General features: G+C 44.2%; 1 long non-coding RNA gene across 2 annotated transcripts; it reads right to left on the bottom strand.

Annotated features, from left to right (window-relative positions):
* Positions 1-40767: 40767 nt before the first annotated feature.
* On the bottom strand, positions 40768-55817 carry LOC125689423 (uncharacterized). Of its 2 annotated transcripts, XR_007375256.1 has the most exons (5): positions 55650-55817; positions 47565-47835; positions 44891-45291; positions 43263-43446; positions 40768-42845 (listed from the first exon to the last, which is right to left on the bottom strand). It is a non-coding gene; the product is annotated as an uncharacterized LOC125689423 (long non-coding RNA). The 2 variants fall into 2 exon arrangements; XR_007375255.1 differs by lacking the exon at positions 40768-42845 and having other exon boundaries at positions 42852-43446.
* Positions 55818-72089: the final 16272 nt, after the last annotated feature.

Raw genomic sequence — 72089 nt, 5'->3', positions numbered from 1 at the left:
GGTAGGGAACATGGCTGGGATTGGGCCAGAGATAGGTAGCTTGTCCTATGTATCCTCAGCTGACTCGTTTGCCTCTCTGTGAGACGAGAGGAACTTCTGTTGTTCCTGCAGTCAGTAGGAAAGCGTCCCTCTTCAAAAAGTCACTGAGGAGGCATCCAGCCACTGATTCACCCAGAGCAAGAGGCAGTGAGACACTGCAGTGCTGTCACTGCCCTGCGTGCCAGCTTTCAGACAAGACAGTGGGGCAGGGATCCTCAAGCTTTTTGCATATTCTTACCTGACAAAGGACTTCCAATGTTTCAGCCTAGGAGACAGATCCCAGCAGTTGGTGGTTACTGGCACTCCATAGACATCAGTGGTATATCAAGCACCACCCATCCTTGCTGTCTACACCACATAGATCCACAGTAACCAGCATATGTCAAAGCTTAAGGAAAGAATGTTATTTCCATGACACTAGAACACTACAGACATACTCTAAGGCTATTGAATTAATCAAAAAGACCCACAATAGCTTTTTTCCAATATATTTTTAACACTTCCTAAGTTATTTGGATGGGGATCAGTCTGGGTAAAGCAATCCTGCATTCCTCCTGCTGAGATTCCAGAGGAGGTCTCCAAAACCTTGATGCTACCAAACAGGCTTTATGTCTAGACCAAGGGAGAATCAGATTCAAACTAGGGGAGAAAACAGCATTTTTCATTCCTTTGTGCTTACCTGTTTCTCCCTAAGCTGTGTTGGCATTAAGCAAGGAGCAGTCCAGCACTCTGAACAAGCACCATAAGGGGAAAGTATTTCCATGTGTGCAAAATCAAACCAGCAGCATAAGAGAAACAAGAAGCTAAAGGATTTTATTATTATTATTATTATTATTATTATTATTATTATTATTATTAACCCTCATTCTCATTTCAGAACTACTGGAATAGGTAATGCTGGCACATGAGCAGGCTATTCCTCTGCTCTCACTGCAGTCTCTCACCTCACAGCTGACCAAACTGAGTCCTAATCACTATTCTGCACCCACCTGCACTTCTTTGTCTGAGCAAGGAAGCTGTTCAACATGCTGGCAGGCAGTACACTTCTGGATGTGCACTGTCTCACACTGAACATAGTGCTGTGATCAAGATACTGAAAAGATCATGGAGAGTATAAGAGGGAAAATTTAGAGGTCAAATACACTGCCTCATAACCAGGACACATCTCTGTCCTCTGCAGTGGAAGTTCACATTCTCTGGTTGCAATTCCAGATGGTTAAAATGGAATAGACAAACAGCAATGTGACTAGTTTTCAAGACTCAACTCCATATTCCCTTTTTCCTCCTACTCCATCCAGCTGCTCCATATAGACCCTGGTAATACAACTGCTGCCCTCACTTCACAGATCTTGTGAAATCTTGTAGATTTCACATCCCTTCTTTCCCCCTTCACATGCTGCATTTTTCTCCACTGTTTGGCTGCTCCCTGGGGTGACCAAGTTCTGTCGGATGTGGGTTCCTACACACAGACCCTGCAGCTGACTAATCCTACAACGAAATTTTCACTTGGTGGTTATAGCCTCATGTTTTGAGAGCAAAATGTTTGCATTTCAATCCTAGCACTCTTCTCTGTATTCACATAGATTATTTGATGTTGGCACAAAGAGCAAAGCTTCACCTTTGCCACCTTCTTTCAGCCACCTTGCCATGGACATCCAGCTGCTGTGAGTCCCCAGTGCTATTGGGTGTGTGTTGCTCTATCTCCACCAGGTCAGCAGAGTGGCATGCCAGCATGCTCACTGTAGCATGTCGCTGTGGCAAGGACAATAAATTCAATGCCAGGAGGAAAATTTGAGTGACAGCAATATCCATTTTGGCTCTTCTACAGAAGCAAAAAGGGAGAATTCAGTATATATGCTGAAGCATTTTGCTCCTCTCTGTCCCAGCTCATTTCTTATCCTCACAAAGGCAGTTTGCAAGCCCAAATTGGCCTAACAGCCCATTAGGATCCAATCTGCTCAAAGCCACCCACAGTGCAAAGATGATTTGAAAGCTCAGATAAAAATTTGCTGTGAGAGTTCAGCTCTGCCCTCTAGTTCCATGGGGTGCAGTGTGGGGTGTGTGACCCAGCACTCCATACTGCTGGAGCTAGATATGTGATGGCACAAACCTCAGACCAACAGGGAAATGGTGCTGATCCTGCTCTGCCAACCACTTCCACTACTTTAATTTTGGCATGAAAACAATAACACTGTGACTTGCTTACGGAGGTGGTTGCTTGGAAAAGGATGGTTTGAAACTTGGGTGGCAAAGGGAGAAACTTGCTGAAGTAAAAGCAAAGGTGGTTTTTGTACAAAGGAAGTCAGGGAATGGAGAAATAATATAAGTGATTTCACAAAAAATGGAGCAGAAGATGTTTTCTAAATTGCTAGGATAAATCAGGAAAAAAAAAAACCAAACAGATAACAGGAAGCAGAGGACAGGACAAAATGTAAATGAGAGATCTGGGTAACATCACAGAGTGGTGCGATGCCCCTCCTGGATCCCTTAGAGCATTTTTGTTGGGTGACTTTCCACTAGCCTGCGTAGACCAGGTTCTATTTTTTCCAAAATGCATCCTCTTAGGTAAAGACAAGCTGATGCTGTAGGACCTTCCACATATTTAGAATCATAGAATCAATGGAGTTGGAAAAGACCCCTAAAGGTCAGCTGGTCCAACTCCCCTGCAATGAACAGGGACACCTTCAGCTACATCAGGGCGCACAGAGTCCCATCCTGCCTGACTCAGAGTGTCTCCAGGATAGGGCATCCACCATCTCCATGGGCAACCTGTGCCTGTGCCTCACCGTTCTCATTGCAAAAAACTTCTTCCTTATATCCAGTCTAAATCTCCCCCTCTTTTAGTTTGAAAACTTTTCCTTTTGTTCTATCACAGCAGACCCTGCTAAAGAGTCTGTTCCCTTCTTTCTTATTGCCCTCCCCCTTTAGATACTGAAAGGCAGCTCCCATTCCATTTGAGGAATGGAAAGCAACACAGAGAACAGAACATTTCAGATACCCAAATTCTAGTTTGCCAGGCAACAGAATATCCTATATTGACTAGCAGTGTCTCCTTATAGCTGCAGCAGTCACCATACCCAGATAGTATGTATAGAAAATGAAACCCTGGAAAATCCAAAGCAGTGCACTGACATTATGGGGATCGCTATGAATGTTCTACAGGAAAGAGCAAGCCAGCATATCCATTTAGAGGAGCACCAGATACCAGTAGGAAGAAAGCTGTCTGGGTAAATATGTCCTCATGGAGAACAGTGTTGAGGCTTTAAAGACTTTCTCTACTAGATGTTTCTGCTGGGCTGTGTTCTACCTTGTGTTCATTCTGTCTGCCTCCCTGCAAGACAGATGTATGAGTTCCTTCAACAATCTGAAATGCTGCTCCAAACTCCTAAACAATGGTTAGAGCAGAAGACTGGGCCTTCAAAAGCTCTCCTGTGGAGCACCACCATGTGAGTGATACCCGTGTCAGAGAGTTAGGATTATCTGTGATCATTTCCCTCTTAGGTCTTCAGAAAGGAGACTTCAGCCCATTCCATGTGGCCATGATGGATTAAGCCCAAACTGTTTCATGTTCAGAGAGTAATCCTGTGTCTGTGAACAGCTGCGCTTCAGCAAGGTGTAATTCCCACAGATACGCAATCCACTGCAACTGCTCATAGGGCACCATAAATGTGTGTAACCTACAATAGCAGGCCCTCACCTAGGGGGTTTTTAGTGTTGCAGGTATGGTGAGATAAAAGGCATCAACAAGAAGAAACATGCGCAGTGAGGTGCGGCTGTGAAGGGCTACTGCAGTGGCTTACTGAGTATAAAATGGGTAGGGTAAGCATTATTTATGAGCAGGATGCAATTTAAATACTTACAGTAAGGTCCTCTGAAGTGCTTGATCTGCCTTTTAAGATGTGGGTCTTGAAGATTATTCAGGGTGAAACATATCCAGTACAGCAAAGTGACATTTCCTATGGCGAGGCAGTGGCACAGGCTGCCCAGAGATGTGTGGAGTCACTGTCCCTGGAGGTGTTCAAGAACCAAGGGACATTGTCTAGAGCAGTCATAGGCATGGGTCAGTGGTTGGACTGGATGACTTAGTGGTCTTTCCAACCTTACTGATCCTATGATTCCATAGACTGTTCAGCATCCTTTCAGGGTATGACAAAGGATCAAAGACCTGGTCTTCTCAAGGTAATAGAGTACCAGCTGAACTGGGAGACTCACACAGAGGAGTCTGCAGCTGCCTAGATGCTGAAGCATGATTAAGTGTGAATAAATCAGCCTTCCCTGAGAAGTCAAGAAAATATCATATTCGGTGGCACTTAGGACTTTTTTGTTTTTGTTCTTTCTGAATGAGAGCCAAAATTCTGACAATAAAAGAAGAAATAAGGGACATTAAAACAACGCAACAGAAGTTAACTTGTAATGGAACTAACAATAATAAAGGTGTAGCTTTGTGTTCTTTCTCCAGCAATTTTGGAGACTCTTCATGTGGCAAACCCATACATCCATTTTACCTACGCAGGTAATGCTCTCACAGCACCATCTGCATCTGACTGCCATTATGGTGGATAAACATCAAGTCCTACTGTACCGCTGATCCCCCAAAGCCCTCGAGCAATCTGATATTGATGATGTTGCAAGGATAATCACTTAATAATAGGACTCCCTGCAAACCAGACACCTCTACCGCACGCTGTGGGAGGAGAAGATGCTTTGCATACATCATCCTGTCAGCTGAGTTTATTATTCTAGCATTCAAGATAAACTGCAGCAGCCAAATGCTGGCCTGTATAAATTCCAGCCTCAGGAGTCCAGCAGGCACCGGGCTCCTTGTTAAACACACACACACATGCATAAATCCAGCCGGGTAAATAATACGACATCTTCCTATTCCCAGCAGATCTTTCAAGAGCCGTTGTTTTCTTTGTTACCTGGGGTGGTCTTCAGACCAGCTGTATAAACCAGGGATAAGGAGTGAGTACATGGACTATGCAGAGACAACAGGCAAGAGAGCCTTCTGGCCACATGCAGACCTTGCTGCTTTGTGCTAATAAAGCTTTGTTGTGTGGCATTTAAACAGACACCAGCCAAATAAGCTCCGGGTTTCAGAGACTTTATCTCTTCTGTTTACCTCTCTCCAGGATTCACCGCTGTATCTGCTAGACAAAGAACATAGGCTTCTAAGAAGCACAGAAAGGCCTTCACAGCTGAAGCCTCCCCATTGGAATTTCTAAAGAAAATCATTCCTTCTTGTAAAACATTTTCACAAGTCTCTATTAGGATGATGAACTGGCGAAACCATGGGACTGGCCAAGAGGGTCACCTCTATTTGGTTGGCAGAAGGGATCCTAGAAACAAACAGATATCACTCCCTTCAGTTCCCTCTTCAAGCGCGTTTGGCCTCTCTGTGATTCTGGTTAGGCTTGGCAAATATTGTTGCTGACCTAGCAGTTTGACTAGTTACCAAACTCCCATGGAATGGAAAAGAAAGAAGTCTTCCCCCATAAGTTTCTTGTTTTTGGAGAAAATAACAAACAAAAGAAAAAAATATTGTCAAGATAACACTGTCTTCAACAACGTGCCTTCAGACCTGAGCCAGAACTGGCATCCTTTCACACTGAGTTACGTGGGTGCTGAGGCTGTTCTAAAAGCAGGTTCAAGGCCATAGTCCAGGAAGAGCCTGGCTGCCCAGTTCAATGCAGGGATATAAGACCAAGGCTTCAGTCATCTATTGACATAGGTCATTTGAAAAATGTCTCCCTACATGAAGAAAAAAGCAAAAGGACAAGAGAGAGGAAAAATGGGAGGTGGCTGGCTAAGATGGAAATAACTCTATGGCTTAGTTTATGCTTTGGGTTAGCTCTCTGAGTACCAAGTTTCTTCCTCTTTGCTTTCCTTAAAGAGAACTCTCTTGGCGAACAACAGAAACCACATGAGTGGTGTATGAAGATCCTCCAGTAGAGCTCAGTACAATTTTAAAGGAAGAAAATAGTCTCAGATTTTCATTCTCCTTTCACACACCAGATTAAGGGAAAACAAAGAACATTCCTTCACATACATCTCTCTGGCAGTCCCTGGGCCTCCTGGACCCTGCACAGAACACCCAGGCACATGAAACATCATCATTGCGCTGCCATGGGCTTTTCCACATCTCTGAGCTCTTTCATGCTACTGCAGAGGCATTCCCAAGGGCCAAGTGTAATGTCTCTGCTGGGCTTTTTTATGGGCACCAAATGCACAAATGAACCTATTCTACCTGTCCAGACTAAGAGGTCAATAGCTTTTACGTCGGTTAGAAACACAAAAACCAAACCAGCTGCAAGATTACAGAACTGCAGAAAGATGAGTTGGTGTTTCCTCCTCCCAAAGCCATATGCAACAGCAGCTGACTCCAGAAGACTTCTTCTAAAGACTAGTCATTGCAGCCCCCCCTGAAGTTTCCAGCCTTGGAGCCCTCAGGCAGGAAAGTTCCCAGTGGTTATTGAAATAGATTTCTATTTTCACTCTTTGACAGGGTGATCATAAATAGGAGCTGACTCACCAAAAGAAGTGAAACTGAAAGATCACAGAGCAGTTGCTAAGTGTCCTCTGTTACAATGAGAGCAGCATAGAGATGGAGTGCCAGACTTTGAAGTATTTGAAACTGGGCAAGAGACAAGAGAAGTTACAGGTTCAGAACAAGTTAAGGGATGAAGGGCTTTAAAAATGTCTTCCGTTCACCTGGGTAAGACATTTATCTACCACTCTTCTTCCCCACTCTTCTCTTTCTATCATAAGGACCATCTTTTTATTTTCTAAAAAGCTGAGCTTTGGCCCAGAGCTCCCACAGAAAGGGTTTTATGCACTGCCTTCTTCTTTACTTGAACTCTCCTCTGCATTCCTAGAAAGATGTCTGGAAGGAAATGAGACTTCTAACAGAGTCCTGCAAATGGAAGGAAATGAAGCAATGTCTCCACTAAGAGCTGACAGAAGGATGCTATGTTTGGGAGATACCTAGGAAGCCAGTCCACAGCTTTGCACATTTGTTGTTCTGCTCCTGGCCAGAGAACAGAGCCATGGAAAATGCTTCCTTAACCAAACCCTAGATCAGTTGGAAAATCAAACTAATGCTGGTTTGATTTTCCACAAGAACTTAGAAAATCTGATCCCAAGGCCCAAAGCATGTTTGAGTCTGTGCTATTTTTTAATACCACATTTGGCAGCACATTAGGTAAATGGCAGATTGCATGCTGCATCTCATTCTGCTTACGATTTCCAAGACATGCATGCCATGGGCATGCTGCCTGTCTCAGTTTTTCAGCTGCACATTGATCCCACTGTTTTTACTGCTGAAGAAATTTACATTGCATTTTTGCCTGCATGTATCAGCAGCTGCATGACCAGGTCTCCCAGAGAGATGCTTGTAGATAACCTCTTCTTTGTATACACAAATTTTAAGGAAGTCAAGGGCATGCTTCAGAGGACATTCCTCACCATCTTGTCCTCACTTATACACAGGTGATCCCGTACTGAAAAGGCAGAATATTTGGCCAGGAGGTACTCCACAAAATCCAGCAGCAGTCTACTAGCTCACTTTTTGCAATGCCAGGTGCAAGCAGCTGATGGTCTCTCTCTTTAGTTCCCAATTCCTCAGAAAGAAAACCATTCCTTATACCTCTGTGATCTCTGTGCAAGGACTGCAGTGAAGGAGTCACCCATGTTTGTGAGATGTTGCCAGCTCACCTCAGTCCAAGTGCCCTGGTGGGATCTTCTATGAACAGAGAATTGCAGTTCACGTACTGCAGAAGTGTGAGCTGGATCCCATTACTCTGATGAAATCTTATATTGAGAATCAGAAACCAAACAAGTAATTACATGACTGGCATTTTAAATATCTCCTGCTGGGTCTATATGACTGTGAAAAGCAGCGTGATTGAGGAAGGGTTACAGTAAGTTGTACTTTTTGGCCATGTTGTTAGTTAGTTCTTCTCCACAGCCTCTCCAGTTTTGACAGCCGCTGTTGGAGGCTCTCACTGACTTGACTTCATGCGTGGCTCTGCATTGCCAGGAGTGCATTCAGTCCATCCTAGGGGCACCTCCTTGGCACCATGCTGGGCATGGTCTAATAGATACAGGAACAGACCTAATGGACATAAAGTGAGGCAGTTCTATGGCTTTTCAATCCTATTATAGACAGAACAAAGCCTGATGCTAGAAGGAAGACAGCTGGATCACAAGCCTTATGAGGACCAGCTGTGGGAACTGGTTAAGTTAGCCTGGAGAGGAGAAGGCTCAGGGGAGACCTTATCACTTTTCACAGCTCTCTGTGATGAGGTGGGGATTGGGCTCTTCTCCCAGGTAACGGTGATAGGATGGGAAGTAATGGCCTTAAGTTGCACCAGGGCAGGTTGAGATTGGGTACTGGGAGACATTTATCTGAAAGAGTGGTTGGGCACTGGCACAGGTTGTCTAGGGAGGTGGGGGAGTCATCATCCCTGGAGGCATTTAAGAAAAGGGTGTTTGTGGCACTGAAGGACATGGTCAGTGGGCATGGTGTGAATGGGCTGGTGCTTGGACAAGATGATCTTAGAGGTCTTTTCCAATCTTAATGATTCTGTGATTCTATGAATTTTGCAGTGATGCACTCACTGGTCAAGAACTCCCCAGGTGCAGTAGAAGCACTGAAATTTCTTCATTGAAGAATAATGATTTTTTTTCTTTTTTTCTCTGTTCACACATTTGTATTTGGCTAAAGGCAAACCTTAACCCCAGTGAGATGTTTCATCTATCTTTGTGGAGATGGTTGTGGTAAGGAAGCAGGTACCTTTGCCTTTGGCACCATGAAAAATGCTTGCAGTGCTGGAAATGCTGCAGCCGACTGAGTCCGTCACTCCAAAGGGAGATGGCCTGCTTGTTTTCTGTCCCTGACTGGAACCCTAAGCCTTTCCCAGGGTGGCATCTGTTGGCTTTGTCTGCCCACATGCAGTTTCTTGAAATGAGTAACCACTGTTCCAGGGAGGCTGTGGTTTGTACCCTGGTCTCAGGAGCTCAAGGAGTGGGGCAATGAGAAAGATGGGAGAGGGAAAGACACTCTCATCTTCCTTTTTTGCACAAGGGGCTTCCTTAAAGGAGGAAATCACAAGGGCAGCAGGCTAAGGACCGTGCCTGGTTAAAGGAGAGCACCCCTGCTGAACTGTGAGAGCAGCGTGGTTCAGGAAACCACTGACCTCACAGCACCTGTCAGCATAACCATGGGAGCCAAGAAATATCAGTCAGCCTGTCCACAGGCAGGCAATAGAAGCTTGGGTGATGCTTCCTTGCCTTTCATCCTACGTGCAGGGAAAAGCATTCGGACAGCAAACATTGGGACAGATCTTGTATTGCTTCTCTAATATTGTTCCAGACATGATGAGAACCACGTCCGCTAAATGTGTGGGCTTAATTTGTTTCTTCTTGTGGTGATTCTTCTTTTTGACCACAGTTCTTTTTTAAAACTGCTTCAACAAAGCCTATCCTGATGAATAATCCAAACGTGATAACAGTTTCAAAATACTTTAGTCTGGGATCTGTGCTCTTTCTAATAAGTACTTTATATAACCTTTATTCATTCAAGCTGATATGTATAATCTAATACAATCAAACAAGCATTTGTAATCTGCATTCAAAATGACATTGCACTCTGCATGTCTTCACATTAAACTCTGTTTTTCTCTTCTATTTCATTTCCAGATCTAGTCAGTCAATAAATAATGAATGGCCAAGGACATCTAGTATTATTTTTTGAGCATTTAAAAATTATTATAAGCCTTATTAAGGCAAAAGAGATGTGTTTGTGACTGAAGCGTACTACTTTCCAGTCAAAAACTTCCCAGACGTGAGGAGGAGACTGCTAGTTGTTTACAAAGACCAAAGCTTCACCCAGTGTACCATGCCTGCTCGCAGGATGAAGCGTTACTGTAGTGACAGCACTTAGAAGTCCATGCTAAACTTGAATTCTCCCAGCCAGTTCCTCCTGATGCTTGCAGTTTGTTTCCTTTCAGATCTTCATGAAAACAGATTTTCTGGAATCCTGATGGAATGAGGTTCCTCCAACTATGGTGTCCAGCAAGCCCCACTCGCTCCCAGCTTTTGAAGCCATCAGCAAAGGAATGGGAAGAGATCTTGAATTTCTACCTGCTTTGTAAAAACTGGCATCTGGTTGAGGGAGAGAGAATAAAATTGCCCACCTTCCTCAGAGGGAAGCTAATGATAGAACCTTGGGCATATTATTAAACATAAAACTGTCCACAGTAGACAGCCATGGCTGAGAGCCTAAAATATTCTGCTGCTTACAGAATTACATGATCTCTGTGTTCAGACGTTCAGTACCTTCCTGTTCATTGCAGAGCCCCAAGGAGTCACCCTGTTGGAAGCCAGCACCCACTGCAAAGCACTGAAGGCAGAACGGCTGCTGAAAAGCCACATGTGAGCCTTGCACTGACTGCAGGACACCTGTCCTCAGCTCTTGACTTCACTACGGGCTCCTTGAAGCATCTCTGCATCTCAAGCACAGATTTTTAGTGTCGACCTGCCAGCCCTGTAGAATGGCGGTAAGCAAGATCTAAAGCAGGAAGGCCATGGGAAGAGACAAGCCAGCAAGGAGAGGCGGGAGGCTTTTGAGGGTGCTCTGGTGCTTGGGTTTCCCTTAACTCAGCCAGCAGGCAGCATGGTGAGCAATGCTCCCCCAGCTGCAAAGTAAACATGTGAGAGAACAACAGAGAAGTGTCTACTGCACACAGCCAAGTACAGTAGGCTTCAGAGGATAAAAATATCCAGTGGAAAAACACATGGGCATAAGTAAAACTTTAACTATCAGGGGCTGCCTAGCCAGCAACATGTGTATCCTTCACAGGCTCTCCTGCTTGCGGGGAGCTTTGAAGCTCCCTAGGAAATCTCCAGCTCATTTCGATTAGTGGCTTCTCCGCCCCAGCCCCTGATAATTACACCGCAGGCCCTGCATGAGATTACAAATTTGTTTGATCCAGAAAGGCAAAGGGAAACGTGGACAGCTGTGATGCAGAGATAGCCTGTGACGGCCCCACCATCCACCCCTCCAAATTTTGGAGCCTGGTTTCTGAGATCTCCAGCTGCACTCTGGGTGGCAGGATGAAGCTCCTGCACCTGCCTTGGGCAGGGTGCTGCAGGCCCTGCTCCCGCTGGCATGGCTGCAATGAGAGGAAGGGTGCTTGCCAGATTGCTCCCACTGCAGCTGCCCAGGTTGAGGCCCGAGGTGAACAAAGCACTTAAGCACGTGCTTAAATTTAAGCACATGAGCAAACAATCCCAGGGCAAATACTTACACGCTCGAATGCTTTGCCAGGTAGGTGCTGCACACACCTGGCAGGAGGTGGTGCCATTTTTTACATGGCCACTGCTCTGACTGCATCCAGGTGAGAAAGGGAACTTTCCACTGGCTGTGGGCCAATGGGCACTTCAGGTATGTGTCAGGTTTTTAAAAAAAAAAAAAAAAAAAAAAAGAATTTTTAATCTTATCTGTCTCATTATCACCCTGACATTTGCTTTGGCTTCAAGTTTAATTACCCCTTGAATTGAACAAAGGTTCAGATAGGGCTGAGATAATAAGAAGTCAGTAAAGCTGATGTATATAGGAAACAGGGCCTCACCAAAGGTGTTAGTCCATGAAGGCTGACCCCCAGTTATGAGAAAGACAAGCTGATAAGGGAGAAAGCTATTAATCAATCAACCAGGAAACCTGGAGATGTGTAAAGAGGTGTCTGATGTTTGCATCTTACATGCCACCTGGGCTGGTACAAACACAGTAGACCCCACTTAGATAAATACCTGCGCATCAGAGCAAAACCAGGCAAACAAAGGGAAATCCTTGGGGAAAAAAAAAAAGAAATAGAGAGAATAAACAAAGGATATAAGTATATTACCATGAAAGGCAGTGTTCAGGGTAGAAAAGCACACAATAGAAAGGATACATTACCTGTCACCAGAAGCAGAGTGTGGGATCTCCATCATGCTCCAGGTGCTTTGCACACAATATAGGCAAGCCACAGTTTCAGCCTGGGAAACACCCCAGTCCAACCAGACAGAGCTCAGGAAGGGAAAGCAGGAATGGGCACTTTCTTAACATCACAGGGGAGCAGCAAGCTCTGGGAATAGATTCAGAGATGCCACACGCATGAGAGATAGACAAGACTGACTGCCTCACATCTGCACCATTGGGCTCTATGGTTTAAGGACAGTCTTATTCTATATTTTAGAGGCTTCCTGACTCAGCATGTCACAAGGGATGGTTTTTCAGGAGCTCCTTCTTCTCTGGAGTGGGTTCCAGGTAGCTAAAAAGGAGGAGTGGGTGACTGGGAACTACAACAGCAGAAGGTGGCATAGCTCAAAGTATGACACTAGCACCACAGGTCAAGACTGAACTTTTGCAAAAAATCTCTTTGCTAAGGCTGATGAAGAGATAGGTACAGTCCTCAGAAAATCAGGGACTGACCTGTTACTCTGAGGTGCTATTCACATGCATCTTTCCCTCTATGATCCAGGCACAAGACATTATGTTCCATTCAAAACCCACACCTGAATGAGAAAACGAAATGTTGAGACCATACTGTGGAAAAATCCAATGGAGATTTTTGTTTTGACTTTATCAAACAAATGGAAAAGAAACACAATCTTTTCAAAACAAAACAGTAATTTCATTTTGATTTCATCAGCTTGACCCATGTCATAGCACGCTTTAGAGTCAAAACAGTAAGACTATTATTCTGTGACCCATCATAATATTTTGGCACAGCAATTTAATAGACAAAACCTTAAGGCTTTTGTACTGTATTATAAAAGTCAAAACAAACGTTTCAATAAGCTGGAAAGCCTTGTGCCTTCTCTGAAATGCTGTGAGAATTGACACCTTCCCACAGACAGTTTCCACAATATCAAAGCACCACTTTCCCACACAGGGGCACTCAATGGCCAACAAAAACCTGATCTGAGCAGCACATGTCTCCAGCAGCTCTACAGGGAACCAGAGCAGTGGAGCCATGATTCTTGCTGGTCTACATTCCCATAGACACACCGAGTGACCAGTCCTTCAATACTTGCTTTTCACACCATCAGTATAGATTCACCACAGAACAGCTTTCAATGGGCCAGTAAAGTTTGGGCAATAAAACATGTCCACCTGCACTGCTGTGATAATCCAGTCGAAGGCATTTGTATTTTCTTTGAAAAAACCTGACAGAGAATAGAGCTGCTGATAGAAGTTTTTCCCAAATGGCTGTAAGCTCTTCTTGGATGAAAAAGGATAGTCCTTAGTATCACTTACAGGGCAGCTAGCAGAACTGAGAGAGAGAAGAGCAGAACCTGCTGATTGAGGCCCTGATACTACCCATTCCTTTCCCATACATCCTTGGAGTTGGCTCCTTCTGGTGCTGCATGTGTGCTTTTGCACACCTAGATGACACACTCTTGTTCAAAGATCTGTGTAGAAACACTGTAAGAAGCATGTGGTTTAAAACAGTGTACAGTGCCATGACTTTCACAGTTGTGCAACCTTCGACAGCATGAGAAGCTGACATTTCTGTTGCCTGTGGACCTGTTGGAAGTGGGAGATGTTCTATTTTAAGCAGGCAAGAGTAATAGGTGAGTGAAAGAAAGGAGGTATCAGGAGAGATGTTCATCTGCAAGAATAACAGTACATATTTAACAGGGCTCTCAGCACAACACAGAAGCATCAGTGGCAATGACAAATTCTCCAGGATTATAGAAGACATTTAAAGGAAGGACTGGGGTAATTGTTGTCCAAATATATCCCATTTCATCTTGTAGTTGATAGGAGTTTTGAGATAATCTCTCTATCCGTAGAGGAAGTTAATGACTATCCAACCAAAGAAGTGCATGAACGTGATAAAAGAAGACAGGTTTGCTAGGAAAAATGAGTAGATGACTAAGCCATGACGGGCATTTAGGACAAAGACAAGGTTGTGTTCAATACTGCAGTGAAACGATGGTCAAAAGAAATCACAGTGGAGATCCCACTAGGGATAATTGACCCAGATGGTCCAGCTGTGTTAAGGCAGATGTGGCCAAAGGCAAAGGAAAGGAGGCTGTAGTTAAGATGCAAGATAACACAGACCTGAATCAGTTTTTACTGTGCGAAGAAAGGAGGGTCTTGCAAAGGGATGGGTGTAAGATGTTGAGGGGCTTATTTGGGGAGCTGTCCTCCTTCATGTAAGAGGGGTATCAGAGATCCCTGGGAAAGTGATACAGAAGCATGCTGATCTGCCTTGCAAGTCAGAGAGGTAATGCTTACCTTCTTACCATCCCTTGCTATTTCCTACGGTCATCAAAATTTATTCGGTACCTCAGATCTGGCTGGAAGCGCATTTACTCTGGTAATTATTTTCTGCCAAGTCGGAAATGCTTATGTAGAGCATGTCAGGTATAAACCAGAACAAAGTCACCCTTCCACTCAAATGTTCGTCCAGCTTCCAGCAAACAAGCACCAAAAAGGTTTCTGAGTTAGGTACTGCAGCAAATGCCCTGTGGCATCTACCCCCAAGTGCCTTCTGACATGCAGAGGTTGAATAAAGACCTTATAGGTCTTTTCCAAACTTAATGATTCTATGGTTCTATGATTCAGTGATTCTATGACTCTCTGAAACTCCTTCCCTCTGTGATTCTGCACAGCAAAATCCACCTCTGGCTAACAGCATCTCAGAATATCTCTGAGGGCTGCACAGCTCTGCCCTACAGAATGTTGTGGCTGTTTTCTATGGTGCCACCACAATGACAACACCTTTGTCGCCCTAGAATTGCTGAAGGCAGGAGAGCTGGGGTGGAGAATATCGGCAGCTTAGCTGTTTGTTCCCCTCTCCAGTTTTGAGAGACCATTGGTCTCCTCTCAATCTCAGTTTTTGAGATGGGTTTTCCATCTGGAGAACTGCTTACCAGCACTTCATTTTGTTGTTTTTTGTTTTTTCCTTGTTTTGTTTCTGATGCCACATGTGCTCTGCAAAATGAAATTTAAAAGGGGAGGAGAGGAGAGGAGAGGAGAGGAGAGGAGAGGAGAGGAGAGGAGAGGAGAGGAGAGGAGAGGAGAGGAGAGGAGAGGAGAGGAGAGGAGAGGAGAGGAGAGGAGAGGAGAGGAGAGGAGAGGAGAGGAGAGGAGAGGAGAGGAGAGGAGAGGAGAGGAGAGGAGACAGTGCATAACCCCCTGGCTTTTCTATCCCCTAGCTGTGTGCAGTGGTTCCAGATGTTGTCCCACAGCAGCCTCCTGGCTGATGGCTTCTGGCATGACTAATGCCTTCCACTCCAGCTGTTCCTACTTCAGGTGTAGCTCAATTGCTGGCTCTCAAGGCACAGGGCTAGTGTGTCTCTTAATTTCCTCTACAGAAGGAACAGCCTGTGACTGTACTGTCACACATTCAGAAAAGGAAAGAAAAAAATAATAGATATTTCAAAGAGCATGAGTAATATAATGGAGGAAATTTTAAGAGCATGAAGCAGTTTCATCATGACTTTTCTCCATTAGACAAAATTACTGTTAAAAAGCGCTGTATTACTAAAATCTTGTCCAGGCCTGCTGTAGGCTAGTCAAAGTAAATGGTTTCGATTTGCTCTTTTGGGATTGATCTACAACCACCATTTGTCTTAGCAGGTAGTTAGGAAACATTTCTTATGGCTTCAGAAGACTTTGAATTATGTACTCCATAATGGCACTGTTAAATACGGAAAAGAAAGGGGATCAATGACTTCAGGTTGTACTTCAGGCTGATCTTCTCCTGCGTAAGTCTCATGCGGCTGCTCCTGGTCCTGTGAGTTGCTGATTAACAGCTGCTGGTAAAGGCATCTTTGTCCACTGGTCACCTATCCTCTTTGAGCAACACTAACAGTTTCATGCAGCAAAGCCATAAAATTCATATTCCCACTGAAGGAAAATCAAGCCCAAAACTATGCATTTTATCCTTTTTTTCTCCACTTCTCCTTCTCGTCATGTTGTTTGGCCTTACTGCTCTCTGGCCCTCAGGTTGAGTAATGCTGCTTCAGACTCAGGCCATGTAGGGCCCTGGAGAGATATTCTTATTTATTGTCCTGTTGGAGGAAGTGGGTTTTATTCATGAATGCACATAAAAGCATCCTGGTGGTTGGAACAAGCTGCCCATCCAACTACATTAAAAACTTTGGAAATATTTTTGATTCTAGAAACCCTTAGTTGAGGTTTTAAGGAACAGTTTATCTTTGAGCACCTTTTTCCCTGGAATTAAGACATGCTTTGAATTAGCTTTGCAACATACATCTTTTACTGTTCTGCTCATGAGCAGTCTGGAAAGAGATTTATGCTCCTTCAAGTTTTCATCGCAGTCTTTTGGATCTTCTGCTCTTTTAAAATGCTTCCTCCTGGGAAAGCAGATGCAGGCATCAGTGCAGTGAGGACTAGCAACAGAGCACTGGGAAACACCCAAGAGTAAGCAGCGAACCATCTCCCAGTTTTCTGGGTCAGTGAAACAGAAACGTGACTGCATACAGACCATTATATGTCTAAAGATATGTGAATGTATTTATAATTGCTAGAGAGGATAGCAAAGCATATATACATCAGGATATTTTAGGCAACAGAAGGGTTAATTTCCTATACCAGATACCCGCATGCAGGAGTTGCTCCTCGACTCAGACACCTCCTGGCTCCCTGTCATTCACATGCCAAGAAACACAAGTTGTAAACAAGCCCGGTTGCTACGGCTGATGCTTCCTGCTCCCTCTGGAGCGACCCATGCTCTCTGACATGGGTCCAACTGCCCCCCCCCCCCCCCACCGTCTGCTCTGGCACTGGGAGCAGCCTGTCAAGGTCACCTCCTGCTCCTGGGCCAGACATTATGAGTGCCTGCAGCCATCCCCTCATTCTGTGCATACTGACCATCCCCTGGCGGGTCAGGCATCCGCCAAGCCAAGATCTTAGCTCTACCGAGCTGGTCTCTGTCTGTCTGGATTTCTCCCACATCTCTCATTTCTGGCTTCCATCCTCCTTTCTTCCTCTGGCTGAGATGCCCCTAGTCTGCCTAGGAACAGCAGAAGTTGACAGTGCTGCCAGTCAAATATAAACCCTGGAGCTGCAGTCTGGAGGCATTCTCCACTGTTTTGTGGCAGTTTGCCATGTGCAGCTGTGTGTTTGGTGAAGCAGAACTGGAGAGAAGACAGACTATGACCAGCCTTAGCAATACCAGGCATAGACACTAAAAGGTGCTCTTTGCTTTGCCACATTTTGATGCCAAAAGCTGGATTCAGCTGTGGGAAATGGTGTTTGTTGCACTTTACTGTAAAAAACTGAGGTAGGAGAATATTGTCTCTGATAACAGACAACTACGTATTGCTGCTTTGGTTTTTCAAGCTTCCTCATGGCTCAGAGGAAGTAGTAGCTTTTATTGGACCACCGTATAGGCAGAGAATACAGGCAAGCTTTCAGACACCCATAAAGCAGGATATATATGGACAAAAGTTCACTTTGTTATTCTTCACCCGTAACATCCAATCCAGTGAAAGCTGTCAATCTCCCTACATTCCCTCCCTCATTTATATTCAAAACCCACCACAACACCATGACTGCACTCAAGAGGTGCCCAAGGCCCGCCGTGCCAGAATGAGTCACTTCTCTTTTGCAGGACTGCAGGATCTGATGTGGGTTTCAGAGGGGCTCTGTGCACACAGCCATGCCACCGGCCTGCTGAGAGGTTTATCAAGGTACAGAAGCATTTGGAGGAAGAGCCCACCTCTACCTCATGCACCCAGGGAATCAGGCCACACAGCAGCTGTATTCTGGTGCTGCTCTCCCCTGTACCCAGCTGCCACAGATAATCTAAACCGTGCAGTTCCCTCTGCTTTTGGCAGTGGACTTTATTTGGCTTGCTCCTGTGGTTTGTGGGGAACCAACAAACAGCCCCAGGCTGGGCAGTACCAGGCAGAGCCACTCAGACTGGTATCCTTTGACTCCTGGGCAGGTTGCTGTAAGGGCAGCAGCCAAGGAATGGACAATGAGGGGACAAAGCTCTGCCAGAGGTCTCTCCACCTAGCTATGCTGAATCAAACACCGTCTTTTGGATAAACTGATTATTGGTTTTTGGTGCGAGCCCTGAACACCATTCTCATCAGAAGAGACCATGACCTCTACTCTCCTGGCCCTCCTAGCATCCTATTCTAGCCCTTCATCCACATGTGAAATGGCACCTATCTGTTTCCCAGGTCTCATTCCCAAATCATGATCCTCTCTGCCTTTCTTCCAGTTCCTCATCTTCACATAGAGGCCCAGAAGTGGCTCCAGCATGTCCACACTAGCAAGCCAAGGCGGTGTGGCGCTGACTCTGTCCATAAGAACTCCAGTAGCCCATGGGGCCAAGCTTGAGAGCATGATGCTGGGAAAGCCCACAGGCTGCCCTACACCTGGCTCCAAGCTTGCAGGTTTCTCCGCACAGCAGAAGTACTCAGCCCTCCCCCCCTTGCTGCCCCAGGACATCACAGCTCCATGCTCCTGCTGCCCTGACTCAGCCACCCTGAGAGTGCTCAGCATTGCTGCCTGTCGAGGCAGGAGCTGCCTGCCTGCCCACCCCTGACCCCTCTGGCTCACCGCACACAAAGCCCACGCAAAAACACCAGCTTTTCTGCATATAGCTCAGCGTGCTGCCTCTGCTGGGGGCCCCATGGGTGGCTGAGACTCACCGGCACCGCTGCTATTCAGGTCTCTTGCAGTCTGAGTGGAGAATGGTAGGCAGGGGAAGAGACATTGCTTCCCCCCTCCTCCCAATGAGCTGCATCCCAACCCGTGCATTGGGCTGCATGTCTAGCTTCTTTCATGTCCATCCCAAATATACAGCATCCTTCCCACTAAATTATAACACAGTCAGGGAGTACGTGACCAACGTAAAATAAATTTAAATTTACATTTGGCACTGATGCCTAAGTTGCGCTTTTGCTGCAGAATTGGCTTGGTAACTCTCAGCGCTGAGCTAGTCTTTAGCTAGGCATTTCCCAGCCTTCACTGCTTGGGTTATAAAGGAAAAAGAAAAAAAGAAAGAAAGATTTAAATTTTTTTTAGGAAGCAACCCAACTTCTCAAATGCTCCAGACTTCCTGTGCCCGTCTTCCTTCTCAGGTCAGAAGGAGTTGTTCTGTCTGGTTTTCATAGACTCAAACCATCAAGTGAAGGGTGAAACATACCCCCCCCACACACACCAGCAACAGGCCCTAGCACTGCTTCAAAGAAAGGATGGGGCCAGACAGAGCAGAGGGAGCCTGCAGTGATTCACAGTGGTACGTGTCCTCCTCAGAGCGTCCTCTGCCCTCTGTCTGCAGGCGAGACCTCAAGCCCTGCAGCCGCCTCTCTGAAAGGCCTCAGAAAACATGCTTGGAACTGTTGATTTTTTTTGAGAAGGAAAGTTTGCATCCTCCGAGGACTTTCGCTGTTATAAATCACACCTTTCTTTTCTTGCACAAACACAAAAAATAGCTCTCTCACCAGCAAACTTGTTTTTTTTGTTGTTTTTTTTTTTCTTTTCAAACGCACTGCTCCAAAATAAGCAAAACAATGCGTGGTGGTTTTCTTTTTTTTTTTTTAATGTAAGAAAAATATATAACCCAAGGCTGAGGTTCTTTGCTAAGAGCAATTTTAAAAAAGGACAGTTCTAAAGGTCCAAAAATAGATTTTCATAATTGGAAGTGCCTGCAAGGGCCTAAGTATAGCAGGCCTTATTACATCTTGGCTACCAGGTACTTAGGTGCTGTTCTCAGAACCTGCCATTAGCCAGGTCTTCTGAGCAGGGCACACAATTATTTTTGTTATGAAAACACTGGCTCCAGTTCACACGCAGCAAAGGTGCCGAGCCTTTGTTCCCCAGCTCCAGGCACATCCTTGAAAATGCCACGGGCTGATTGATGTGCCCAAGAAAAGGGAGATCTGCTGAAGGAAGGCAGGTGTGAGGTGCCTCTGGGCAGACTTTGTTCTAGTGGGGCTGAGCCACCAGGCAGAAGAGCCTGGTGAAAAGGTTGTCCAGCTTCTGCCAAGGGCAGGAGCCAGCTAGCCAAAACGTGCTCAGCCTCAGCACTGGCTTTCACCCTTTTTGCACGGAGCAGACTGCGGTTTGCAGCCTCCTTCCAGCAAGACACTAAGGGACTTGGAATGAAAATAGTCCATGTGTAAAAGATGGAAAGAGGAAGAAGAGACTAATTCTTTGATTTAGCTGTTGTAACATGGACTGTGTGTTTCAGTAGCTGGTAGGATGACAGAATAGAAGGGAGTGTCACCATGCAGAAATACTTTGAGCTCAGAACATAAAGGCCAACACTGTGGAAATGGGGGCCTAAACTTAGGAACCTAAATCTGTCTAGGAGCACCCTTTGATTTCAGTGGTTAGAGAGCAGCCGAAGCCTGGAGAGTCTCAGTGCTTGTGAGGCTTGTGATTTAGGAGACTGGGATCTTCTAATCCTGCTGTGGGGGTTCACCCAAAATCCCAGCGCAGTCACCTAGCTCTGCGCATCCAGATGTGAGCGGGCTCTGCAGTGCAGCATGGAGCAGAGCACACACTGGCTTTGAAGCGAGGCTGCTTCTAAATCTGCCTCCTTGAGGTGGAGGCTGCCCAGAGTATAAATCAATGGCCACACTGCATATGTGTGTTGTAAATAAGTGCTGGAGAACATCCAAAGCAGCCAGCTTCCTGGCTGAGGCGCCAAGAGTTGAACCTAGGCTCTCCAAAGCCTCAAGCATGAGATAAGATAGCTTGGGTTGAAAAGCTAACCATCCGTAGCTGGGGGATGCAACCACCCGTAGCCTCCAGGATTCAGCCATGGAGGGTGAGCGGCATTTTCCCCACTGGTTTTTAAGAGGCTTCATTGGGAAGCTCAGGCTTCCCAAGTCTGGGGCCAGGAGGAAGAAGCGAAGGCTGCAGCTTCTGCCAATTGGGCCGGGCCCGAGGAGGAGCGAGTGCTGGCGCCGGCCGTGGGCCCTGGCTGCAGGCGGCTGGAGCCTGTGGCCACTGGATGCCTCTTAACATATCCCAGTGCCCTCAAGACAAGGTAAATTGGTGGTTGAGGCAAAACTCAGCTTTGCGTGCAGTTCTGCTGCTCTGCCTGAATTCTTGGTCAACCGATTTTTGTTTGTTTGTGTTATACACTCATTTCCCTTCCCACTTTAAAGGCCATTTTGTGCTGGCAGAGGGTGCCATGCTGGCAGCACTGGATGCCCCAAGAGTCAGATTCAAGCCTTCATGCAGGTAGCCAGATGCAGTGGCAAGCCTCTCTTCTTGCTCCCCTTGCGTGTGTGTAGGGGGCAACAACCAGTGCCAAACAACATCCAGCCCCACATATGGCCGATGTCCTTAACTACTGATGAGCTTCACGCCCCAAAGGATGCTGTAGCACTGCTGGCTGTGAGAAGCAGGGAGATATCTGCTTTTACATCTTTAATGCAGTCTCACTGCAAAAAAAAGTCTTTGTCTAGCTTCCAACAGCTTTCCAACTTTTCAATTTAACCTTTGCTGTTTTATCTTCAGACATTTCAATTGATCATGCTGACAACCAGCAACTCACTCTCCTGAGACTTACTGCTGCAAGTAACTCTGCTCTGACATTTCTTTTCTCTTGCATGACACTTTTTTTTTGTTTGCTTTTCACGTGCCCTTGATTGTGCCCTTTTCCCTGTGCTCTGATTCAGCAAGAAGCCTACTAGACCTTGTTTGTAATTATTAATTAAGCTTCTCTTCCAGGCTACATCCATCCATGACTTTGCACTCTTTGCAGCAGGCACTGAGCAAGACCTTCATGCAGAAGCTGAGTGGCAGCTGCATTAAAGGAGTTATCACCTTGAAAAACCCAAGCTCAGGTTACTGTAGGGTCAGTGCTACCCTGTGGCACCTGATCAGTTCAGAGTTCAGATAGTGTATCTCTATCTGGCTTAAAAATACCTTGTAGGCATGCCCATAGCCCCAAGTCTGATCTAAGAATAATCATGAGTAATCATCCACCTAACTCCTTTACGCTTACTTTTTCCTGACAGATTTTTTATTTTTCTTTTTTATCTGGAAGCTTTGAGAACATCTCAATGATCATTTCAGTCAGTTTAGCTAGCAGTTCACTGCCTCATTCAGAGGTGTGCTGGCAGCCTAACAAGATCGAGCTTCCCTTTGTGAAGATGGAGCTCTTTGGAATCCATCCTGTTGCAGTCAGTTAGGAAATTAATAACTCTGGTTTTAATTAATTGTCAGTTGATCCCATGCCCTTTATATACAACATGCCTGCCTGGTTCCCACTGTTCCTATCCTGCCCATTTCCCACCTTTGTCTGAAAGGAAGCAGTGCAAGCATTCTCACGTTTTAAGCTCACCCATTTCGAAGTCATCAGAAGTTTTCGTTCCCATTAAGAGGTGACAAAATGTTTTCAAAACCATTTAACATCCAGGAGGAGAACGTGAGCTCTTCTGGAAACCTAGGTCAGCTCAAGAGAGGAGAATGCTATTCACTGTGACAGCAGGTAGGGAATGTACATGCAGTCTTGGAACATCCCCAGCTGCTCACCTGCACCAAGATGGATACTTGCCACTGAAGTGTTGCCACCTCCTTGGGGTTACACAAGGTTGTACACTGTACTCAGCATGGTGCTCTGCTGGGTGCTCTTGATACGAGCTCAGCCACTTGTTTGCCCCAGAGCAGTTCAGATATTCCTGCCTAGCCCGTGGTAAAATATTTACTATGCAGTCTTATCACCTCCCTAGAAGGCTTTGTTGGAGCTGGATGATGCATTAATTCCTTCAGGATCTAACTTGGGGTTTTTCTACAGAGGCCTGGACCACGTCCAACAGCATTAAGAAAGAAACTTTCCTTTCTTACTACATTCTTTTAGGCAGGCTTGCACCTGAAACCTGAACTGCATCTGGCACCGAGATGGCTGCACAGAGCTGCCTTCCTTTCTCATGAGGTTGGCTGTGACCATTGGTTTGCATGTGGGGAAAAACATCCACTTAACAAGCCAGTTGTCACCTCTCCAGACACAGGATAAAAATGAATGGGCTAAAGAAGAGCCAGGTTAGAATCTGGGGAACATTTTCTGACGCAAAGTGTATGAGGCAGTAGTCCTGGCTGCCCAGGAATGCATGTGTGAGAAGAGGTGAGGCACACACCTGGGCAGGGCAGCACAAGCCACAGGGTCCAGTGGCACTCTTGGGGCTCAGCTTCGTTATTTCTCTGATGCAATTTCAGCTTGACACTTAAAGGTTTCTGCAAGGTGCTATCGTTCCTGGATCTCATCCAGTCATACGAACAAGCAAGCCTTCACTCAGGATTATCAACAAGAAATTCCTTCCTAGGATAAATGAATGGCTGATGATGATGAACAGATATAGCCAGCCATTGTTTTGTGGTGTTTGGTAACTATCAGAAAGTTTTCTATTCCATTTAAACAGAATTTCTTATGAAAAAGCCCTTGTGAGCCAAAATGTTACACAAAGGCCACATTCAGCTCTTTCAAAATGTACATGAAATTTGAATTAACATCCAGCATGCTATATACTGTACCTGTGCAGCGGAACGGCTCCTGGGCAGGCTGAGACAGAACAATGTCACTGTCTGTTCCCTAGAGACCCCCACCGAAATCCTCACCTACATTATGGCATCATTCCACATTGCATTTCACCAGAGGGCACATCAGCTGTGGCACAGGATGCAGACTGAATCTGGGAATCCAAGCTGTGCTTTGGTCTCACTCTCTGCAATTGGCCCTGTGAAGCGATGGGAATTGAATGTCTGTCCAGCTCACAGTATGACTGCACATATAGATGTTCTCATCAGACCCCAGAACCACACGTGCTTCAGAGGTACAGACAAGCATAGTAACCCAACTCCATCACCACGAGCTGACCAGCTGCCTCAAAGCACTCATGCACTTATGTTGAAATGCTCACAATTCCTGGTGTAAGCACAACCTACCAGGAGCATTTACTATGATTTCTTCTTTCTTTCTTCAGCAGCTCATTCTCATATACTCAATCTATCTTTGTGACAGAGCCTATGTCACTGGGTTATATCTAAATGCTGCACTGCCCCAGGGACACAACTTCTGCTCTGAGGACTTACAGTACTGCATGAGCCTAATAGTAACTGACACAAGTAGCTCACAAAAGAGAAAGCTCTCTTTTGTGCCCTAAGTGGCACAGCATTACCATCCCTTGTTCCTGGGATCTCATTCTCCTTCCATTCCTCACCAGTAGGAAATGCAGACTCTCTCTGAAGACCTTTCTGCTTAGCCAGGGGACCGGCTGCCATGTCCTTGCTCACCTCTGCTTTTTGTTTGCTCTCTATTACAAAACGCAATACAACAATCATCTGGCTGTCATAGTGCCAGCCATTGTATTTGGTGATGGAAGGAGAGGATTACCATCACCCCTGCATTTGTGTGCAGCTACCCCAAACAAGGATTAGCACATGGCTATACTAGGCACCATGCAAACAAATAACCCAAGCACGCAGCCTGGCCTGTAGACAATCTATCTCACAGGTGAGTAAACAAAGGGAGGATGAGCCAGACAGGAAGGCAAAGACCAGTTAGAGGAGAGGTGCATAGCCCTCAGCCCAGAAAGAACAACCTCAGCAGCCAGAGGTGGAAGCCACAACCTGGACCCATCTCCTTGGAACAGGATTTATCCATGGGCACCCCATGAATTTGCTGTCCAGTCTTTATCTGGTAGCAGTCCTATGTCCTCTGCTGTCCTGGGTTTTTCCAAGAGCTCCCCCAGAGTTCCATCGGACATTGACCAGACCTTGCAGCAGGAGAAATCACCATCATGAAGTGTCTCTTTTTCGCATGGGCAACCGGGAGACCAGTTTGGAGGAGAGGCCATTTTTCCACCCTGCAAAACCTAGGACAAAGGCATTCGGCCCCTGTAAAATAATCCCGGGAACACTTCATTCCTGCTGTAATCTGCTAGTGAGGGCAATATGTCAGGGAAACCTGCTATCTGTCTGAGCATCCAGGGACTTGCTACCCACTCGTGTCAAATTGGGTCCCTTATACTGAAAATGAAGCAGAAAAACCCACAATACTACTTAACAAAGCAAACATTTTCTATAATAATTTGTTTTCCATTCATTTAATTAATGCTTTTTTATACATTGAGCAATTGAGCACAACAGTGGCAACATATCAGTGAAATCTGCTTTTCAGATTAACCTACTTGCAAGCAGGGGCATGGGGCAGACAAGGAAAATTTTTTCCTTCTTCCTGTGCTACATTTTTTTCTATGGCTGGACAAGGGAGTTATGGTGCAATTAGAAATCACTTTCTTCTGGAATACCAAACTCTTACCAGTCACAGAAGATTGAATCTTTTGCCTTGCTAACTGAACGTTGAGGACTGACTGACTGTAACAACAGACTTCCCAGGCGAGTTCTCCATGCAGGTCGAGTCTCTGAAGGCCTTTTCTAGGGATCCAGGAGCAGAATAGGAAAAAAATATTTTCCCTAGTAGAAATGACACCAGCTGTGGTGAGGTATGCTTCAGAAAATACCATGGAAGTGAGAAGGCAACTGTGGAAAACAGGAAGCTGCGGAGAGCTCAGATTTCTGGGTTGATAGGGAAGCCTTGAAGAGGAAAGGGAGACAGCGAGGAAGGTCAGCAGACTCTAGGTCTGATACTTAGGTTTGGTAGAAAAGAAAAGAGTTTGGGAACATTTCTGTTTGTAGAGAAAAACTATTTTTGCGTACAGAACAGATAAAAATCCAAACAAATGAAGCTTATCCAAACCTTGCAGAAATGTTTGATATTCACCATCCTTTTGTGGGTCTAAATTTAATCTCTGGCTTTTTTCATCCAGATAAAGTTGGCGTTCATGCTGTACCAGAAAATAAGCCTGCCTCCCCAACTTGTTTCATTTTTTTTCTCCGTTTGGAATGTTTGTGTGGAATACTCTTACTTACTTACATACTTCAGGACAAATTATCTTACACAAACAGAAGACGAAGACCTGATTCCCAGTGAAAGACTGTGCACATTAGGACCCTAGCACAAACTTTCCATGCTTAAAACACCTCTGTGCAATGATATCCTTTGTGGTGCTTTTCATGTGAAAACACTTTCCTCATCTCTGTGCTGGCTGAATGAGGAGTAGACACAGCTGAAGCTATTTGATAGAATACTGTCCACAGAATGTCAGATCCAAACCATGACACAAAGCAGTATTTGGGTCACTGAGAGGGAGCATGACAAAAAACTCTTGAGTGTAAGAAAAAAGTGTTGTTTAAGTAAAAGAAAGAAACAGGAGTACCACATGCTGGAAATGGCATCCTACCATCAGCCGCCTTTTTATGGTGCCTTTCAGGACCTCCTGATGTGTCACAAAGAAGAAAAACCACTTTGACTTATTCCAGGCCAGATAACTAAAAGACAAATACCTTCACACCAAAAGACATGTACAGAATTTAACATGTATTTCATCCTGCACTCTGGGCTTATGTCCTTAGATGCTATAAAATCCACATGGCTACACCATTCACAAGTGGGCTTTGTTCAAGGAAACACCTCTTTTTTCCCCTTCATTTTTTTCTCATAGTCCACTTTCTTTGATAGTTTTGCAATTCCCTCTTTGGGAACCCTCCTAGAAATATTGGTACAAGTAGTCGTAATTCCTCAGAGCTGCAGTACACCATTTTCTTCCAGCTGGGGTCAAAACAAAATGCATTGGCCTTGGCTGTTGAGCAATGCTTACCTACTTTCAACATTAAGATTACCAGTTCCCGGTTTCTCTTCCAACCTGCAGCCCCTTTTCTTGTCCAGATGAACTTCTGCCAGATGGATGCGCTCTTGAAAGACCTCTTGTTTGGAAGACCTCAGCTGTTAGATGTCATGGGTTTATACCCCATCCTGATACACGGTTGTCCAATCCTTCGCACATCAAGTCTTGCTGTTTGCAGTAGTACCAGAAGTGTCAGATCCTCTTAGTAATTCTCAAAAACTTGTGGTTTGTTCACATATCGTGTTGTGGGGTTTTACAGGATAATTCCACCAAGAATTATAAAACCATCATTTTTTCTCAGAATGAAGGATGAGTTTCATTTCCCTGTCCCATTCTCTGTGTTCTATCTCTTATGCCATTTTACTGGTCTCATCTATATCCCTTTTCCTTTCCTGTGCACTTTCCCTTGACAAGCAACATTAAGTCATGCTTAAAAATATATTTACATATTTGAAAAATGTAAAAGTGATCTAACTTCTCAGGAAAAGCCACACACACGACTTTTTTTGGCTCCATTCTTACTCAACTTTTTCTTGGTTGTAGTTAGTGGTTTGGCAGATCTTTGCGTATTTTTGGATCAAACACTCACGCCAGGGAACACAAAGGGTCCTGGTATGAAATTCAGAGGAAGACCTCAAAGAGGGGTGTTTATTTTTGTTAAAAATAGTTCATCCCATCTCTATCTGTATTGAAATTGGCAAAAGAATGGGTATGATTTTCATTTTTTTGCAATGCTTCATTTTAAACATTTGATAAATATAGTCAATAACAAAAAAGCCAGTTTATTTTTACTGCAATGCAAATTTTTCCTCTTGCTGTTCAAGTCCTAGATGACAAATATAGGCCATGGGGATGGAATACTAAGAGGAAAAACAGAAGACTTTTCCTTCTCATTTCCACTAAACTAAGCACGTAACTAGAAGCCTGCCAATTCTTTCATCTGCTGTCTTATTTCTCCACATCTATACCACCCCCTATCCCATCTTCATGTATGCTTCCATGCTTATGTCTGGGATGGCACCTCTCTCAATTACTCTGCATTTCTCTCAGGAAGATTAATCTTAAAAAGAGACTCTTGCATGCCCAGTGACTACTATCTAACCAAACAGCATAGTCCAAGGCTAGGTAGGAAGGGTACCTCCTGAGTGTTTTATTAACTCCTAGATCACTTTGTTCTCTGCTTACTGTAATGTCCTTCTCTTGAGAACTTTGTCCCATGGAAAGAACACCATGAAGCATGTGGTGGAGAAAGCAGTCTTTGTGGTGAAAGGCATATGTTTCCCACTTGCTTTCCGTACTCCCCTATCTCTAAATCTCCCCAGCTCAGCTGCCAGAAATTGCTTATGCCCTACCAAAGAAGCACATGGCCATGCTGATTTACACCTTTTAAGGACACAAGTTAGTACCCAGAATGAAATATAGTTTTAATGCAACACATAGGTACTGTGGCATCTATTTCTGATTATTCCTCAGTAAGAAATCAGCAGTACGCTCAGGGACATCTAAGGAAACTCAAGCTCTACAGTCAGCTGTGACTATGGTCTTCAGAGGATTGCAAGGACTGTGCTATAGAAGGCCATGTAGCACTGTGTGTGGTGCTGTACAAACACAGCAGAACAAAAGTTAATCCTTGCCCTAAAGGGTTTCGATGAGAGAAGAAAAGATTATTTGAAAAAAAAAAAAAAAAAAAAAAAAAAAAAAAAAGCCTCACCCCAGACATTCAAGTGTACAGTAATGAGTCATCTGGTCAAATTCTGTAGTGGTACCTGAGAAGGAGGATGTTTCTCAGGCCACTGGCAAAAACTCTCCTGCCACAGATCATTTAGAGCGCTCATACTGCGCTAAGGCAGATATTACATTCAAAAAAATACATACAGCCCTCTTATAATACAGTCTACTTTTTCCTAGCAGACTGCTTTGTGCAGTGTATCAAGCCATCATCAGCACATTAGCTCCATAGTTGTGGGCATGGAATACATCAGGAAATCACTGCATGTATTTTTAGGCCACTTGAATTCTGCCAACTGAAATCTGGGATTTCAGTTCAGTGTACTTCCAGCTATACCATCTTAAGCTATGCTAAAGGGAATGGATAAGTTCCTCCTTTTGATGTTTTCCACAGTAAAGACAGGGAATTTCTGAAAAATCACATCCTGCTAGAGCAAACTTTGAGGCTGGGGAAGGGATAATGGCAACAACGTTAATTTATTTTTCTTCGCCTGGCTTCCATTTTTGATCTTCACAAAAGGACACAGAAACTGCAAAAAACTTTCCATAACATAATGCAGTCATTGAGAAAGCAGACAAATGAAAACCACAGGTTCTGCAGAGAGACTGCCTTTCTGCACTACGCAGAGGGTTATTTCTTTTTCTGAGGAAGTATATACAAGAGTAGGCCATGCACACCACACAAAAGGAAGATCACATTTCCTTCCACCCTCCAGGTTTCTTTTGTTAATAATAATTATAAACCAACGCTTAGCCTTAGAGTCACATGCCTAGTGGTGAGAGATGGGCTCTTTCTCTAATCTCAATCCTCCTCTCCCATTATTGTTTCATTGACTACTATTGACTTTATAGCATGGCTGGAAGCCAGAAATGAATGGGAGAATTGGAATGGCAAAACTGGTGGGGCAGGTTTCCCTGGATAATGTTGCAACAGGCTGAAAATAAATAAATAAATAAATAAATAAATAAATAAATAAATAAATAAATAAGTAAAATAATGTCCTTTATCAACAGCCAGGATCCAAGTCCTTCTAGGGTCACTGCGCACATATGTCACAGCTGGAGGACAATGCCTTGAAGAACTGTTCAAGTCCTGGAAATACAATTCCATTTCCACAGGCATACTGCACACCTAAACATTAACGATTTTATTCGGCCTCTAGACTCATGTTAATGCCTAATAGAACCAAACTCATCCCTAAAAATATATTTTTTTTCAAATGAGGCTTTCAGATCACATCTTTAGATAGCATTATCTCATTAGGAGAGTGAAAGAATTTTTCCAGGTGGGACTTTGTAACATGATGGAGTTGCTGTTGTGCTACATTCTGGAAAGCAGAGCCAGCATGGGACAGAGAACATTAATCTCTGCTGTGATCTTGCTGCCAGCATCCAAGGGACTAGATTCTCAAGCTGTGTGTGAATTGGCCCTTCATATTACAATCATTTAAATGCATGAGTTGAGATTCTGTCCCAGGATTTTCCTCAGCTGTTTCAGTGCCCAATCTTAACCTGACCTACTACGTCCCCATCAGAGGGAGAGAATGCATTATACCAGGAGAGAGTGCAGAAATGTAATGTGTGAGCACTATAGGCATAATTAGCAGGTCTGTAATCTTTGTTGCAGCATATGCTTTGGGTCATAAGATGATAAAACAACGTCCCTGTTCTCACACAGCTTGCCTGTGCTTTCTGGCTCTGCTCCACTATGGATAGCAGGGGTGCCCCATAGAAGATAAGTACAGTTCTCTAATGCTAGGACTTCAAAGAAAGCTCTGAACCATCCCTCTCTGCCTCCTTCAGCTACCTCAAGCCATGTAGTTGTTTACTCCAGGGGTATGCTACCCATTGAATGGAGCTGGACTTAGATCTAGGATATCACCCTGCTACTTACTCTGGAAACATCTGGGTCTGCTTGAGGGAAGGAATGGAGATGGCGAGAAGAAACTAACCCCTCTGGCTGAAGGTGAAGGGATCCAGGAGGTACTCAGAGCCTTTACTCAAGATTGGAGTCCTATGTCTGGTGCTGGTTAGGCAGACCATGTCATGTCAAATTGAGCTATACTACATCCCCCAGGAAGGGCAGCAGCAGAGTGCAGAGTGTGATGATATAGCTTTCAACAGACCGTCCAGGAAGCAACTCATATTTTAAACAAACAATTCAGCCAGACCAGACAGAACTGCTTCCAGCTCCATCTGGCTCTATTACTCACTGGATATCACACCTTCTTTAAGGCAATTCAAATTACTTACCCACAAATGAACTTAACTGAATCATCCATTGAGACTGGAAGTTCTCATAACAGTGAGCAGTGATCCCACTAAACTGTGCAATCTTCAGGGTACTCCAGAGTGACACAGGATGCTAGTCTTAATATGTAGTTATCCATGCACTATTCAGAACTATGGTACAGACTCTCAGTTCAGAAAGTCACATATCCCTTACACAGTAATTTCTTATATGACTTGATCTTGACAGAGGAGAGGAACTGATCAGTGATCATATTAATAGTAACTTACATCTGAGTAATCAGGATTTGACTGGACTCACTACATTTATGCAATGTATATCCAAACCCAGTGCTGCGTGTGGGCTTCACTCAGTACTGCATGTGGAGACTTAGGTCAGGCTCCATAAAGCCAAGGCTGATTAGAAGAAAGGACTTCAGATAGGAAAAAAAATAATATTGAGGAACTTGTTTGCAGGCATGCTGATGTTTACAGGCATGTAAAGTGATCTAGGAGGAATACCTGAACTCAGCAAGAAAATCAAACTGTGAAATGAATGAGGACTTCAGCATGAAGAAAATGAGGAGGGACGTCATATCCCTGGAGAAAATAACATGCACAGTAGGTACTAGATTTCACATTTTTCTAGCAAGTCTCATGGGTGACTATAAATAGGGTAATTTGTGATTCAGCATCATGGGGAGCAGTGCAGATTGCAGACAATTTGGGACACTCTTGGAAAGGAGCCAAAGAACAGCAGTGTTCACATAAGCTACTGACAACCCCTTTAGCCCTACCAGTGACAGAATGCAAGGATGAACTAACTACTGGTTAGCTGAGGGAAGTGACATTGAAGGTCTGGGTTTTGTGGGGCACTGGGTCACATCCCGCATATAAACAGGATGACAGGCTTATTGCTGGTGCAGGAGAACTAATCTTCCTAGCCTCAGTCTAGCAGTAATCAAGGCATTACACAATGCAAGAACTGCGGGTTAAGTAACTACAAACAAGTTTGACATGTTGTAAAAAGATTTAACCATGTGACAAAGAATGTGAAAAGAAGACGTTTTCCATTTGCTTTTATGTAGACATTAGGCGTCCGAGTAGCAGGCAAGAGGAATTGGAAATTCTCATTAGTGAGAAGAAATGTGATATAATCAGCATTACTGAAAGCTGCTGGTTTCAATTTGCATGATCGGAATGTTAAAGTGACTGGTTGTAACCTGCTTAGGAAAGACAGAGTTGGTGAAAATGAACTCAGTGAATCATGCCCTAACATCATACCATAGAGTAGGAATTACTCTACAGACTCAATGAGAATGCACGGAAGGAAGCAGTGTCACATGGACTTTAGTACACGGGGGCTCCAGACACTCACTGAGAAAACATCCTGATTTGGGGAACACTATTGACTATTATCTAACACAAGGAGCCATCATGTGGTAACTCTTCTGACTTTATTCTGACAAAGATGAATTAATTACTCGGCTGAGAGTTGACGGTTGTCAAGGGAACAGTGTGGATGACCTGATTATATTCAATATGGGCAAACAGAGGGCTGTCCCTAACTTCAAAAGAGCTAATTTCTCACACCCAAAGTAAATTAGGAATCAACTTGATTGTGAGAAAAAACTGAGACAGGAAAAGATGTGAATGGAAGTAGGATGTACAGGAAAATTGTATTTGATGGCCAATAGCTGCAAGCCTACAAAGAAAAACAAAAAAAAAAAAAATGAACTAGTATGGCATTAGACAAAGGCTTTGTTGTAAAGTTAAGAGTAGTAATTAGGAATAATAATAGTAATAAAAGTAAATGGATAAGAAAAGAATAGAATTGTAAAACTTCAGAATAATAGTAAGAACATCTATGGAGAAAACACGCAGCCAGTAAAATTAAGGTAAGCATTAGGACATTTTCAAAAGGATAATCAGAACAAAGGAAACTGCAGTAATCACTTAGGCCTATTACTGGGTGAAGATAACATGAAGAGGCAGAAATGGTTCAATAAATATTCCTGCTTTGGTGTCAAACATCTTTGAAAGTTGAGCATCGATTAAAGACATAGCATTTCTAAAACAGCAGACCCAAATAATGCGCATTCAGGGACCACGGAATTGTTAGCTGAGACCTCTTGCAATTAATTTTGAAAGTGCTTTGTGAAATGGGAGTTTCCAGACTATGGAAGAAGCGCTATCACTATCCCAGTTCAAACAGGGCAAGCTGGATGAGCAAGGTAACTATAGATCACTTAACCAGTGCAAACAAAATGGAAAAAATGACGAATAGGAGGACAAAAAAGCAGCTAATGCTGATAACATGACATTGTGGAAAGTATGTCTCAGTGAACAAATACAGTTGCACACCTTCAATGACATTACAGGAACGGCCAGTAAAGTCATTAGTTGGCTACTGCATGATAGTCCTTGATAAAGCATCTTCCTTAGTACCACATACAGTGTGATTACCATAATCAAACGTCAGGAGAGCACAGGTGAAACGGCACGAAGAACAAAGTGAGTGACAAATTTAAACAAGCTGTCAACAGACAGCTCATGCTGAAGGCAGATGTGTTGTTGCTGAGATTGGTACTAGATTATCCTACTCAACATTTTCATCAATGAGCCGGAAGCTTGAAATTACCACTGATAATTTGTTGATGATACAAAGATTGGCAGATGGGTAAACAGTGTTGGAGGCATTGCAGTAATACTGCCTGACTGCATCACTTGATTAATTGGGCCCTTCAAACAACACATGTTTAACGAATCAAATGCTAATATATTCATCTAGGAACAAGGAATGCAAGCCGTTCATAGAACCCAGGGGTGGCATTCTGAAAAGAGATGATTCCAAAAAGGATTAAGGGAGGGAAGAGTATAACTGAACTTACCATGATCGGGGCTCTCTTACAGTTAATACTACAACCTGAGTTATTAAAAAAAAGGCTCATAGGAGACGGTGATACTTCCACACTATTGCTGAAAATAATGCCAGTTGATTCTGCTTGCATTTTTTAGAAGATGATTGAGTTTGATGGAGAGGCAACTCAGAAAGAATCATATTGAAGATTTTATAGGAGAAAAGTTTCTTACAGAGTGAGACTTAGAAAAGAAAAAAAAAAACCACAAGGATCTGCTTCAAGCCTCTTCAAACAGGGCAGACTTAAAAACTTGGTCTGCCTGCTTCAGGCATTGCCTGCCCAAGTTTTAAAACTCCCCATCAATCTCCAGTGCATTATGACTTTTCCAAGTGAGAAAGAACTTAATGTCCAATCAGAAAATGCCTTTGAAGCAACTTACACCCATTGCTTCTCATTCTTTTGTACTGCCCCTCTGTAAGAAGTCTGTCTCCACCACCTCCATAGCCACCCAGCAAGCAGCTCCTCCTTAGCATTTGCTTCTCCAGGCTGAGTAATCCTGGCTCCTTCAACCTCTCCTCACACACTGTATGCCCCAGCTGCCAGTGATTTCAGTGGTCCCCTGCTGGAATCTCTCCAGTTTGCCAGAACCTTTCTTGTACTTATAAAGCCCCATTTCTTTTGCCTATCTAAAGCCAGAATGAGAGAAGATTTAAAGTCTTGAGGCCTCTGTAAGCCAGAAGGAAAGGAAGATCAAGGATCTGTAACTGAAAGCTTGAAGCCAGATAAACTGGATTACAGGATGGGCTCTTTGCTACTAAGCAGACAATACAGGTGCTGGATTCTCCATTTCTTGATGTAATCAAATCAAGACCAGATGTTTATATGAACATTTTTCTTCATCCAAGCAGCACAGTCTTGCCTAGGATCAAGGCAAGGATAACAAATGGGAGATCATGAATTGGTGATATGTGAACTGCAGGACTCAACTGCCTCTAAATTATGGAATATTTTCAGCATTGTACTCTTAAGGTCCAAGCCACTGTACATTTTCCAAAATGCCCAGCCCAGTCTAACTCATGGGAGAAATAACAGAAAGAACTAATATATACTAATACCTAAATATACTATATATTGGATAGAAAAAAAGGAGAAGTTGATAATAGTGAATGTCCCTGATTGAGTTGTCTCTTGCTGGATACCCACTGGACTTCTGGAGTGTGTGTCTGAGAGGCTTTCTTGACCAAACTGTAGTGCAACAAGTGTCTGGGCTGAAATACATCCCTTGTAGCTGAACAACCTTTGGCCCTAAGGACTTGTTGCCCAACGCATTCCAGTTCCTTAAAATACAGTCTTCTGGAACCAAAACTGTGTTCTTTAGGAATCAGAAGTTTTTGTCTGACCTGAAGCCACCATTTGTCTTTTCAGGGATATATAACAGATGTAAGTACACAGATATATTCTTTGAACCAGAGATTTTGAACATGTTTGGTCTTGACTCAAATGGCAGATATGGTATATTCAGGCCTCAGAAAATAATCTCGTGAAAGGAGCACATTCCACTATTGCTCACCCAGAGGGAATAAAGTGAATCTGTGTCAGTTTAGACTGTAATCTCAGATTTTAGGAGATTTACAAACTCAGCCAGTGGAAGGAAGAGTTGATGTGATTTTCCTAAACTTCGGTGACGCATTTGGCTTGGAATCACACATTTTTATTAAGGAAATATGTAATACAAAGCACCCTTGAAACTGATTAAAAATCAACTGATAGGCTTTCAAGTGTCATTATAAATTGGGAGTTACTGTTTAGCTCACATATTTCCTGCAGAATTTCTCCAGATATCTCCTCTTGGCACTCTGCTATTTAACATCCTTATTGATGACCTGGAAGAAGACATAACTTCATTAATAACAAAGTCTCTTCCATCTTTAGAGAGGTGTGACAAATGTGTTTGGCATGATATATTGCCCTCCAAATATTCCTGTATTTCTGTAGAGTTTATAGGATGGTCAGAAAATCAGATCAGACCAGTGGTGTAATTTTAGGCGGGTAGTTAGTCTAGATGAATCCTAGACTTAAAGCCTAAGTTGACATTTCTGCTGATCTCCACCAAAATAAATAAATAAATAAATAAATAAATAAAATAAAATAAAATATAATAGATTGACATCTTTAGAGTGAAAGAGGTTTGACTGTCAATTAGACTGAAAAGCCTATGAAGAAAAAGCAAGATCTTGTATCTGGCAAAGAAAGAGGCAAACTAGAAGTGAGGCAGCAGGCACTCCATGGATGATCTTTCATATCAGACTGCCTGTTTCCTAAAAGCTCCTCTGTAGTTTAATCAATTGGAAATTCTAGCTTGGTCTGTAGCTTATGTTATTTGTGACAGAAAACTAAATTACTCCTTTCCAACCTAATCAAGCTATGGGTCTCTCTATGCCATACCTGCAAGCTCTGTAGTTCATAGCTTTGCAGCGCTCTTTCTGTTGCAGCTGTATTGAAGGAGTAAGAGTGCAACCGCCTGGTTGTTGCTTGTGAGCCACCAAGCTATGTGAACACGTGGTGACTCTGAAGAAGACATCTTATTGTCCAGTGATAGTGACTAGAAGCAGAGATGGCTGTGTAACCACAACTGCCTGACATGGCCCATAGTATGATTTTCTGTTTGACATTTTTGACAGACAGCTCTATCTGAAAGATGGTGTCTGAGAAAGAGGAACTGGAAGCTTCACCAAACTGTATTGCAACAAGTGTCTGGGCTGAAATACAAGCCGTAGGCACTGCAAGAGGAGGCTGGGCATTTTATATGGAAGTTAAGAGCTTTGCTGATTTACTGCTTGGCAGTTTTCCTCCTAGTCAGTGAACAGGTGGCTCCAAGAACTCTTCCAGGGAAGGCCCACTGCAGGGATTTGGGACACATTGCCAGGAGAGTTAAAGCATTGCTGGAGTTTTACCTAACAAAAGCCTCACTTTTGCTAGAGAAAACAGCATCTGCTATATTTTACACCTGTTTTTCCTTGTATTTATATTTGTAGCTTTTGCCCCTTTTCTCACGATAGTTACAAATCTTTTTCCAAAGGATTATTTTCAGGACAGAGGGAAGTGTTCCTTACCATACTGTCTTATGCTCCTGCTGGAAAAGGCAATGTTGTCTATCTGTCCAGGACTGTGGAAAAGTAGATCTGTTGACCAGAAAGAAGCTCTTACGCTCCTGCGCTGTCGTGAGGCCTTCCCTACCCAGATCTGGCATTCCAGGGTGCAATCAGACTTCCCTATGTTGAGATGGCTGCTGAGCCAGGTCTTATCTCAGAGAGACACTGATATGCTACAGAATCAAATACATCACAGAAGTTGAATCAGCTAGAACAATAGCTTGCACTGCTAACTCAAACTTGTGCTCGAATGCAGCAACTCATACACATGTTATGGGGAACCATGGGATGAAACCAGCGCCCAGAGATTTGCACACAATGGGACCAATTATGCACACCTTGTGTTTCCCATTATGTGTTACAATCCTGCCCTCATCTGTAAAGACAAGCACGTGAATTCTTACTCTGTCATGGCCACTCCAGTAGGCAATTTCGTTGGACAAATTCAGAATAGTAATAGCTGGAAAATAGCCACTATATCCTGAATACTCACAAAGCTGTGGGCTCACTCTGCAAAGAGGTGATTTTGTTTTTCCCTCAATCTGGTTTTGATGTTCTCTTTTTCCTCCCTTTCATGCAAAGCTCTCCACCCCAGAAGGCAGGCAAGCAGCCAATCTACCTCTCTGCCCCACTCCAAAATAAATGTTAGATGCTAAAGCGTGCACAAAAGGGAACTGTGAAAGAGTTTGCATAAAGGGTTGTGGGTTTTTTTTTTTCCTAGTCTTGAGAGGGTTTGTGTGTTTTGCACAGCACACTCTACTTTGTTCCACTGAGGTCCTTACACTGTGGCTCAGCCTGACCATTCAGCAGGTCAGAGGACATCTGCCATAAAGACCTGATGATACAATGAAAACGCTACATGACTTTTCTCTATTTCATTCCTCCTCTGATGAAAGCAACATAACACAGGCTGTTCAAACAAGTGCTGTACTGAAAGATTAGTTCAAAATTTGGATATTTTTGTCGCAGATTTGAAACAGTGCTTGTTAGATCCATATCGAGGGCTATGCAGATCTGGCATAGCTTCACCTAGGGCCAGGTTTTTTTAATAGAGCTAAAAAAGATTTACAGCAGCTAGGGATATATGCCTATATTGCATATAGTTATGTGTGTATGGATTGGATGCTCTGTTTGTCCTATGTAACCCATGGAGTTGATGGTTATGCACTGACCACTCATCTTTAGTTTGAAGCAGCATATGTCACCTTTCAGTGTTGCGAATTTACACTGTTATAAAAATCATAGAATCTCAGAATTGAATGTTGGAAAAGATTTCTAAGATTATCTCATCCAAGCACCAACCCACCCCCACCATGCCCACTGACCATGTCCCTCAGAGCCACATCCACACTGCTCTTGAACACCTCCAAGGGACAGTGACTGCACCACCTCCCCGGGCAGCCTGTGCCACTGCCTCACCACTCTGAGATCCATTGGATCTGAGTGGTGAGCATACGCTGCCCGTGTTACTGCTCTGACAAAGGCAGCTTACACTGACCGCAGTCAGAGCAGCAGCTACTCAGATAGGCAGGTGTCATCCCAGGGCACAACAAGGAGAGAATGTAGAGCCCTTGTAGAACTCTGGCATGATCTGTAGAAGGGTCACTGGGGCTGCAGTGTGGGATGGAGGACAAATAGTCCTTCTTGCAACCCTTGATGCTACAGTTTCATCTGTGGATGGTCAGAGCCTCGATGGCTTGGCTCCAGGCTCCCTCACGAATAAAGCATGCAGAGATACTGAAACTCCAGCTGTTGTGCCCAAATTCCTTTCTGCCGCGGGGAAAGACAGATTGCTCACAAAAGGGCAAGTGTGAGTGGCTGGCCACGGAGATTTGTTCTCTCAATCCATCAAATATTTCCATGTGCTTCATTCCAAAATATTGATGTGTAGAGCCTTGGGAGTTTTATATTTAGCAAGGAACATAAATCACAGATGCAGGGGGGCAGCTTCTGTAATGTTTCCTGGCTTATCGACTGCACCACTAATAGCTCAGAGGGGCTTGTAAATCGGACTGTGAATTCCACAGTACAAGCAGTGGCGAGGAGAAAGCCATTTACCTCTGGTGGAGGCTGGGAAACACTTTCTGGTGACAGGTCCTGGGGCATATCAGGATCCTCCTGGCAAGGCTCCCAGGGGGCTGTGAGGTGTCAGTGAAACACGTGGGACCCACTCATTCACAAGCCTGAGGGTGACACCAGCACATGGATTTCCTCAGACATGCTCTGAGGATCTTTGTGCTGGCTCCTCTTTTTCTTTATTCTTTGTTCATTTGCTTAGCAAAGAAGCTTCACACAGGTCCTGTTCCTTTCACTGGTTGGTGGCTTGTAAATCCAGAATATCAGATAAATTGCTTGAGATCTTGGGAACGCTCATGTGAGCAGCATCAGCCTTTCCCTGGCTGGGAGAATCATCAGCCTTCCCAGCATACTCACTGGTGTGCTGTTGCAAGGAAGACTTGAGGTCTTCTCCTTTGTAATTCATTGTTTTATGCCTCTGAATAACCCAGTGTTTAGTTTAATAATAATTCTTTGTATTCTTGTAGTTCCATCCATCTGAGCACCAAGAACTGATTTGCCAACATCAAAGCCTCCATCCTCTCGTATTGAATTTTGGCATCAAAAATCCCCATTCTGACAGATTTCCCCTCTAGCAGCTTGTCCTGGCCTTTAAAAATTCTTCTAAGTAGAATCTGAGAATGGCTTTCCTGCTTCCCTCTTGAGTTTACAGCAAAACTTGCCAACAGTGAGAAAGTGTGCATCCAAAACAATGGCAGTAATATGCATGAGGTCCTGCCAAACACAAGGGGTAAAATGCCTGAAGGAGATAACCAAATACTTGCCTATTGTATTCACAAGGCTCGCTCACTAACAGCCAGATTATAATTTTAGCAATAGGAGGTACCCAGCTTTGAACAGATGGGATCTGCGAGCTGGCACGTCCCTCACAGAGCTTCATTGTGACCCCATGTGGACAAGCGCTCGCATCACTGAAGTCAACACATCTGCACCACGGCTGAGGAGTTGCCTGCTAGGCTAGCATCATGGGAGCCCGAGCTGGGGGATGCAGATCCATGATGTTATTGCATTCAGTTATCTCAAATTTAGGTAGAGCCTTGGTTCTCTTTAGGCCCTTGGACCAAAAAAAAACCCCCAAAACCCGCCTTTCCATCTCTTCCCAGCACTATGGAGCTTCCTGATTTTTTCTTCTTGCCTACCAGGACCTTTGCAGAGATTTTCTAGGCATTAATGCAGGGAGTGAGACTGAGCGCAGTGATCTCCCTCAAACCTGAGAAAACTTGCACGTGGTATGTTGCAGGAAGAGTTTTGTCAAGCACATTTTCCTTTGTTCCTTTAATTGTCCCCTCTCCTTGCCTTACTTTAGAGATGGCTGCCCATGCAGCCCCAGCATCCACAGAACAAATGTCTGTGGGGCACGGCCTCTTTGTCTGAACCGTACCCACTCTCACATCATTGGCGAGCTGACAGAACCTCATGCTCTAGATGCCCTTCTATTGTGCAATGGGATTTGATTCCATTTACTTTCCGTGAACTCTGTTAACTTTGTGCAGCGCTCTGTTTGCGCTCCTGTGTCTATTTTAAAATGACACACCTTGTGGACTTCTGTCATTCAAAATTTTACAAATACTTCACCCTGATCTTTTTACGACATGTTGACTGTCGAAGCTAACAACAACATTTTGTCATGGTCTTTTCTGCTGCCTCTGGCAGAGCTTATTTAACTCTTTCTGCAGTAATTAATATTTCCTTTGCAGACTTTCCTTACCACAGATCTAGAAAGACATCTACTGCGCATCTATAAAAATTGCTGTCTTTATTTGTATTTTTGCCACCCGTGTCTTTTCTTTGGCTACCAGCTCTCCTGGATGTTACTCTCTCTCCAATTGGGCAAGGTTTCTTATCTGCATTACTGCTATGAAAGGAACCTTAGGAGTTTGGACCCCACAGTGCTGATGGAGGCATAAAACTAGCCAGGAATCGTGATCCTAGAGAACTAACAAATCTTTTTTGGCTCATTTTATGTTTTAATACCTTGACGTTGCAAAAAAAATAAATTATGGAAAGCTGTCCAAAAGTTTCCACTAGAAGCATTTCCCTGGGAACCTCATGTCTCTGCATGCTACACAGCACAGTTCCATGATCCTGAGCATCTTGGGGCCATCAGGAGAACAACCTGTCATTCACAGCCTAACAAAAGGCTACTCCTACCCCATATTTAATTATTATCTGTGTTTGCAAGCATTTTTCCAGGACAGCCTCATCATGGAAAAGGTTATCCATTGTCTATTGAAATTTCTTTGCTGTCCTTTCCCCCCACAAGCATTCAAAAAGCACCTCTCAGGCAGCCAAAAATGCAAGTCTGGAAAGAAATTTTGGATTTCCAGGATACATTTGAAGGAGAGGAAGTCACTCACTCTGATGCTGAAATTAAGGTGTTTCAAATTGTTAAAATTGGTTTTGGAGCTTCAAGGGTTAAAAATATGCATTCTAAAATGTGAGTTGAGGTAATCTTATGATTTAGCAAAACTGCTGCCTGATAACACGCCCACTGCCTTTTGATGATAGGAAAGGAACTGCTGGAGGAACGGAAGAGGGTGCTGTCAGTCTCAGGTAAGATGCATTTAACAAAGCTGATAGCAGCCCAGACGGTCTCTCTTGCAGGAAGGTTAGGAGAAAGGAAGCACAACATGTCAGTTGAGCCCCAGTTGATGGGCTTGAGCTGCTCAGCCTGCTGCAGCTCCCTGCTCTGAATTCCACATGGTGCAGAGCCCAGCAACAGGGATGAACTTCTTGCTTGGCATCGGATGCCCAGAGGCACTGCATGGCATATTAAGCATCATGTAGGCATGTGATCCTAAGTCACTGGCAGCATCCCAGCGGAGTCATATTTCCATTGCATTCCTTGGATATCTCCCAGCCACTGGCCTGAGAAAGTCACTAACCTTCATGTGCTTCATTGTTCTGGCAGGATGTCTCCATCCAGCTGGTGTCGCGTGACTTCTGCTGACCACTGAGCGTGCTCTTGCACAACTCATCCCAGAAACATCTGATCTAACAGACACGTCCTGGCAATACCATGCACCTTGCTCCTCAACACCCACCAGCAGGTTGCATATCTCTTCCAGCAGAGCAGCTGGGTGAGTCTTCCCAGCCACGGCACATCATCATCACTCCCACCAACAACCTCTCCTGCCTGAAAGCAGAGGAACTGCGGGCAGTCTAACAGATTTAGGGCTTTAGAATTTGCAGTGTTTGAAGAGAGGATCCCTTAAGGATGTAGGATATTATTTGGATATTAGGAAAAACTGCTTCTCAGAAAGAGTGATTACATATTGGAATAGGCTACCTAGGGAGGTTGTGCAGTCACTAACCCTGGAGATGTTCAAGAATGGTGTAGTTGTGGCTCTGGGGGACATAGTCAGCGGGCATGGTGTGGATGGGTTCACAGTTGGACTAGATGGCTTTAGAAGTCTTTTCCAACCTTTATGATTCAATGATTTGAAGTTTGCTTCTGAAGAACAGGTCTGTGCTTGAGGAGGATGAGCAGTCCCACACATTCAGCTGTGGCTGAGGAGCCTAAGGGCAGTTTGTCACCTGCACTTTGTGCGGTCTTGGAGAAGCACTGCAGCAGGTGGGTACTGTCTGCTGTGATCTGGTCAGAGACCACAGGTGGACACCTCCTGCCCTTGCTCACAATGGACAAGTAGTGAATAACTGAACCCAGAGGATGGACTGAATAAAAATGGGAGAAGTGGCTGCATCTACCTGAAGGATGGAGAGGAAAAGTTGAAGATGGTAGCAGTGAGAAGACTGAAAGAGGATCAACAACAATTAGGATGACATCATTAGCTGTCATGGAGATAATGTTATCCTCAAGCCTGACAGAACAGCATGGCTGTTGTTGTGAGCTGTCAGCTCTCACAGCTCAGGGATGATACTGCTGTCAGCTAGAAATTCATACAGCCAATACATTTTTCTGATGGGGAACGAAAGGCAGGTGCTCTGCAGACATACAAGGTACCCTTGATAGACAGACTTTCGGTTGAGGAGGAGGAAGACAGGATGAGAACCAGTTGACCTAGGATGGAGCGATGGACCACTTTTAGCTCTTCATTTCCTATAATCCAGCAATTTTATTTGTACCAACTTGAGCTAGGAGTCAGGAAATGCTTCCCTTCCTCAAGCATTATTGCATTTATTTTGGTTTTGAGATATTAACAAAAAGACAGTAGTCTCCTCTGTGTTTGATACTGTTAAACTCTGCATAAGGTTGGAGAACTTGAAGAAAGTTCAGTGACATTCATACAACAAGGGGTAGCATAGACTTCTGCCAGGCCTCTTATTTAACGTGCAGTAAGTAGATGTTACAATTACAGAAATGGAAAACATCCAAGACACTTGTAGAAAGCAGGCCCAGTTTAATTTTATCAAACTGATATAAAATGAAACTTAAATATACTGATGATATATATTAAAAGATAATTCTCTAGCTTACATGAAATTACTGATATATCATGTTGAAGAGGCTCTGTGCCGTCTTTGAAAATACGCAGAAAGAAAAAAGACTGTCATCTCACACTTCCTGATATATGTGGACAGGAAAAGTCAGGATGAACTTCAGAGTCTGCTTCTTTCATGCAGTAAAACGAAGGGGTTGAGACAGCAGGCAACAAGCCAACCTGTAGGCACAAGGAGGGGTAGGACCAATTATTTAATACAGAACAGGGCATCCTGACTGGGGACCTTCATAAATCAAGCAGTGTGAAAGACAAGGAGGAGACACGAGGGAGATGTTCAGCTGGTGGGAAAGGGGGTATGTTCCAGCACTGGATGTCTGCTCCACATCCTCCTAGTGCTTGGCACACAGGCACCTACCTACATTAAGCAAACATGCATCCAGTGAAGCCTGCCCATCGGAAGCTGGGGCCTGCAGACTTCACATTGCATCTGCAATCTGCATGCACAACCTTGAGCATATGGCACTATACAGCACTCAGATTCATGATCCCATACTCTTTTTCAGCTGTTTTGATTCTGGGCATAATTATTCTGCTTAGCTGCCTGCCCTACCCAGTGCATGGCCTGCAGGCCTGTTTTCCACTGTTTTTTTTTTTGTTTTTTTTTTTGTTTTTTTTTTTTCCTCCCTTTTTTTTTTTTCCCCCTCCCTTTTTTCTTTCCTGTTTTGTCCTGTAATCATTATTACTGAGTTTCCTTGTGGCCTTACCCTCAAATCAAACTGATGCCTATTTCTCCATAGCGTGCAATGGGAGAGGAGGTGGTTCAGACATATAATAAAATAGAGAGGTCAAAGTTGCCTGATGTTTCTCACTAATTGTGGGTGCCAAAATGAAGGCACTTGAGCTTCTGTTTCCCAAAGCCGCTGGCAAGCTTTCAGTATTTTATACACTCAGCATACAGCTCCCACTAACTTCCTTTCCAGGTGTGCGTGCTTAGCACTGCCACAAACACTGTCTGCACGAAAAATATGGCATGTAGTGAGTGACAAACAAAGTCTGGGCTGAATGAACTCTGCCCAGAGAGGGAGGAGCACATCTGTTTCTCCAGCACAGCATCCCTCTGCCTCTATTACAGGATGTTCCCTGCTGCAACATCATACTAATGGCATCGGGGCCACTTAACGCAGGTAACCCACAATTGCTTCCTCCTCCTCAGTCAAATCAGGCAATGGTTGTATCAAAATACAGTATGTGTTCATGTAACTAAAGTGCAGCAAAATGCCTCTGAAGTTCACAGCAGAGGCATTCCTCAAGTTTCGCATCTCCTAGGCAAGTGATCAACTCTGCAGCTTTAACATGAGGCACCACAACAGAACCAAAATCTTTTAGATAAGAACTGAACTTAATATTTTGTTGCATAGATTTATATTGATAAGCCATTTTGGCTGCCATGGAAAAGTTATTAGTTTCAGTCAAGTAATAAAGGTGTGCACTGCAGATCTGTCAGATTAGGAAAGCTGTTCTTTTCTTTGTAGACTAGCCACAGGTTGAAGAGAAAGAAGGTGTATAATCAATGAATATAAAGATGTTATGAAACTATGAAATAAACAAGAGAGTTTGGTTAAGCAGGTTATAATAACAAAAAGAGAATAGATAGAATGCTTACCTGTATCCTGAGCTTGCTGCAAAACTCCAGAGGAGGGATCTCCAGAAAAGACCCTTTCCCACTGGTATTCAGCTCTTAAATGTGTCTAGGAGAGGTGCAGCCAGGCTTCACCCCTTCCATCAGCACAGGTGAAGGCAATTCACCTGTGCTCTGTGGCTGACTCATTGCTCGCCTCAGATGATCAATCAGAGGTTCAGGCCGTGATTCAGCAGTTCCCATACAGAAGGGGAATGAGTAGGACTTTCATTCTGGGTAGGATTTTCTCAGTTATTTGCATTTAACAGATGGATAGGAAGACTGAGGTCTTGTATATCCACTTCCAGGGTTGTGATAGAGTTTGGGACAGACAGTTGCACACCATTTTGCCACTACATCTTCTCTCATTTCTTTAATTCTGTAGACTAAAGAAAATAAATCAATTAATTAAAGTATTTGTAATAATCCAGTCTTCACCTCCATGTAGTTCCATAAATGATACAAAATAGGACTGGGTTAGCACCTCTTCCAGACAGATTAATTTTTTTATGTTTTCATAATGAGTTTGGCCACTTAATTTTGGTCATTGTATTAAAAATATCTGAAGAAAGGCCAATTGCTTATGAATTTAAACAGTGTTCTCTGCTCTTGGTGAGTTTGATGTGTGGTCATAGAAAATAAAAATTGCACTTGGTTTTGCTAAGTAGCTATTTGAAAGCGATAGAGGTCTTTCCTTCACTCTCTAGGCTGCATCCGTTTCAGAGTGCCTCAGAGACGTTACCTCATTAATTTTAATGAGAAGCCCAGACGTGAATCTGACACAACCATAAATTGTTCTTTTTGTGTGTGCGTGTACGTGTGTGTTTAAAAGAGCTCCCTGTGTTACCCTGTGAAGGACCTGCCTGTGTTGTGTGCTGACGTCCACTATTTATGCACGTGTCATTCTGGCCTCACAACACAGTTCCCTTTTTATCCTTCAGCCACCCTTTGTGAATTACCTTCATGCTTCTCCCTGTAGTGCCTTCTGTGCAGATAGCTTATTCCATCTCTCAAACAGGAGCAAGAGATTCTCCTACTCCAGACAGCCTCTAGATCAAAGCTGTAACATCACTCCAAAATACTCAGGCACACCTGTATGTTCTCTTCAGCCCTACCTTATGTCCTTGTTCAAGCTGCACATCCTCCAAGGAACCTCCTCAGACCCTCTTGAGAGGCACAAGCTGAAGGCTGAACTCAGGATGCGCAGCTGAGCATGGGTGGCAGCCCTGCCAGTCTCAGGAAAGGAATAAGGGAGTTGAATGATGACTTCTCGCCCTCCTGTTTTCCATGTCTGACTGCCCAACCTGTTCTGTGGCTGACCCTTGAGAGGCAAGCCACCAATGGAAACTGTTGCCAAAGGAAAACCCCCTGCTCAGAATATCTGTAGTGGAAGAGATCTGGGTTTGTACATCCACCTATAGGAAGTCCTGGAAAAATAATGTCCTCAATACAGCCCATTCACCAGCTCCCATGAGATCAAATCCCAAGTGTCTGCTTTGGGCAGTGGGCATTGGCTGTTTAAGCGACATTGCCACAAGGTACAGCAACAATTTGTCCTTGTCGTATATAAAAAGCAAAATGAGCAATGGAAGGACACTCACCACTATGTCTAAGCTCCTAAAATGCCTTCCTCCCATGTGCCTGCATTTCATAGGTGACCCATTTCCCCTTCCAGAAAGATCTTTGTTTCCTCCTATTGCATGACAGCCTCACTACTGCTTCCAGCTATGAGCCATTTTCAACCCTGCTCATCTGCTCACCAAATTCTAATTCTACTCAGATCATCTCAGACTGGTGAAGAGGTGTTTGGTTTTTGCCCAGCTGGTGCCTATTTGCTCAGCAAATGCCCAAAATTTAGGTAAACTCTAACAGCCTTCTCTGTCCTCGTCGGACTTAATTCTTACAAGTAGTTTGACTGTCATTAGGGTATTCCCATCAGCGAGAGTATTTATGTTGTTTTCAAACCCTCTCATAGTAGTTAGGGCCACCCACCAGCTCTTTAAAAAGAGATGCTGCATCTGTTTGGTGAACAAGTTATGCATCTGCATTGTAAACTTTGATTCAACCCAGATATGCATGTGCCTTGGGCTTCCTCTGCTCTCTATGTCCTGATTAGCATCTGCTCTTCTGCAAACATCCCATGTAGCTTGGCAATATGGACTCTTCCCGTCCTGTGTGACTGCGTATGACTGCACTGCCATTTTGTCTTGATTAACATAGAATCATATAATCAGAGAACAGTTTATATTGGAAAGGGCCTTAGAGAAGGTTTAGTTGCAATCTCATTGCCATGAGCAGGAACACCTTCCACTAAGCCGGGGTACTAAAAGCCCCGTTCAAATTGCTCTTGAACACTTCCAGGGATGAGGCATTCACATCTTCTCTGAGCAAAATGTTCCAGGGCCTCACCACCCTCATCATGAATAACTTCTTCCTTGTATCTACTCTAAATCTACCCTCTTTCAGTTCAAAGTCATTACCTTACTCCTATCACTGCCTACCCTTGTAAAATGTTTCTCTCCAGCTTTCTTGTAGGACCCCTTTAAGTGCTGGAAGACCACTAATAAGGTCTGTCTGGAATCTTCTCTAGGCTGAAGGACCCCAACTCTCTCAGCCTGTCTTCAAAGGAGAGGTGCTCCCACCCTCTCATCATACTCACGATCTTCCTCTGGTTTCACTCCAGTAGGTCCATTTCCTTCTTCTGCAGGGGCTCAAAGCTGAATCCAGTAGGTGGGATCTCACAAGAGCAGAGTTGAAGAGGAGAATCACCACTTTTGGCCTGTCCTTCACACTTCTTTTGATTCAGCCCAGGATACAGTCATTTTTCTCTACTGAAATGCATATTACTGTCTCATAATTGAGCTTTTCATCAGCCAGCAACACCAAGTCCTTCTCCTAATGTCTGTTTGCAATCCATTCCTCTTCACAGTCTGTAATATAAGGGTATAAAAGTTTCTGTTGATAATGACACTGTTTCAGAATTTGATGGTGTCTGTCTCACCTCAGTATCACAGGGCTACCTCTTCTTGAGCTTTATCGTGTACACATAAGTGGAAGCTCCCAACTATATGTTCATAAATGCACTTTGGTTTTGTATGTCTTTGCAAACTGCCAAAAGCTGCATACTTTTCATGATATGGGATACTTTTATTGAGAGCTTGTAACTAAATAGCCTTCATCAAGCACATTGATTTCTGTTGCAACTGCTTCCATGTTTATTGCAAATTAATCTGTCCTCTGCTTTCTGTTTACCCTGGCTCAGTTTTTGTGCCCTGGTATACCTGTGTGAGTAGATTCAGTACCCCTGGCTCACTCCTTAACACTTAACACTTCCAGGGGCTGGTTGACTCTAGACTCCTAAGCCTCTGGCATTACTTGCCAACTCAAGTCCACTTCCACCTTCCCTTGTGGTCAGTCACCACAAATCACCCACTCTCCAGTTGATGCCAAACATCCAATAATAAGCAAGATTTGGTTTCATCCACCTAGCCCACCAAAATTTTGGATAGCATCTTCTGACAACTCTCTTGTAGAGTTGTTTTCAGGATGTTACTGGAGGACTGGAGACTTAATCTCTATCAGGCTGGAATGGGCTGCAAATGTCTCACATCTGAGATAAAAACTTCTTACTTTCATTTCCTTGAAATAATTCCCATTTTTAGACAACTTCAAACTTAATGCAACCCAATTCTGATTCTTCACAAGTCTCCTTTGAAACCCAGGGACTGAGTCTAGGTTTAGCAGATTTGTTTCCTGCTGACACTGCACAAGAAAGATACTGCCAGGGTGTGGAAGATCAGTCTTTTTACCTGGCACTCAGTGCATAGCAGCATGCAGAGAGTAAACACTTTGTCCCATTCAGGCAGGTCACAGCCAAGGAGACAGTGGCAAAGCTTGTCCTTTAACATTTGTTCTTTCTCCAGTCTCGTTTTTCATGTTCTCCTTCCTCAATCCTTCTCTGCCCTCTCCCTTTCTTATTCTCACTTCTTCTAAAATAGTCTCTCTTTTTCCACCTTCAGCCTTGACTTTCTTTTTGTCTGACTGTGCAAAATCACCTCCCACCCAAGGAACTGCAATTCTCTATGGTTGGTGAGCTGCAAACAGGACTCTGTCAACAGAGCACTTGTGCTAGCAGTGCAAACTGTGTGAGCTCAGCCTGCTGCGTCAGAGGGAGGGAGCAACACTGCACAGAACACGGACCTCCTCCATGGCCAGGGTCAGCTGTTTGAGTTTCCATCCCTTGGGTGCAAGTGAATCTGCATTTAAGTGGGACATGTTCTCCAGTTCCTGCTTCTAAAAGTAGAACCCATTTAACTCAGCAGATTGCCCAGCTGGAACAGGCTATTTACAGCTATACCTGAAGCTCTGATAAGATAATGGTTATGTTGTAAATACCTATCCCATTATGCTGCCTTTGGTTAGTGCTTGCAGTCACACATGAACCAAATGGCTCCTTGTATTCAATAACATCTCAGGGCTCCTTCATGAAGCAAGCTGGAAGTCCCATAGGATTTTTAAAATTTGTTTATTTTACTAGAAATTTCCTGAGACCTGGTAAAATCATCTGATTGCAGGGTAAAAAGCAGGCGTTGCAGCTGGGTCTCAAGGCAGGGAGTCAGGGTGGGCCATTTTTCCACTTTGGTCATTTAATAGGTGTACATTTCATTAACTGAGATCGGATCTGACATTTATTGGAATTATTAGAGAATGGTGAAAGGGGTTAGATGGAAGAACTTATAATAAGGTAACCATCAGAAAACACATGTGCACATCTCAGAGCAAAAGAGGATTTGTTGTTCCTTTCTCCCTCTGTCCTCTTCCTTTCCCAAAAATATAGTCTGATTCCAAAGCAGAGAGAAGTGCTTCTACTTGGCCTCACCAAGGGTCTTCCCCGTTCTGTGTTGGTGACAGAAATGGTCAGCACTTGGGACCTCTGTCATGGCAAGAGGACAGAGAGAGTCTTCCAAGTGATCTGTGTTGGGGATGGGGCAGGGGAAAGACAGTAATCTCCAGCTAGTATTTGAGGATGTTTGAGTGAGTTTGAGGAACCCTTTCTCTTTCTCCTTTTCTGCACCACAGTCCCCACACCAAGAAATATTTGCAGACCAGCGTCATCTTGACACGGCAGGAAGCTGCTGAGGTGCTGCTTTCCACCAGTCTCCAGCATGGCTGCTCTCCCCTTGCCCAAAACACTTCATAGAAACTATCTGTTGAGTAGGTGTCCTTATGGGATTGCACACATAGTTACAGACCACACACAAGCTGCAGTCAGTGCTGGATGGTCCATTTGCTTCATGCTGTTCCTCTTGGAGAGAACGAGATCCCATTAAATGTGAAAGACATGCTCTGCTGTCTGCCCCAGTTTCCTGTTCACGTGAGGCAGCTCGTGCTAACCTTTGGGGCACCACGCAGAGCTCATCAGCATCTTGCCTGAGGTCATTAATAAGGCATTCTTCTTTCTCTATTTAATTGCTGGACCCATCCTTTCTTCAGCTCTGTGCGTCACTGTGGTTACATTCACACAGGCACTCCCAACCTGAGGAGCTGGAAAAAAGCATCCCCTGAATCATGCCTGAAGCATAGCAGATGTGGTTGTCTCCCCATACGAAATCATAATCAAGTTCATATGTGTCACTTAAACCCACTATTGTGTCTGTGCATCAAATAATTGCTGCTTGACCCATTAGGTGAAACAGCTACAAAACAGAAAGATCTTCTGGCGCCAGAGCTAGGACCGCAGAAAGTCAGGAAAATTTTTTAAGTGCAACAAAGTCAGCAGCTGGGATATCGTTCCAGGGTTCAGGAGACGTTTGTCCTGCCCCAGGTTCAGCTTCTGGGCCTTCATTTTTGCTCCCAGTCCTTGTCCATCCTTTCCGAGATACAGCCTGACTCCCTCATTAAGAGCTCGTACAGTGTCTAGCGTAACGGGGCCTTGACCTGATGCAGCCCCGAGCCCTGCCTCCATAAATCAAGTACAAGAATGGGATTACAGCACTGTCACCCGACAGTAATAACATGTGCTCCAGGTCAGAGACACTGAAGGGCAAGCCTTGCTCATTAAGAAAGAGAAAAATATGGGATTTTTCACTTGACATTATCAGGGAAACATGTTCATTCATGTTTACAGAGTTATTGTAAGAGCTTCCTACGACAAAGATATCCTCTTATGGTGAAAGTGAAACCCTATCTAGCTGCTCAGCCTGCACTAGGCTGACCTCCAAAACTGAACAAAGCCCCCAAGACTGAAAGAAAGCAGATTTGGGGCCCCGAGAAAAGTCTCCAGCAGTGCTAAGCTCTTTGGCTGGATGAAGCCTCTGTGCTGTGCCAAACCACCCAGCAGTTGCATGTCTCTGGGATGAACCAGCACTCCTGGTAGAGCAGGAAACCAGCCCCCCTCTCATCTCTCTCATACCAGAAGAAGAGACTGGGGCCAGGGCCTGGTTTCATAGGCATTTCAGCCCCACTCCTAAGTGGATTTGGCCTTTTCCCACTTGGCTCAAAATGTAGTTCATAGGCAGTGGCAAAGGCTGCAGCTTCTGTTGGCCTCCAAGGGATTCTGGTATTGAGTACCCAGCACAAAACCCAAAATGTCTCAGTTTGAAAAAAAGAAAAAGATTTTCCACTGTAGGTTTCCTGCCTGACGTTTGCTTTTCTACAGAAGAGATTTTTGTTGAAGCAAAGCAGTATGTCTTCTCCCCTCCCTAACATTAGCAAGAACTGATGTTCTTCCTGGACTCAAAGGAAAACTTTAAATTATACTATTAATGGAGTCACAAAAATAGTATAATTGTTGTGTAGTTTGCAAGCCAGGGAGTTCTTAGGGTTACTCACATCTATACCTGTTTGGGTACCTGGTGTTCTGGTGAAGCATCAGAATGGTGACAGCTCTGGATCAGGTATGAGTTCCCCAAAACGAGGAAAGGTACAGCTAAAGCAGACTGACATCCTTTGAAAACTGAAGACTGAGCTCTTCACCTCTGAAATCTATGGAATATTTCCCAGTTTTATGTTGTGAACAGAGTGACTCAGTCTTGGTTTGGAGCTGGGTATATCTGGCCCTACTGCTGAGGGAAGACTGCTCCTTCCCTTCACTGACCTGCTTGAAAGGAGGATCAAGATTTCCCAGGGCTGTGAGCAGGGCAAAGGCTAAGGTGAAAGCAAAGTTTGCAGCTCCTGCTGAAAGAATTAGTGATGGTCTAGGGCAGCCAGAGTCCAGACTGGCCAGATCCACTCAACAGTCAGAGGCATGCTGTTTCATCTCTCTGCACTGTGGTTCCCTGGTTGTAAAAGAGAAAACTTTTCCCTACCTCGGAGCAAATCCCTTGGTTCTTGTCAAGTACTTAACTACCGCAGCAGTGAGGGCCATATAAATTATAATTACACTGAGTGCCTGGTGCTGCTGCCCGGAACTAGCACTTCATTCTTTAGTGCACAAAATTTCTTTTTGGTGGGGAAATTAGCTGCTGCTGCTGCAACCCTAATTAGGTTCCCTGTCTTGAATGACTCATTTCAGCATATAGAAATCAGTTTTCTTTGTCTCTAAAGGAAGCTTGAAATCATGTTTTGGAATTCAAACCAGGTTATATTTGCCCATAACACACAACCCCCAAAGTCTGGTTAGGACAGGGTGGGGAGCCACGGGTGTTAAACTTAGAAATGGATTTAATTAACCTTTGCTGTTTATTGCTTGCTTCCAGAGTTCAGCCAGGTTAGGAAAAGAACAAGGAACGGGTCACCCAGTGTTTACACAGGGCTTTTGAAGAATGGCCCAGACACTTTTTCCCCCCTCCTTTCTTTAAACATTTCAAGTTTAAAGCTGTGGCTTAATTTTGGAACCACGGAAGGGGAATGTTGATTCAGAGAATGGTAAATACGTGGTGGTAGGAGGCAATATGACCTCCTCTCTGCTGCCTTTCCCATCAGGCTATCTCTCTGCTTCCTCAGCCTTCTGTCTAGTAGGAGAGCCACTACCTATGAAGTGTCCATCTCTGCCCTCCCTTCCACAAGGAGCATCTGTGCCCTGATCCTGTGGCTTATTGAGTCACATCAGCTCTTGGTTCAAAACATAGTTACTGTTGCACGCTGTTGCAGAAGGAAAAGTTGTTTTTCAGGATTTGATGAGCCCGTCCAATGTTATTCAGTGGGAAGCCACTCAGTTTAAATAGACATCAGGCTGGTATAACCATTGCAAGAAGCTCTGAAGCTTAGGAGTGACAAAGGAAGATCTGTGAAATTATTAAATCAGCAAATTATACCATGAGTAGGAAAAAAAGTGGCAGCAGTTCTTCAGCTATTGATTTTTACTTTGTTCCTGGTTACTTAGAAAGGAGAGGAGACACTGGGAAAAATAAGAATAACAAAATGAAACAAAAAGAAATCTAGCACATTTCAGAAAGTAGTGTTTTTTAGTTCAACATATGACTGATTCCCTCCTTAGTGACATTACATTACAGGGGCTTCTCCAAAAGTAATGCCTCCTGTGTTACTACGTTGGCCCGTGATGTCAGAGGTGTGTGTTGGTGGTACGGCCATAGAGGTTGAACCTTCCTGTCAATATTCCCTTACATTTTGTCACCATGTGACAGATGGCAGCAGAAGGGCAGTCTGACAAAACACTGTCTGGCATGGAAGTTTTCATGAAGCAAAGGCGTGTCATCAAATTCCTCCATGAGGGAAAATATGGTGCTCGTTGATGCTTGCTGAATGTTTATGGTGACCAAACAGTGAAAGTTGGACTGTGCAGGTAACATTTTCCTAGCAACGATGCTGTTGTATCAGCTGTGCAACAGTGGGTTATCTCTGCTGGTGCAGATTTTGATGAGTGCAGCACGTAGGCTCTTGTTCATCACCGGAGAAAGTGCAGAGCTAATGATAGTGACTATGTTGAAAAGTAATGTTTTGTACCTGAGAATGTGCTCTATCAAATAGTGTTATTGTGCTCTGTGGATCTGTTGTAGTTTCCATGGAAATAAATTGGTAGGTATTACTTTCAGAGTGACCTACTTAGATTGCTGAATGATATAAATTGATATCCATTGATTTTGGTGAAGTTACATTCATTTAAAGCAGCCAAGAATCCTGTCATGTATAGTTACGAAACAAAGGAAGAAGAAAGGAACCAAGACTTTGTCACTTTGAAGGGTGGAGATCACATAGGACAAGGTGTTCACCCCAGTATTGATTGTGACAGCAGTGCCTGTCTCCAGTAACTCCAATAGCTTCCACTAGGAGTTTCAAAGACTATAGGAGAATAACTCAGACTGGGAACTCAGTAGACAGAAGCAATGTTGTAAAGAAAGAAAGAATCTCCCAACAGAAAGAAAATTGCTGTAGCAAATAGCAAGGAAAAGAGATCAAATATCTAAAATATCTAAAATATCAGGGCATCCATATAGCAGACTACCAGAGCTTAGTTCCCTCTAACAATTAACCAGAAGATACCCCTTCATTTTGTAATGAACAAGCTGTACACTGGGCTGGAAGTAGAAAACAGAGGTTCCTCCAGTGGGATAGATGTGATGTTGTCTGCAGTCCTGCCTTACCTTTTAAATTTATGTTCACAGAAAGAAATGGAAGGAATGATAACCTGCAGGACAATCCTGAGTCATAAAACATTGATAATAATTGACTCAAAGAAAGAAAGAAGAGTTTTCTAGGAAAGCAAGCTAAATAAAACTGGATGGAAGGATGACTTAATGGCTACAAGACAACTGAGGAGACAGTAAGTGAACCTTTACTCCTTCCACAGAAACAGAAACAGGCATAGTTCATTTTCCTTTGTTGATCTGTAATGTAATGGAAGTTGAGATGGTCTTTCATTATGCTTTTGAACAGTGTCTAGGAGAGTGAAACCTCAGTCACAGCAAAGCACTTCTGGAATCCAAATGAAGATGGAGATGTCATGGAAACTTGGATCTAGATGATCCAAAGCATTCCTCCAGCCTTGCAGTGGAAGGCCGTGGAGATACTGCATGACAGTAAGTGGCAGTATTTGCAAAACAGAAGGGGATGCTTGCTCCTTTCTAATTATGGAGGAGAGCATGGTTGATTCAGCCTTAAATGGCCTCTGAAACATTCAAAGAGAAAATTTCCACTTGGACTGAAATATTGACTCAGTTGGTGGAAGCCAAATTCTTCAGCAGATTAGATGCGCAGATAAAGTTTTTCAGATCTCCTTTGGCAGGGAAAGCCTGGGGCTGAACACCTTTGATATATTTATTGGACAGGTTCCAAAACATTTCACTACACAGATGCTACAAACCCTGTAAAAATTAAAGTGTCTGCTCGGGACATAATTGCCTGGGACAGAGCTGTCACTGAGTATCAGGAATTATTTCTGCACACACTTACTGTAAATTGTAAGCGGTAAAAGGTTTCAGTTGAACAAAATGAAGTTTTAGTTAAAAAAAAAAAAAAAAAGTAAAAGGCAAGGAAGGGAAAGTGAAAGGAAAGGGAAAGGAAAGGGATAGAGAAAGGGAAAGGGAGGGGAAAGGGAATGGGAATGGGAATGGGAATGGGAATTGGAACGGAAATGGGAAAAGGAAAGGGAAAGGAAAAGGAAAGGGAAAGGGAAGGGGAAAAGAGCAACAAATCTCTTATTTTTAACAGATATTGACACTAAAATTGTTAATGTAATGTTCTCGCTTTCAGAAATATTTTATCCATAATTCATAATGAGATTTTCACAACCTATAGCTTCCCAGACAAAACCAAGGCAGAGTGACAACAAGAAAAGTTTACTCACTTGTAGTACGTAATGATATTAATCCACGTTGCATATTTTTTGACTTGTTAAGCATAACAAAGTTCTTCATGGATGCCACAGGTAGAGACTCACGAATATAATCAGTCTCCAATTTCATGAATCTCCAACTTCACTGAACTTGTTGCATGACTGAGCAGAGGCCTGAAGTGCACACAGAGAGAGCGGAAGTAAGAGAACGAGTGTTTGCACTGCTGAAGAAAACAATGCTAGGTCTTGCACGTGATTTTCTTGATTTGCCCAAGCATCTCATGGGTGATAAATAAGGCAGACAGCAGTTTCCTCTGAATCTAGAAGAACACTTTGTGAGCCTAGAGCTGATGGCCCAGGACATGATTAAATCATGACAGACATGCTGCTGAGATTAAATGCACTACTGATGATGGGAACAAGCAGGAACAGCTCATGCAAACACAGTAAAGCATTGTGTGCTGTATCTCCTGAGACAAACAGAATCTTCCAGAAATGAAACAGAGCAAGAATCAGTGCACACAACAACTGAAAATTTGTGTACACACTTACTCCCTCTATGTTTACATGTTTCTGGGATGAAAGAAGTAGGAGGATGACATGAAAGAGGAGGAAGTATCACAGAATCACAGAATCACAGAATGGCCTGGGTTGGAAGGGACCTCAATGAGTACACAGTTGTGTCTGACTATTTCTGCATTCATTTGGAATCAGGGTTTGGCTTGCCCTCTGATGCAGACCAGCCAAGCTACTCTGAAACCCAAGCCAACAAACCATGTTTTCTGCTGGTATAAGTTGGCATTGGTCAACTGACTACAGCAAGTCTTGGATGACGTTTACTGGGATTGTCCCACTGAAGTCACTAGGCCACTGATCCAGCCTTGGCTCCAGAGAAGGGTGACAGAAGTTAAGATTTTGGCCCTCTCCCGTGCATCTTACAGAAGATTAGGAAGGGAGAGACTTCTCCAAAAGACCAGTGAGGTACACTGACAGTAGAGGGAAAGGGAAAGGAAGGCAGCATCAGCCTAAGCCAGCAGTGGAACAGGCAAGGAGGAGATTTCTTGGGAGGCTGATTGGGCAGCTGCCCTGAGGGAAAAGGCAGGCACAGAGGGAGCAGCTGCAGTGGGTGAGAAGGCAGAGTGCCCAGGAAGTGGGGCCAAGAGGGGAGAAGGGAACAGGACCCAGCAGCAGAGCAACTGGTGGAGAGGCACCCGCTGTCCTCTGACACATTCATGGTGTAACAGCAGCAGCTACTCACGGGACCTTTCTCACCCCACCACTGTGCTTCTTCAGCAAATTTTTTGCTGTGCTGAGTATTGAAAAAACATCTTTAAAAATAGAAAAGTGACATGCTTTCACTAGAGGTGGTCTCACCTAATGCTGAAGTAGTCTAATAATTATTATTAAAAGTATGTTATCAGATACTTGTAACTGTCACACTAACGATATGGCTGGCAAATCCCTATGCTGGGTGTCTGCCTCAAGCTAATTTATTTTATTCATTTTTGGTTTTTGCATTTCTCCTCAAGTGGTGCAGCTATTTCTGACAACAAGAAGAAAAATGCATTGTTTCCTTTGTCATGAAGCTGCCTTACTGTTGTGTGACTCCTGTGCTTCAGAGCTGGCACCCAAATGAAGGTCTGCCTTCCTCTCAAGAATGTGCTTTTGGCAGCTTCCTTAAAACTGCACCTGCATGGCCAGCTCATAAGCCTCAGAAAAGTCAGTGTTAGCATTCTGTGAGCAGAAGAAGCAGGCCAAGCACTGTATTCCCTGAAGGATTCCAGGACATCCCTCCTGGCTCTGTGTCTTCTCTTGCAGGAGGTGGAGGTGCACCCATGTGCCCCCTCACAAGGACATGAGGGCAGTGGGACCAACTTCTGCTGCCACCATTGCCGTTTGCTGTGATCTCCAGCTCAAAGAGACCTGGACCTATTCTGTCTTCTGGGGCAGAAAGGTAAATGGAGATACAAATGGAAGGAGTTGGAGGCTAAGAGTGAGAAAAAAGTATGAGGTGTCATTCCAAGCTGAGAGGTGGGGTGTGGGTGAGAGAAAGAGGCAAGACGAGAAGGGAAGCAGCATGGTGCATGGGATGCATCACTCAAGACCACAGTGACAGAGAGAGGCGCATTCAAGACATTGAAAGTCATTTGTTGCAATTCCCCTAAAAACCTATGCACATGGGGAACTATACAAAAGATACATTATGACTGCACAGTGGAGTGAGGAAATGCTAGTCTGGAGGCTTGCCATACAACATTAATTCCCCCTTCTTGTGCCTGTGCATTATAGTACAGCCCTTAAAGACATGATCACGTAGCTTTGTTGGATTTTTCCACAGGACCCCTGACTCCTTGACTGCCAAGCTAGGGGTGTGTAGCAAATGAGGGAGGGAATTGGAGGTGAAGAAGAGATTATCTGCTCATTAATGCAGCTGAACGCTGCCTAGCCCTGCTCCTACGGCTGTCACTTAAGCATTTTCACAGTTGGCCAATAGCTCCTGCTGTGTTTGCCAGGCTACAGACACCTGGGGTCAGACTGGCAAAAGTACCAAGTGATCTGCATTGCAAGCAAAGTACCTTCAGAGTAACATTATGGGAGTCTCTAGCTCTTAGAGGTTCAAGAATCCTGGGCATTCCCAGCAGAAACCCTGGCAGAAGTTCCCTATACCACAATCCCTCTCATTCCCTGATTCCCTCTCCAATTTGGGCGACTTCAGCATCAAAGCTCACTAACAAGGGCATTCTAGAGGCTGCTCAGTTTTTCCTCTCTCATCTCAACTTCATGTCTTGCCCAAGGATGTTCTCAAGTGCTCTTATTTATTCTCTGAACTTTTCCCATCATTAGACTTTCTCGTCCACACACCATTCTCCACACTCCCTCCCAGTCCTCTCAACAATTTTCGTTTTCTTGTCCTTTTCTCACAGTAATTGCTCAGCTCTTACATTTGCCAAAAGCAATTGTTTTTGTTATATATCTGCAATTTTGTCTTTCACAACAGTAATCCTCTGCACTCTGTAGATTTTAATAACATGCCATTGTCTAAACATATATAGTGTGCACTTAAAAAAATGAAGAAGAAAAACAAACATGTAACTGTAAAGTGAATAGCCAGTTAGTGATCCCAGCTCCTCTAATCTCTCTGTCCTCATTTCACTTCAGTAAAATGGAAGTGGTGCTAGCTCCTTCTTCTTTTCGCAAGAGCTGCAGTAAGGGGAAATCTCTACATATTTGTGAACTGCTCGGATTTAGAGTGAAAGTGTCACAGAAAAGCCCATGAGGAAATGTAATCAGTTTGCACTCTACCCAAAGCTTAAGTGGTGTTCGGTAAACAAGGTCTGAGGTCAAGTGATGAGGGTAAGAAAAAATTCTGAATAGTTACTCAGGGAACACAGCAGCGATCTATCCTATACAGTGATCACCTTGTGACTGTGACACAATGCAGATGCATATAGAAGGCTGACATTAGGCACAAAGAGTAATTGTGACTTTAGAATTTCTCATTTCTGAGCACTTCATGTTTCCAGCCATGGTGTTCTTTTAATTATTAAAGTAATTATTAAGAGGTAATAAGAACATTGAGAATATAGAAATGAACATCCATCTATCTGAAGTACTATACAGTTAACGTATTTAGAAAAACATTTCTCGGTTATCCTCCTGTCCTCTGTGACAACACAGAATTGGACTTCATGAAACACAAGCCATTACCTTCTCTGGAAGCCTCAGGAACTATTCACGTTCTTGTGCACTTCCCTGTTTAATCTTTTCCCCATGATATACAAGGCAAATTTTCCTTTAACCCTATTCTCCCACCCCCAATTATACCTTTACAAACAGGCAAGCACCCTGTTACAGTCTCTGTCCTGACTATGTAGAAACAATTAAGTGTGAGTAGGTACTACCATGCCCCCATAAATGCAGCCAGCCATCACAGATCCAAACCAACAGGTTTGGGTCATTGTCCCACTGCAGTCTTCAAAAAACCTTGTGATCCATCCAGGCCCTCCATCACTATTGTTGGTTTGCCTGGCACAGCACCGAGGTTAGCACTGGACCCTGGCTTGGTGTGCCACAGATTTCAGAGCAAGATTGCTTTGTGCGTGCTTTGCTTTAGTAGGACCAAACTCCAGTGACCGTCCTTGTGGCCAAACTGCATGCCAAGGTCTTATCAAGTCTGCTCCACGTATTGGCACCTACTGCCTTCCATTTCTCAAGCCCCATGTCTGTCTTTAACTAGCACAAGTTCTCCCAGTATCACATCCACCAAGGTTTTCCTCCCTTCTTATAGGCTGTGTTTTTTTATGGGTTAATTAACACAGGTGTTTGTTTTGTGAGGGTTTTTCCAAGATCAAAATGCTAATTTTTTGCTTGGCTCTCCAAAGTCACGTTGTATTTGTTCTCTGTCTAAACTTGCATTTGCAATTCAGCCCAGCTAAATAGCATTTGTTGATGCCATTAATGGCCTTTTAAGTCTCCGCAACCCGATTAATAGTGGAGATATTAAGTATACCCCAAAGTAATGTTTACAAAAGCACCCATGTGATTTAGAAGCATGAGTCCTGTCAAATATCTCCACGCCAACTCTGCCTTTAAAAGTAAAATTTACAGTCTGGCACAGACCCAGGGAAGTGGGAGCACGCTTTGTTTTTTGGGTGGTTGGGTTTTTTTGTTTTTGCTTTTGGTTCTTTTGAAAGCCTATCTCACTGTAGCAGGACGTCAGGGTGAACATCAAGTCAACAGTGCTCTGCATACATTCAGATTTTTTCCTTCCCTCCCTGGCTGCTGACAGTTTTTAAAGGATCTTGCTTTCTGCCTTGCTTCCTGTTCAGCCACTCTTTTTTGTTTTATCCTTGTGTTTTTAAAGAAGCAACAGGGACTCTCTATCATACTGGGCTCCACCTCCTTTATGTACAGACAGGGTCTCCAGTACTACTTGCTTTCTCTACTCCTATTTGTAAAATTCTTTAATCTCCCCTTGGCAGAAAGAACTCCCTTTGCATTCCTCTAGCGTGCACTCTTTCCCTGCAGCAGTTAATGACTGAGCATTCTGATTTGGTTGCTTTCCCTGCAGCAAAGGATGTTAACATATCTAAACAAATACACCTGTTTATGCAGGAGCTAGACAGATACCCACAACAGAGAGTGCTTGCCCTGTCCCTCTGAATGCTCTCCTTTCTGACAAGCCTCACAAGTGCCTTATCTCAATTGAGCCAACCTCAGTTTACTTTCAGATCGCTGTATGAATCAGTCCCAGTTCTGAGGGAAGAACAAGAGGAGACACCTAGCTTCCTTCCTGGGCTCCTCCTACAGGAAGGGATTGTTTACACCTCGATACATCTGAATAATTTCCCAAAACAGAGGGTAGCAACATGGTGCGAATTCATCGCAGCGGGAGCCACGCAGTTCTATCTCACTCATTGCCCAGAAGCACTCAAGCTTCAGGGTCCCATATCCTGCTCCAGCTGTGAGTCCTTCCCAAACACCCATCAAAGCATAAGCTTACTACCTTTCCAGCCCTTCTCCATGGGATTAAATTGTTGCAGAACTCCCTTTTGATATTCCCCAACCTCCGGACAGCACAGACCACCCTAAGGAACAAAAACAATCATTGCATCCAACCTCTTGTTGACATGGAATAGAAAGATGCCCTGCAGAGCCTTACTCAATTGCTTTCACCTCCTGAACTGGAGGTATGGATCTAGAGGGTCAACCACTGTGTTGACACAGAATCACAGAATCATAGAATCACTAAGGCTGGAAAAGACCTCCAAGATCAGCTGGTCTAACTGCCAACCCATCCCCACCATGCCCACTGACCGTGTCCCTCAGTGCCCACATCCACACAGTTCTTAAACTCCTCCAGGGAGGGTGGCTGCACCACCTCCCTGGGCAGCCCATTCCAACACCTCACCACTCTTTCTGGTAAGAAGATTTATTCAAACCTGCAGTGACATTTCCATACCAGCTCTGAAAAGCCAACTTGTTCTGCTCCAGATGTTGTGTTGTATCTGAATGGCATTCATCAGTGATGTGGTAGACTTGATGCCTTTTGGTGGCTGCTTTGTTGTTGTTTGCATGGCAAAAGGATGGCATCATTCATGGATCTCACCCATGCTGACTTGCTCTGAGATTTGCTATAGGACACAAATGGAATTTTCAAGGGATGATTATGCTAGAAATGCACATGTTTTCAGTTCCTCAAGTAGCAGGAGGGCTGTGGTTCCCTGTTTGCAGACAAATGCATGATATACTTGCAAAGCTGCTTCCCTCTCTCGTAAAGAGCTTTCAGTCACCATGATATGGGCTGTTACCTTGTGGTTGGAGTGTGCAATTAGTCCTATACCCAACTCATGGCAGCTGCCCTGGCAGAGAGAGGGCTAGCAAGGGACTCCAAAGTGCCATTTGGTATCTAGTAAGTGTGTGATACAGACCAGACAAAGTTGGAATGGGGAAACACAGAATGTACCCAAGGAGTAATCCTGCTGGAGTGCCTGCTGCTGCTCCATGGGAGCCTGCCAAGCACAGACCTACCTTGCTCAGGGAGGGCCCTTCTTCTGCTGAAGGGCATCAAGGTCATGCCAGTGCACTGCAAAGTTCTTTACAGAGAGAGCGGTGAGGTGCTGGAACAGGCTGCCCAGAGAGGTTGTAGATGCTTCATCCCTTGAGGTGTTCGAGGCCAGGTTGGATGGGGCCCTGAGCAGCCTGGTCAAGTATTAAATGGGGAGGTTGGTGGTCCTCCATGTGGCAGGGGGGTTGGAGATTCATGATCCTTGAGGTCCCTTCCAACCCTGGCCATTCTGTGATTCTGTGAAACATGAATTGTGGCTAGGGAAACCTGAAAGCTCCAGCACTCTAAACTTCCTTCATATCCTATCACTTAGTGATCAGTTCAATGTGGAAGGGAAATGTGGGAGCTCTAAGGGGGCTCACTATCTTCTTGAAGCACTGAAGAAACTCAAACAACTTGATGGATGAGGTATGTCAGTGAGGAAACTGAGAATGGCAAGCATGACTTCTTCCATAACTACCACCTTTTTCTCAATGACAGGCCTACATACTGCAAGGACCTAATCTACTTCTACATTATCCCAAGTGCTATCAAATGTATTATTGTTATTATTATTTTTTGGGATCGCTTTACATTTAGCAATGCAGGTGAAGATTAAGTACTAAACTGTATCAACTGTACTGATGTACTGATGACAGCTGTAACAGAGACACAAAATGTAGCATGGGAATAAATCATAGCATGGAGACCAACGGGGAGAGGGAGAGAATCAGGAAGGTCAGAGTGGTCGGATAATAAAATAGTCAGCACATTTGTCTCAAGGGCACAGTTTGGTGGTGAATAACTCATGTGTGACCTGCTGGTATTGAATAATAGCCAAACTTCGCCTCTGTTGTCTTCTCCTTGCTTCACCTCTCATCATGACATCTAGTGGAAGTGAAACTTAGACCAAGCCAAGATCAAGGGGAAGGGAAACCAAGAAATGGATGTTTATGGCTTACCATGTTCTCATCTGTGTCAGTTTACCAGTAACCAACAGCTAGGAGGACATCTGTCAATGTGTCCAAAGGTGTTGAAGAAATCAATATGACAAGTTGAGAGATGGTTAAAATCAGCACAGGGAGGTCAGTAAGCAAGAGAACTCAGGCTGAGACATTGAGAGTTGGCTGGTCCTTAGAAATGCAGCAGTGTACCGATTACCACAGCAAGAAACACAGGAGACCACCAGCTCCTTGGTTCATCGGTGTGGAAAAGGGGGGACATTCCCTGAGAGACAGCACCGAATCTGATAAGTCAAGGAACAGCGTTACTGCCAAGGTGCAATGAGGCGGTGAAGAAAAGAGTGCAGTTTCACTAAAATGTAAAGTGATGGTCTCTCCCCAGATTATACACACATTTTTTGGCTGGTTTGGTATTGTGAACTTTTACCACTAGCAGAACTCCAGCCTGTTCTATTTCGATAAGAGACAAGAGGGTGTTTCGCAAAACTTTGTGGCAGAACACGTAGCACAGGCCAGAGGGCTGTCACATTTGCAAAACTGGGTGAAATGTTGCAAACAGGCAGACTGGCGCCAATGGAGAGCAATTCCGAAAAACGAATGTCCGCACACTTCCTGGTTTCTGCCAGGCACCCAAACACCCTCCAGATACCCTGCTTTTAAAATACTCCAAATGCTGTCCAGCCTGACGGACTTCAAGGCATTGCCCCAGCACCCACAACAAGATATAAAAAGTAAATATAAAAAGTGAAAAAATAAAAACAAAAAAGAAGAAGAAGAAAAAGCCAGAGGTTTGGCTTTAAGTGTTTTTTTAAAAAAATATTGGCTTTGCAGTTGATAGTTGTGCAGGAAACTTGCCATACCACGATACCAATGACTGAAAAGGCCACCGAAATGTCCCTCTTAGGGGCCACCCAAAATGTCTGAGTAAATGGCCATGCCATTGTGTGATTCCTTAAAATAAAATGACTATAATTGTGGTTAAGCTTCAGCAATCCAGGAGCCACATGAAAGAACATAAAAGCCACAGAATAACTTAGCTACATTGTCTACTGGGACTTTGCCAAGGCTATTTCGGTGATGATGAAATCTCTATCTCTGTAGAACTCACTCTCAATTTCAAGCTCCCGGATCTCTCATTTACCTCTCCTGGAAATCAGCTGTATTGCCTTGAGTTCACTGGTGTTCATTCCCCCGCAGTTGAATCCCATCGTGGAAATGTAATCAAGGATAAGCTGTTCTCTGGCACCAACCCTATTCTGGAAGCCTAAGTCCCACCCCAAATTCAATGCAGACTTAAGAAGAGGCTCTCTGTTCCAAGGCATTGCTCTGGAGTGCATGGCTGTCCTGCTGAGTCACCCTGATAGAAAGAACTTCTGCCATGCAAAAGTATGCAATTAGTTTTGCTGGTGCCTGATCACATGCAAAGCCAAGCCAGATCACACAAGTGTAGGAAGGGGAAGTGTAGGAGAGCTGCAGTTTGTGACAGGAGCAACACAAGGGGCATGGCTGTGCAAGTAAATCCACGCAGCTGGTGCTCTCGTCCACTCTTCCACCAACAGCACAGTAACAGGAGTAAAATAAACAAAAATTACCACTCACAACTGGAAACTGTACATCGAGAGCCATGCTTGGTGCTAAGAGATCTGAAAATGAATACAAACCTTTTTTTTTTTTTTTTTTTTGCGAGTAGACTGGTGGAATCCCTGCATTTGGGTGAACTGCACAAAAAGTTCTGGTCTATTTATGGGGCATTTGAGAATGTTCTGTCAATTCTTTTTCCCCACAGAATGCAAGCAACCACAAAGGAGAAGCTGTTTCCAGAGGTTATCAACTGACTCAGGAGCCTAAACTTGCAATTCAGAAGCAGCTTAAGGTGAGGGCTTTTCAGCAAGAAGGATTTCTAAGGCCTGTCAGTTTTTGAAAACAAGATTTTGGACCAGAAAGATTTAAACCTTCAAATGAAGTGTTTATACCCTCAAATGCTTGTTTTAAAGCTGCAGAAGTCCCACCCCCATCTCCACGTTTATACCCTGCTCCGTTCCTCTGCAGAGCGAAGCTGTAGGCAGCTGCAGCAGCCCTCTTGCCCTGCTCTTTGCGTATCATTCCTGAGTTATTAGGGCAAAGTCAGCAAGTGAGCAGAGACGAAGTTATGACATTCGGGGTCGGCAAGTACAGTAGCAGTGTAAACAGCAGACAGGTCCAGAAACTCCACTGCCGTCCCTTCTATCTTCACGACTCCTGCTTCTCTGCTGTCCTGCATCTCTGGATAGTTTCAAACCTGCTGCCAGCCCTGAGCTCTGCTCCCCTGGCAAAGCAGGTACAACCCCTTGCACTAACAAAAGTGTTTTTGTGGCGGGCGGAGGAATCCCTGCACATTGCAAATGTTGGTTTCTCTTGTAAAACCTCCTCAAGCTGCCCTGCTGCGCTATGGCCAGTGGTTAGAGGGAGTAGGACAGAAGGCCACCAAATGCTCTGCTACACACTGCATCTTCCACAGTTTGTCATAGGCCCATTTGTACTGATTTTTAAACCTCCCACATGTCCATCTCTTCCAGCCACCTGACTCATGAAACCTCCTTGGAAAAAAATGTGTTTACACTGATGAGAAAACTTTGACAACGTGAAAGCCATTGGCTTGAAACTCTAAAGACAAATAAATCCCCATGCCCCAATTACCTTTACCCTCAGCACTTGTGCTCTTTAAGGCATGCCTCCTCAAGTCTGACTCGGGTACGTGAGATAGCTGTAGTTGGCAGTAGCACGTAAGTGGCACTCAGGCATTGTGTTGCTTTCACAGAGGTGAATGCACCAACAAATAGGAAGGCAACACATAACGTGCTGCATTAATTGTATATAGTCCTGTAGCCAGGGAAGGGTCTTTGCGTATGTCAGCAGGGAAGAACCCAGAAAAACAGGCACAAGATACAAAACTGCTATTCCTCCTTTCCTCTCTCCTCTCCATTCAAGGCATTTCCAGAGAACACAATTAAGGATGGTATTTATTTATTTCTTTGAATGAAAAAGAAAAATTGTGCTTGTGATTTGGGGGGAGAGCTGCCAGAAGAGGAACTGGAGCCCTTCCAACACCTCACAGTCTAGTAGTTAAGCATTGCCTGAATTGGGCACCAGGGAATCTTGAGTCCTGCTTTCTTCCACTCACTGGTTTATAACTCTTGGCATTTAAAAGGCACCTTGTAAACATTTATTTCATTGTTCTTCAGCATATAATTGACTCATTTGCCTGCTTACCTTGTTAGAGGGAGGAAAGCACCCTGCAAGAAGTTTTCTTTTTTTTCCCAGCAGCTCCTCTCCTGCTGAGGAGCAATGGCACCAGAAACTCTGTGTCTTCTGCTTCATGCAAGCACCTCTTCCCTTGAAAGCAGGAGGATGTCACCTTGCAGAGGGTCTGTCTGTGTTGCCAGCTCTTCCCCCACACCTCTATGGCACCCACATATCTGCCGACATCAGTCCCACCTCACTAATGAGCCAAGCCAGAATTTTCCACATGGTTGGCTCAAGTGGGACTGATGTAGAGATGTTGTTGCCTCCTCCCAGCCCTCTCTGCTGAGAAATGTGGCGGTGCTTTTTTTATTCAGCATGTTCATGTTATCTACGTAAGGGTGGCACACACACCATCCTGTCCCCGGTGCATATGGGGTTGGCTGTCTCCCTGATCAAATTGATGTGCCTTTTTTTAATGTTTCCTCATTGTCATTACTTGCACTTAAGGTACAGGCTAGGGCTTGTTCAATGCTGCTTCTCTTTTCCATCTTACATACAAAGTTAGCAGAGAAATTACCGAATTCCAGTAAGGGACTGAGTGACAAATCTGCTGGTTAATCATTTATTGCTGGGTGAACCTGCTGAATAGCAAATATGCTAAAAAGAGGAAAGGAAAGAATATGGCAAGAGATTAACTGAGGACAGTCAAAAGTCAACCAGAAGGGTGCAAGGATGAGGCTGGAAGGTCAAGTGGCAAGCAGGAAGGCTACTGCAGGGTAAACACTGCCTCTCAGAAGCATAGCTGCCATAGCCTGGACACAAACCACAGAATGGAGCAGATGCACTGCCTCACTCCCAGTTCAGTCCTTTCTGCTCCATGTTTGCAGGCACTGTGGTCTGTATAACGAGCTACTGCCTCCAGATGAATTTAGTGGCTTGTATGCCTAGAAGAGCTTTTTCGATTAAGTTTCTTTTACCTTTCCAAGCCTTGGGTCTTAGCTGTCCCCAAAAAACATACTCCTCACTAGGAGAGTGCTGTCATGATCCTTACAGCCACCAAAACCCACATTTTCTCATGCGAAGTAGGTGTTCTCATCAGTGGCCCCAGCTGTCAGTCCTGGGGCGCTGAGGTGGTAGAAGGGGGAATCTACTTAAGTAGCATCTACTCAAGGAGCAGCAACTGTGGCCACTACCAACAGTTATCTAAGTAACTACTCAAATGGGTTGTAGGCATGGCCATATGGGCAGAGTTTATGGTATGTTGTTACTGTCAGTGACTGACAAACTATGGCCTCACAGCAGTAATACAGGTAGGCAGCAATCCCATGTGAGCTGGACAGGGCTTCACATCATGCTATGCACGCCTCCAGCTAGGGAAAGCAGATGGGAACAGCACCCCAGGGGCAAGGAAAGAGCTCCATTTTGTCCCCTGTTGACACAGCAACTGAATGCCATTGCCAGCATGCCCAGGGCATGGTGGCGAAACATTGTACCATGGGATATCTGCCCAGAAAGTAGGGTATTTATTTTGAAATGAGCACAATACTTAGTGAATGCCACAATTCAGAGAGGGAAGTACTTCAGCCAACATAAACAAAGCAGTTATTGATATATTTACATGACAGAAGTTTCTGACTTGAATTATGACTGTCCACTGGATTCATTCTTCATTTTTTTGCTCATCACCTTAGCCTTTAGTGTTGATCTAGATGCAGAAGCAGTTCTGTGAATTTTGGTTGATCATCCTACAGCTCTGTTAGCATTAAAAATCTCTGATGAAGCTTATGCTGGTACTATCAGGCTAGCTGTCTTCAGCCATGCCACTTCTGCTATGGAGAGGGCTGCGAGCACCACTGCTTACCCTTGCTCCAGCCATTCTGTGAGACCTTTGGTTTTATCTGAGGTCAACAGCATGAGGTGGTGGGAAGGTGTCTTCAGGCAAAACAGGGTGAAAGTAGAGCCTGTTTTCTGCATCCTTCTCCTGAGGTGAGAGGTGGTGAGCAGTTGTGTATACCTTAGCCAGAGAGAAGAAGGCTGCACCCATTTCCTGATGGTGAGCAGAAATAGCAAATACTCCCTGCCACAGGAGTCTATCTCCTCTCTTGGACTGCATTGGCTGGCCATTGCTTTGCTCATTGTTTCTGTGAAGACATCTTAGGCTGTTCCTAGACCTTTTCAAATACTCGAACAAAAATAATGCTCTCATCTATGCAGCCATCAAGAAATACAGCAACAGAGACACAGCTCAGGCTTTTACTATCTTACTACCAGCCTTCATGCAAGCTGCCAGAACGTAGCTCTTTTTACTCCACATGCTCTTGCAAAATGGGTGTGAGCTTAAAACAACAGGAGATTTAACACATTTTCTTCCTCTTCTGTACAAGATCCTGGTTTGATTTTCAACTGGCTGGGAAGGAAGATAAGTTAGGAACGGGAGCAGAAACTAGTTTACCATCTATCTGAGTACGCAGCAGGCTGGCCCTTCAAAGGCAGAGAAGAGTTTGTTCAAAAAGGCAGCGGGCTTTACAGCCTCTTAAAATAGTATGAAGTGAAAGAGTGAAACAATCTACTGCCTATTTGATGGTTCCAGAAGGATTATATTGCTTCACAGTGTGCATGGTAAAAACAAGCAAATACAAATATATCTCTTCTCCTCTCACCCTGGTCAATGTTCCATCAGCCACAATGTCCATCATGTGACTGTCCATCTGGCAAACTTCCAGCCTAGCTCTCCACAAAATGTTGCTGGATATTTTGGGTTCCTCCACTTAATTTTTTACCTTACAGACCCTGCCGGCCTTAGTAATCCAGTAACTACTGTTATAGAATTGTAGAATCATAGAATCTTGTAGGTTGGAAGACTTTTAAGATCATCACATTCAACCATCCACCTAACAGTATGCAAGTCCACTGCTAAACAGTGTCCCTAAGTGCCACATCCACGTGTCTCTTAAACACCTCCAGAGATGGTAACTCCACCACCTCCCTGTTCATAACTTCCATAAAGAAATTCTTCCCGATATCCAATTTAAACCTTCCCTGGCACAAATTGAGTCTGTTGCTTTGAGTTCTATCACTTTCCTGGACACATTTCTGTCTCTAGAAGCCCAGAACATACTAGATTTCCTATCAAAGCACTAGGAAGCCATAACTCTCATTGTGCAAACCTAAGCTCTTCACAAAATAAGTCTATGATATCAAGGACATGACACCAATTGAGACTTACCTCCATCCCAAGCAGACTAAAGAATGGGGACTGAGATGCCATGTAACTGAGAGAAGGTACTGGTGTTGTTGTGAACACAGCTATAAAAAGGCGAGTGCCACTGCATGGCAGAGTTGGACCCTCTGTTCCCCTGTGCCATTTCAGACCAGGGAGTCAGGTGTGACGAGGCCTTCAGCTCCACTGCTGCACGGGGGGAATTTCAGCCATTTTATTCTTTAGAACTGACAGTTTAGCCATAGAAAATATGAAGCTCTCTTCCTGGGGGACTTTCTAGGAATTCACTTCAGGACGATTCCTGTTGCTGAAAAGGACATGTATCAAAGCGTTTTATATCCTGTGGGAGGAGAAGGGGAATTCTTTTGCAGACATCGTCTCTTCCTTATGTAATTTAAAAAGTCGATGGGAAACGAATCCAGACATGAATATTTATCTTTGTCTTCCTGGTAAGCATTTTACTGCACTAATTCCCTTGGCCTCCTCCCAATTTGCTAATAGAGAGAACCCAGATACACTGGCTCCCCATAAAGACTTGGGTACCTGGGGACATGTAGCCTGGGAACCTGTTGACCCTCACATTGTCTGACTGGGCTGATACATGCATCTTCATCTAACGTATTCCCCAAAGACTCACCCCTCAAAGAAGTGTTTTCCATAAAGAGTAATGCTGCAGTGATTCTATTAAAGAACAGTGCTGTGAAACTGCTGGCTGGTCCCTTCCCACACAGCACCCTCATCCTGGAGATGTGTCTAAGTGGGTATGATGGAAACGGATCCATCAACCCAGCTGCATCAGTTTTAGATATTATTGGGACACAGACCTCCTGTGGTCCTGCTGTCACCTCTAATGACCAAATAATCAGGGCTTGGGAAGGGACCACAAACACTCCCCAAGGCAGTAGAGACAGCCTCCTGCTGTGCCTTATGCTTCCCGTATGCTCTCACCTCTAGGCAGACCCTGTGCCTTTGCTACCAGTCCTCCCATTCTCAAGGATGCTGCTACCTCCTCTGACTATTAGGTGCAAGAGAACTCCTGCCCTCTTCAACAGAACTTTTTTTTTTTTTTGTACAAAAAGCTCTGCTCAGAAACAGGTACACTTTGCAAAGCTAGGGACCACCAGGTTAGGAGGAGCAGATGTTGGCCTTCTCTGTATAACTATTTTCCCTCCTAGGTGCAAACACTAAGATACCAACTTTACAAGCTTAAGGCCATCTACCTTTAACCCAGAGGTTTTCTATCCACACAAAACAAACTGTAATCTGTAACCTGTACATGTTTAATATTTCTTCCTGTTCTCCCCATGCCTATTTGCCACTCTGTATCCAGCCTGTCATGAACGTGCAATTATTCATTTCCGCCTGTGGTGTTTTCCCCATCGTAACTGCTCACTTCACAAACCTTAATGAGATTAAAGTTAACATGATGGAATTAAGACTCAGCTTTTAGTTTCTCTTCCAATTTTGGATGCTGCTCAGTCTGGATCCCCCCATCCCACCTGGTGTCCCTGTGATGGCAAACTGTGATGGCACCTCAGTAGTTAGCAGGCTGAGCCAGACACTCCTCAAAAGCTGACTCCAGCCATGTTGTTGACATGCACCAAGGGAAGTAAAGACTCCATTCTGAGCAGGAGCAACCTATTCTGAGATGGCTGTTCCTTGCCATCCATCAGTGACTTCCTGTCACCTCTCAATAGTTTCTCTTTCTGAGCAAGCATTGCTCAGCTGCTCAAAGAGCATCTTCACTTTCCGGACGTGTGCATCAGAATGAAGTGGCTCAGGCTGGTCACAGCAGTAGTTTGCCAGCAGTGCACAAGAGCTGTGGGGATGGGAGAGCAGCCCAGCAGGGAGCAGAGGCAGGAGCTCTGCCAGGGTAAACCCTGCTCAATGAGTCAGTGCCCTTAACCGGCTCATATTACCTTACGCAGAGTTAACGTGACTCAGATACTACCTGATCACCTGATATCTGTGATAATGCTATTACATGTCTACTTGGGAGCCAACAATGTCTTACTATTCTCTGAAAGTGAAAGAGTTGCACAGGGCATGATGGAGAAACACAGTGAGTCCAAGGGAGATGCATGAAGAGATCACCCTTCTTCTCCAGTTCCTGGACACCCTAACCCTGTCTGTAGTCTGTGAGAATGGAGGATCACATATCAGAAAATGGAGGTGGGAAAATATGGAAAGGAAGAGGTTAGAAAATAAACATCCAAAAGGAATGTTTTTTTGGGCTCTGAGAAACAAAACTGATGGAAGACAAGTTTGTTCTCTTTGACTATGCAAGTGTTCCACAGAGAAGAAAGGAATAAATTGTTCACATTTCCCACTTGGACAAGAGATCTGGGATGAGGCTGTTGTAAGGGAGAGCTGGGGCTGGAGAGTGAAGATGCAATGTCTTCAGGAACCTGTGATCTACAGTGCATGGGGAGGTCATGAAAGATGTGTCGGTCACATCTGTTTTAGGCAGTGTTGACTCTCTTTTGACAACGGGGTGTACC

Source organism: Lagopus muta, chromosome 2 (assembly GCF_023343835.1).
Source record: "Lagopus muta isolate bLagMut1 chromosome 2, bLagMut1 primary, whole genome shotgun sequence".
In the NCBI taxonomy this organism is placed as follows: domain Eukaryota; kingdom Metazoa; phylum Chordata; class Aves; order Galliformes; family Phasianidae; genus Lagopus; species Lagopus muta.
The sequence above is the reverse complement of the archived record's forward strand: the minus strand, read 5'-3'. Positions and strand labels throughout refer to the sequence as shown.